The sequence below is a fragment of the Oncorhynchus gorbuscha genome, linkage group LG13 (assembly GCF_021184085.1).
Source record: "Oncorhynchus gorbuscha isolate QuinsamMale2020 ecotype Even-year linkage group LG13, OgorEven_v1.0, whole genome shotgun sequence".
Lineage (NCBI taxonomy): Eukaryota > Metazoa > Chordata > Actinopteri > Salmoniformes > Salmonidae > Oncorhynchus > Oncorhynchus gorbuscha.
The window spans coordinates 30037458-30109217 of NC_060185.1; the positions used below are offsets into that span (position 1 = coordinate 30037458).

The following is a 71760-nucleotide window of genomic DNA, read 5'->3' on the forward strand; positions in this document are numbered from 1 at the left end:
AGTTCATTAAGCAATTAAAACCATCATGCTTAGGGTCATGTATAAAAATTGCCATTATTTTGGCTACTATGACTATGCCCCCATAGGATGTCCCCATATTCAGGGCATGAGTGGTCACTGAATGGTTTGATGAGTATGACAATTATGTAAAACATATGCCATGGTCATCTCAGTCACCAGATCTCAACCCAATTTAACACTAATGTGAGATTCTGGAGGAGCGCCTGAGGCAGCGTTTTTCACGACCATCAACAAAACACCAAATTATGGAATTTCTCTTGGACGAATGGTGTCACATCTCTCCAATATAGTTTCAGACACTTGTTGAATCTATGCCAAGGTGAATTGAGGCTGTTCTGGCTCGTGGTGACCCAACACCTTATTTTAAGACACTTTATATTGGTGTTTCCTTTATTTTGGCTGTTACCTGTATATGTATAGCCTAAAGCTCTGTGAGTAGGCTTTAGTTATACCATCAGTACTGAATAATTATGAGTAGACCTATGGTGCTTGAGGGTAGTGGGGTGTGATTCAATGTGTTGTCCTACTTTATTGAGTATGTGAAGGTCACAAATATCAGTCACTGAAACACTGTTGGGAACAAACAGAAACACAGGGGGATAGAAAAAGCTACAAATAGTTGGAACAACCAGTACATTATTCAAAACATCTACAAATGGCTGAGAGTAACACAAATTATAATGGAGGGACATATTACATAGGCTTTGGGAAAGGGTAAATTGCATAATTGTTTGGGTTTCATATCATGTTGGAAAGTTATCTGATGAGCCAATATGAGGCTTATAATGCGTTTAGGCATTTTGTTTCCATCAATGAGACTAGAAGTGGAATTGATGGATAGCCTACCTGTCATTGCTCATCAAATCAAATGACATTTTATTGGTCACATACACATACTCATTTACCAGATGTTATTGCGGGTGTAGTGAAATGCTTGTGTTCCTAGCTCCAACAGTGCAGTAGTATCTAACAATAATACACACACATCTAAAAGTAAAATAATGGAATTAAGAAATAAATAAATATAAATATTAGGATGAGCAATGTCAGAATGTTTAAATCTGTATATTAAGTAAGGAAAATTTGGCAGTATGTATTCTATTATACTTGATTCACAGAAGACTCCTTATAAATATGTACAGTATGCAAGATACATTTTCATGTTTATTTTCACCATGATTCATTCATTGGTTTCAATGTGGGGGTCAATGTGTCTTTTATCAAGCAAAAATGTTAAGATTACAGAATCATTGCGAAACAAAGATATGCTTTGTGAAGCTACAATAGCTGTTATGAACCAAGGACAGTCTCTGAGACACATTGTCTCAAAGCGCTGTAACGGAATCTCTCACCCTTTGACTACCATTGGATTTTCCCTGCTTGTGTATCTGTTCATTTCAATTTTGACCTCATGGTCCATGGATTGATTGTTTAAGCAAACACATTTGTCCAATCAAAGAAAAATTATATTGACTTTTCGATTAGATTTTGCTAACATTTCCTTTATTAGTTGACAATCATCATTGACACACATTTCATCCCTTGCTTCAAACTGGTCTCAGAGCATTTCATATTATTCTGTATGTAAATCCGAGACACTCCATTTAGTATGATATGTTACGAATTTGCAAAACGTACAGTATGTTGCGAATTTGCAAAAGTGCAATATATTACGAATTCTCGCTAGGTGGCTAACATTAGCTAGGCTTGGGGTTAGGGTTAGGGGTTAGGGTTAAGGTTAGGGTTACATTTATGAGTTAGGTTAAAGGGTTAAGGTTAGGGTTAGAGAAAGGGGAAAGGTTAGCTAAAAGGGTTAAGGTTAGGGTTAGGTGATAGGTTAGCTAACATGCTAAGTAGTTGCGAAGTAGCTAAAAAGTACTAACTACATCAAAAGTCACTAATTAGCTAAAATGCTAAAGTTGTCCATGATGAGATTCAAACTTGCAACCTTTGAGTTGCTAGACATTCACATTATACAACCACCCATCCACCCTGACCAACCACCCTACTTTCATTTTTGCCTTGAGTAACCATCTGTCTTATGTAACCATACCAAACATAACATATCTTATTTTTTATGCTATTTGACGCCTAGTCTGTGAGACCAGACTGCTTGCTTATGTAGCTTATAAATGGCATGTTATATGACTAAAGAGAGGCAACATTTTGACATAATGAAACAGATAATATTCAAGGACAATGTTCTGTTGTCCCCTGCAATAATACAAAGAGAGTACACAATGTGCTCTGTGACAGTCACAGCACCATTCACACTGTCGCCCCTCCTTTGAGGGGTATAAACTTGTTCAACCAAGTGTGAGAGAGCACTGATGTCATGGGTTGTAAAAGAGAGAACTCGTTTTATTGCCCTTTGACAGCTAACATTTCTGGCTTTCTATGTTCAATTTTGTAGTTAAGAAGACAATTCTTGCAGCATACACCTGTGTCTTGCGAGGTAAGATCAATACATCCATTCCAGTATCTTCACTCTTAATTAAGTAGCAAAGTGTTGACATTTAAGTTTATCAATCCTAATGTGACGTGTTCCAGGCACTGGCTCCGTCCTCCTGTCGGCCCTGCAGTCCCTGCTCTCTATGCACTGGGCCTGGTGTCCCAGGCTGGAGAACCAGGTCCAGGTCTTCTCTGTCATGCAGTTCATTGTCTCCTTCCTCATCATTAGGTGAGATTATCTGCTGAGCTCCATATACTTCACTGTCAAATGGCTAAAGCACTGGATTTTTGTTTTTAATTTATGAACAGTATATAAATGGCCAGCCTTTTATTGGGCTTCTTGGAAAACTGTTGCGTACTAGAGGGCATAAACACTACACCACAGTGTTAATGGGTTGAACAACCTCTAACTGGCTATGACACAACACAAATAGTCAATTGTGATTCTCAAACTTGTGTGCTTTTTTGTATAGATGTTTTTATTTTATCAGATTTTAAAAAACAATAGGATGTTTGACAATTCAAAGTTAATCTGTGTTTCATCCTCGTGCCCCTCTCTGTGTTGGACCAGGCCCTATATGCTCTGTGGTGATGCTGTACCTCCTCTGGACTGACTACTGGTGGGCCTCATACACCACCTGGCTCATCTATAATTGGAACACACACAAACAAGGCAAGCTAAATGCTACATTATAGAGAATACAGCTGGAGTACTGGTTGTTCTTCAGACTTACTGTATCTTTTTGTTGATGATATGATGTGTTGACTCCTAGCTGGCCGAAGGTTCTCGTGGGTGAGGAACTGGACAGTTTAGACCTACTACCGAGACTACTTCCCTATCCGAGTGAGTGATAGTAACTGCACACTGCTTTGTCACATTCCAAAGGGAAATTAACTGTGGTTAAGGCCAATATTTAATATTTAGTATAATTTCAATGTCGAGTCTCATATTTAACAATCTTCTGACTCCAGTTTATCAAGACCCACAACTTGTTGCCCAATCGGAACTATATCCTTGGCTCCCACCCACATGGAATCTTTTGTTTTGGAGCACTTTGTAATTTTGCAACAGAAGCCAATGGTTTTTCAGCCAAGTCCCCTGGAATAACACCATTTGTGGCTATCCTGGCTGGAAACTTCCACATGCCATTAGCCAGAGAGTACCTGATGTCTGCAGGTGAGGACACTGGTCTCTGGTTAGTTTCAACCCATACTAAAACAATGAGTGATTGTTTATAACGTGAACATACATTGTAGATTAATTTCCCTTCAAGGACAGTAAATGTTTCATTTATAGATATGATTGACTAGTTCCGTAAATGTTGCTCCTAAAAAGAGTGATTTGTTGTTATTATTCAGGGATTTGTCCTGTGAATCGCGCCACACTGGAGTTCATTCTGTCGTGTAATGGGACAGGGAATGCAGTCATTCTTACTGTTGGAGGGGCAGCTGAATCTCTGGACTGTACTCCAGGAGTTCATTGTCTCACCCTAAAGAACCGCAAGGGCTTTGTGAAACTGGCTCTGCAACAAGGGTAAGTCCCCATGGTATACATAAACGATCCACACCAGAAAGCTACATTTGTTATGCAGGTGAATGAGGACCCAAAAGCGACTTGGCGAAAACAGAGTTTTTAATCCAGTAAAGTTACTTTACAAACAAAAGGCATAATACTACTCGTAATGACGAGAACAGACTGGAGACTTGATCAAGAACTGCAGGTTGCCTCGGGAAGGCACTTGAACGTAGCAGACTCAGACACCTGCTCACCACGCAGCATCTGAGGGAAACACGACACGACAGGGCAATACATAGACACAGCACGGTGAACAATAGACAAGGATCCGACAGGACAGGAACGGAAAACAAGGGAAGAAATAGGGACTCTAATCAGGGGAAAAGATAAGGAACAGGTGTGGGAAGACTAAATGATGATTAGGGGAATAGGAACAGCTGGGAGCAGGAACGGAACGATAGAGAGAGGAGAGAGAGGGAGGGGGAGAGAGAGGGATAGAAAAAGGGAACGAACCTAATAAGACCAGCAGGGGGAAACGAACAGAAGGGAAAGCATAATGACAAGACAATCTAAGACAAAACATGACAGTACCCCCCCACTCACCGAGCGCCTCCTGGCGCACTCGAGGAGGAATCCTGGCGGCAACGGAGGAAATCATCAATAAGTGAATGGTCCAGCACGTCCCGAGACGGAACCCAACTCCTCTCCTCAGGACCGTAACCCTCCCAATCCACTAAGTATTGGTGACCCCGTCCCCGAGAACGCATGTCCATGATCTTACGTACCTTGTAAATAGGTGCGCTCTCGACAAGGACGGGAGGGGGAGGGAAGACGAACGGGGGTGCGAAGAAAGGGCTTGACACAGGAGACATGGAAGACAGGATGGACGCGACGAAGATGTCGCGGAAGAAGCAGTCGCACAGCGACAGGATTGACGACCTGGGAGACACGGAACGGACCAATGAACCGCGGAGTCAACTTACGAGAAGCTGTCGTAAGAGGAAGGTTGCGAGTGGAAAGCCACACTCTCTGGCCGCAACAATACCTTGGACTCTTAATCCTGCGTTTATTGGCGGCTCTCACAGTCTGTGCCCTGTAACGGCAAAGTGCAGACCTCACCCTCCTCCAGGTGCGCTCACAACGTTGGACAAACGCTTGAGCGGAGGGAACGCTGGACTCGGCAAGCTGGGATGAGAACAGAGGAGGCTGGTAACCCAGACTACTCTGAAACGGAGATAACCCGGTAGCAGACGAAGGAAGCGAGTTGTGAGCGTATTCTGCCCAGGGGAGCTGTTCTGCCCAAGACGCAGGGTTTCTGAAAGAAAGGCTGCGTAGTATGCGACCAATCGTCTGATTGGCCCTCTCTGCTTGACCGTTAGACTGGGGATGAAACCCGGAAGAGAGACTGACGGACGCACCAATCAAACGACAGAACTCCCTCCAAAACTGTGACGTGAATTGCGGGCCTCTGTCTGAAACGGCGTCTAACGGGAGGCCATGAATTCTGAACACATTCTCGATAATGATTTGTGCCGTCTCCTTAGCGGAAGGAAGTTTAGCGAGGGGAATGAAATGTGCCGCCTTAGAGAACCTATCGACAACCGTAAGAATCACAGTCTTCCCCGCAGACAAAGGCAGACCGGTAATGAAGTCTAGGGCGATGTGAGACCATGGTCGAGAAGGAATGGGGAGCGGTCTGAGACGACCGGCAGGAGGAGAGTTACCCGACTTAGTCTGCGCGCAGTCCGAACAAGCAGCCACGAAACGGCGCGTGTCACGCTCCTGAGTCGGCCACCAAAAGCGCTGGCGAATAGACGCAAGAGTGCCTCGAACACCGGGATGACCAGCTAACTTGGCAGAGTGAGCCCACTGAAGAACAGCCAGACGAGTGGAAACAGGAACGAAAAGGAGGTTACTAGGACAAGCGCGCGGCGACGCAGTGTGCGTGAGTGCTTGCTTAACCTGTCTTTCAATTCCCCAGACTGTCAACCCGACAACACGCCCATAAGGAAGAATCCCTCGGGATCAGTAGAAGCCACAGAAGAACTAAACAGACGGGATAAGGCATCAGGCTTGGTGTTTTTGCTACCCGGACGGTAAGAAATCACAAACTCGAAACGAGCGAAAAACAACGCCCAACGAGCTTGACGGGCATTAAGTCGTTTGGCAGAACGGATGTACTCAAAGTTCTTATGGTCTGTCCAAACGACAAAAGGAACGGTCGCCCCCTCCAACCACTGTCGCCATTCGCCTAGGGCTAAGCGGATGGCGAGCAGTTCACGGTTACCCACATCATAGTTGCGCTCAGATGGCGACAGGCGATGAGAAAAATAAGCGCAAGGATGAACCTTATCGTCAGACTGGAAGCGCTGGGATAGAATGGCTCCCACGCCTACCTCTGAAGCGTCAACCTCGACAATGAATTGTCTAGTGACGTCAGGAGTAACGAGGATAGGAGCGGACGTAAAACGTTCTTTTAGAAGATCAAAAGCTCCCTGGGCGGAACCGGACCACTTAAAACACGTCTTGACAGAAGTAAGAGCTGTGAGAGGGGCAGCAACTTGACCGAAATTACGAATGAAACGCCGATAGAAATTAGCGAAACCTAAAAAGCGCTGCAACTCGACACGTGACCTTGGAACGGGCCAATCACTGACAGCTTGGACCTTAGCGGAATCCATCTGAATGCCTTCAGCGGAAATAACGGAACCGAGAAAAGTAACGGAGGAGACATGAAAAGAGCACTTCTCAGCCTTTACGTAGAGACAATTCTCTAAAAGGCGCTGTAGAACACGTCGAACGTGCTGAACATGAATCTCGAGTGACGGTGAAAAAATCAGGATATCGTCAAGATAGACAAAAACAAAGATGTTCAGCATGTCTCTCAGAACATCATTAACTAATGCCTGAAAAACAGCTGGCGCATTGGCGAGACCAAACGGCAGAACCCGGTACTCAAAATGCCCTAACGGAGTGTTAAACGCCGTTTTCCACTCGTCCCCCTCTCTGATGCGCACGAGATGGTAAGCGTTACGAAGGTCCAACTTAGTAAAGCACCTGGCTCCCTGCAGAATCTCGAAGGCTGATGACATAAGGGGAAGCGGATAACGATTCTTAACCGTTATGTCATTTAGCCCTCGATAATCCACGCAGGGGCGCAGAGTACCGTCCTTCTTCTTAACAAAAAAGAACCCCGCCCCGGCCGGAGAGGAAGAAGGCACTATGGTACCGGCGTCAAGAGACACAGATAAATAATCCTCGAGAGCCTTACGTTCGGGAGCCGACAGAGAGTATAGTCTACCCCGAGGAGGAGTGGTCCCCGGAAGGAGATCAATACTACAATCATACGACCGGTGAGGAGGAAGGGAGTTGGCTCGGGACCGACTGAAGACCGTGCGCAGATCATGATATTCCTCCGGCACTCCTGTCAAATCGCCAGGTTCCTCCTGAGAAGTGGGGACAGAAGAAATGGGAGGGATGGCAGACATTAAACACTTCACATGACAAGAAACGTTCCAGGATAGGATAGAATTACTAGACCAATTAATAGAAGGATTATGACATACTAGCCAGGGATGACCCAAAACAACAGGTGTAAAAGGTGAACGAAAAATCAAAAAAGAAATAGTCTCACTGTGGTTACCAGATACTGTGAGAGTTAAAGGTAGTGTCTCAAACCTGATACTGGGAAGATGACTACCATCTAAGGCAAACATGGGCGTAGGCTTGTCTAACTGTCTGAAAGGAATGTCATGTTTCCGAGCCCATGCTTCGTCCATGAAACAACCCTCAGCCCCAGAGTCAATCAAGGCACTGCATGTAGCACCCGAACCGGTCCAGCGTAGATGGACCGACATAGTAGTACAGGATCTAGATGAAGAGACCTGAGTAGTAGCGCTCACCAGTAGCCCTCCGCTTACTGATGAGCTCTGGCCTTTACTGGACATGAATTGACAAAATGTCCATCAAATCCGCAATAGAGGCACAGGCGGTTGGTGATCCTCCGTTCCCTCTCCTTGGTCGAGATGCGAATACCTCCCAGCTGCATGGGCTCAGTCTCTGAGCCAGAGGAGGGAGATGGTTGCGATGCGGAGCAGGGAAACACCGTTGACGCGAGCTCTCTTCCACGAGCTTGGTGACGAAGATCTACCCGTCGTTCTATGCGGATGGCGAGAGCAATCAAAGAGTCCACACTGGAAGGAACCTCCCGAGAGAGAATCTCATCTTTGACCACTGCGTGGAGTCCCTCCAGAAAACGAGCGAGCAGCGCCGGCTCGTTCCAGTCACTAGAGGCAGCAAGAGTGCGAAACTCTATAGAGTAATCCGTTATGGATCGATCACCTTGGCATAGGGAAGCCAGGGCCCTAGAAGCCTCCCTACCAAAAACTGAACGGTCAAAAACCCGAATCATCTCCTCTTTAAAGTTCTGGTAATTGTTAGAACAATCAGCCCTTGCCTCCCAGATAGCTGTGCCCCACTCTCGAGCCCGGCCAGTAAGGAGTGAAATGACGTAAGCAACCCGAGCTCTCTCGCTAGAGTATGTGTTGGGTTGGAGAGAGAACACAATATCACACTGGGCGAGAAAGGAGCGGCACTCCGTGGGCTGCCCGGAGTAGCAAGGTGGGTTATTAACCCTAGGTTCCGGAGGCTCGGCAGGCCAGGAAGTAACAGGTGGCACGAGACGAAGACTCTGGAACTGTCCAGAGAGGTCGGAAACCTGAGCGGCCAGGTTCTCCACGGCATGGCGAGCAGCAGACAATTCCTGCTCGTGTCTGCCGAGCATGGCTCCTTGGATCTCGACGGCAGTGTTACGAGCATCTGTAGTCGCTGGGTCCATTCCTTGGTCGGATCCTTCTGTTATGCAGGTGAATGAGGACCCAAAAGCGACTTGGCGAAAACAGAGTTTTTAATCCAGTAAAGTTACTTTACAAACAAAAGGCATAATACTACTCGTAATGACGAGAACAGACTGGAGACTTGATCAAGAACTGCAGGTTGCCTCGGGAAGGCACTTGAACGTAGCAGACTCAGACACCTGCTCACCACGCAGCATCTGAGGGAAACACGACACGACAGGGCAATACATAGACACAGCACGGTGAACAATAGACAAGGATCCGACAGGACAGGAACGGAAAACAAGGGAAGAAATAGGGACTCTAATCAGGGGAAAAGATAAGGAACAGGTGTGGGAAGACTAAATGATGATTAGGGGAATAGGAACAGCTGGGAGCAGGAACGGAACGATAGAGAGAGGAGAGAGAGGGAGGGGGAGAGAGAGGGATAGAAAAAGGGAACGAACCTAATAAGACCAGCAGGGGGAAACGAACAGAAGGGAAAGCATAATGACAAGACAATCTAAGACAAAACATGACACATTGATCCAAGCAGATACACTTTAAACAGACTGTCACACTGATCATCTGGAGGTGAGACTGACTATGTTGTGTTGTGTCTTATTGTGTTATTGTCTACCAGGGCTGACCTGGTGCCTGAGTACTCGTTTGGGGAGAATGATGTGTATAAGAAGCTGATTCTGAATGAGGGATCTTGGTGGAGGCTGATCCAGAGGGGGCTACAGAGGCCGGGGCCTCTTCTCCCCTGACACCTGGGGCCTGGTTCCCTTCTCCAAACCCATCAACTCAGTTGGTAAGCTTACCATATTCCCTAGAAATACAAGGGGTGTTCTGTAAAGGTATTGGTATGTAATTACCATTTAACCATGTCATTTCTCAGTAATTTCTGTTCCCCTAAAACAAAGTGCCACTAAGTTATGTATGTGGAGAATGGCCTTGGATCTAATCTATACCGAACAAAAATATAATGCAATATGTAGTGTTGGTCCCATGTTTCATGAGCTGAAATAAAAGATCCCGGAAATTTTCCATTCACACAGAAAGTTTATTTCTCTCAAATTCTGTGCACAAATGTGTTTACATCCCTGTTAGTGAGCATTTCTCCTTTGCCAAGATAATCCATCCACCTGACAGTTGTGGCATATCAAGAAGCTGATTAAACACCATGATCATTACACAGGTGCTGGGAACAATAAAAGACCACTCTAAAATGTGCAGTTTTGTCGCACAACACAATGCCACAGATATCTCAAGTTTTGAGGGAGCGTGCAATTGGCATGCTGACGCAGGAATGTCCAACAGAGCTGTTTCCAGATAATTGGATGTTCAGTTCTTTACTATAAGCCACCTTCAACATTGTTTAAGATAATTTGGCAGTACATCTGACTGATCTCACAACCACAGACCACGTGTAACCACGCCAGCCCAGGACCTCCACATCCGGCTTCTCCACCTGTGGGGTCGTCTGTAATAAAGCCATTTTGTGGGCAAAAACTCCTGCCCAGTCATGTGAAATACATTGATTATGGCATAATGAATTTATTTTAGTTGACTGATTACTTTCTATGAACTGTAACTCAGTAAAATAATTGAAGTTGTTACATGCTGCATTTATATTTTTGTTCAGTGTAGAATTCAAGTGCATTTTGATCTATTTTAGGGTGAGTAACACTGAGACTGTCATCTGGTTAGGAAATTATTTTGTCTTTCAGTTGGAAAACCCATGGAGATGCCCAAGATCAGTTTACCCAGCCAAGAAGAAGTGAACCATTACCACACCATGTACGTACGCTCCCTTACACAGCTATTTGACAAGCACAAGACCCACTTTGGGCTGAGGGAGGGGGATGTACTGGTGATTCACTGAGGTGTGGTCATATTCTGGCTGGGTCAGACACAAGTACTGCTCTTTGGCTGCTCGAGATACACCTTGTGTAATGACTGAAGCTGTGACTAACAGAAAAATCTCACAGGTCAAAGGTTATTTAAAAATATATATATATTTCACCTTTATTTAACCAGGTAGGCCAGTTGAGAACAAGTTCTCATTTACAACTGCGACCTGGCCAAGATAAAGCAAAGCAGTGCGACACAAACAACAACACAGAGTTACACATGGAATAAACAAATGTACAGTCAATAACACAATAGAAAAATTCAATATACAGTGTTTGCAAATTAGGTTAGATTAGGGAGGTAATAAATAGGCCGTATTGGCGAAGTAATTACAATTTAGTAATTAACACTGGAGTGATAAGTGTGCATAAGACGAATGTGCAAGTCGAGATACTGGGGTGTCATGCTGGTGATAGAGGACCCAAAAGCGACTTAACAGAAACAGAGTTTATTCAAGTCCAAACAGGGAATAACAGAAATCCTCTAGTCTGTAGAGGGGAATAACAAGAGAAGCGGCCACAGACTGCAGGTCGCTTCGGGTAGGCGCAGGCCGTAGTTGACAGAGACACCTGCTCACACGCAGCATCTGATGAAGGCAAAAAACACGACAGGACAGGGCGAAACACAATCACAGCACGGTGAATACTAAACAAGGAACCGACAGGACAGGAACGGAACACAAAGGAATAAATAGGGACTCCAATCAGGGGAAAGGATCGGGAACAGGTGTGGGAAGACTAAATGATGATTAGGGGAATAGGAACAGCTGGGAGCAGGAACGGAACGATAGAGAGAAGAGAGAGCGAGAGAGTGAGAGAGGGAGGGGGAGAGAGAGGGATAGAAAGAGGGAAAGAACCTAAAAAAGACCAGCAGAGGGAAACGAATAGAATGGGGAGCACAGGGACAAGACATGATAATAAATGACAAACATGACAGTACCCCCCCACTCACCGAGCGCCTCCTGGCGCACTCGAGGAGGAATCCTGGCGGCAACGGAGGAAATCATCGATGAGTGAACGGTCCAGCACGTCCCGAGACGGGACCCAACTCCTCTCCTCAGGACCGTAACCCTCCCAATCCACTAAGTATTGGTGACCCCGTCCCCGAGAACGCATGTCCATGATCTTATGTACCTAGTAAATAGGTGCGCTCTCGACAAGGACGGGAGGGGGAGGGAAGACGAACGGGGTGCGAAGAAAGGGCTTAACACAGGAGACATGGAAGACAGGATGGACGCGACGAAGATGTCGCGGAAGAAGCAGTCGCACAGCGACAGGATTGACGACCTGGGAGACACGGAACGGACCAATGAACCGCGGAGTCAACTTACGAGAAGCTGTCGTAAGAGGAAGGTTGCGAGTGGAAAGCCACACTCTCTGGCCGCAACAATACCTTGGACTCTTAATCCTGCGTTTATTGGCGGCTCTCACAGTCTTCCCCGCAGACAAAGGCAGACCGGTAGTGAAGCCTAAGGCGATGTGAGACCATGGTCGAGAAGGAATGGGGAGCGGTCTGAGACGACCGGCAGGAGGAGAGTTACCCGACTTAGTCTGCGCGCAGTCCGAACAAGCAGCCACGAAACGGCGCGTGTCACGCTCCTGAGTCGGCCACCAAAAGCGCTGGCGAATAGACGCAAGAGTGCCTCGAACACCGGGATGACCAGCTAACTTGGCAGAGTGAGCCCACTGAAGAACAGCCAGACGAGTGGAAACAGGAACGAAAAGGAGGTTACTAGGACAAGCGCGCGGCGACGCAGTGTGCGTGAGTGCTTGCTTAACCTGTCTTTCAATTCCCCAGACTGTTAACCCGACAACACGCCCATAAGGAAGAATCCCCTCGGGATCAGTAGAAGCCACAGAAGAACTAAACAGACGGGATAAGACATCAGGCTTGGTGTTCTTGCTACCCGGACTGTAAGAAATCACAAACTCGAAACGAGCGAAAAACAACGCCCAACGAGCTTGACGGGCATTAAGTCGTTTGGCAGAACGGATGTACTCAAGGTTCTTATGGTCTGTCCAAACGACAAAAGGAACGGTCGCCCCCTCCAACCACTGTCGCCATTCGCCTAGGGCTAAGCGGATGGCGAGCAGTTCACGGTTACCCACATCATAGTTGCGCTCAGATGGCGACAGGCGATGAGAAAAATAAGCGCAAGGATGAACCTTATCGTCAGACTGGAAGCGCTGGGATAGAATGGCTCCCACGCCTACCTCTGAAGCGTCAACCTCGACAATGAATTGTCTAGTGACGTCAGGAGTAACGAGGATAGGAGCGGACGTAAAACGTTCTTTTAGAAGATCAAAAGCTCCCTGGGCGGAACCGGACCACTTAAAACACGTCTTGACAGAAGTAAGAGCTGTGAGAGGAGCAGCAACTTGACCGAAATTACGAATGAAACGCCGATAGAAATTAGCGAAACCTAAAAAGCGCTGCAACTCGACACGTGACCTTGGAACGGGCCAATCACTGACAGCTTGGACCTTAGCGGAATCCATCTGAATGCCTTCAGCGGAAATAACGGAACCGAGAAAAGTAACGGAGGAGACATGAAAAGAGCACTTCTCAGCCTTTACGTAGAGACAATTCTCTAAAAGGCGCTGTAGAACACGTCGAACGTGCTGAACATGAATCTCGAGTGACGGAGAAAAATCAGGATATCGTCAAGATAGACAAAAACAAAGATGTTCAGCATGTCTCTCAGAACATCATTAACTAATGCCTGAAAAACAGCTGGCGCATTGGCGAGACCGAACGGCAGAACCCGGTACTCAAAATGCCCTAACGGAGTGTTAAACGCCGTTTTCCACTCGTCCCCCTCTCTGATGCGCACGAGATGGTAAGCGTTACGAAGGTCCAACTTAGTAAAGCACCTGGCTCCCTGCAGAATCTCGAAGGCTGATGACATAAGGGGAAGCGGATAACGATTCTTAACCGTTATGTCATTCAGCCCTCGATAATCCACGCAGGGGCGCAGAGTACCGTCCTTCTTCTTAACAAAAAAGAACCCCGCCCCGGCCGGAGAAGAAGAAGGCACTATGGTACCGGCGTCAAGAGACACAGACAAATAATCCTCGAGAGCCTTACGTTCGGGAGCCGACAGAGAGTATAGTCTACCTCGAGGAGGAGTGGTCCCCGGAAGGAGATCAATACTACAATCATACGACCGGTGAGGAGGAAGGGAGTTGGCTCGGGACCGACTGAAGACCGTGCGCAGATCATGATATTCCTCCGGCACTCCTGTCAAATCGCCAGGTTCCTCCTGAGAAGTAGGGACAGAAGAAACGGGAGGGATGGCAGACATTAAACACTTCACATGACAAGAAACGTTCCAGGATAGGACAGAATTACCAGACCAATCAATAGAAGGATTACGACATACTAGCCAGGGATGACCCAAAACAACAGGTGCAAACGGTGAACGGAAAATCAAAAAAGAAATAGTCTCACTGTGGTTACCAGACACTGCGAGAGCCAAAGGTAGTGTCTCAAATTTGATACTGGGAAGATGACTACCATCTAAGGCAAACATGGGCGTAGGCTTGTCTAACGGTCTGAAAGGAATGTTATGTTTCCGAACCCATGCTTCGTCCATGAAACAACCCTCAGCCCCAGAGTCAATCAAGGCACTGCATGTAGCACCCGAACCGGTCCAGCGTAGATGGACCGACATAGTAGTACAAGATCTAGATGAAGAGACCTGAGTAGTAGCGCTCACCAGTAGCCCTCCGCTTACTGATGGGCTCTGGCCTCTTACTGGACATGAATTAACAAAATGTCCAGCAACTCCGCAATAGAGGCACAGGCGGTTGGTGATCCTCCGTTCCCTCTCCTTAGTCGAGATGCGAATCCCTCCCAGCTGCATGGGCTCAGTCTCAAAGCCAGAGGAGGGAGATGGTTGCGATGCGGAGCAGGGAAACACCGTTGATGCGAGCTCTCTTCCACGAGCCCGGTGACGAAGATCTACCCGTCGTTCTATGCGGATGGCGAGAGCAATCAAAGAGTCCACATCTGAAGGAACCTCCCGGGAGAGAATCTCATCCTTAACCACTGCGTGGAGTCCCTCCAGAAAACGAGCGAGCAGCGCCGGCTCGTTCCACTCACTAGAGGCAGCAAGATGGGTTATTAACCCTAGGTTCTGGAGGCTCGGCAGGCCAGGAAGTAACAGGTGGCACGAGACGTAGACTCTGGAACTGTCCAGAGAGGTCGGAAACCTGAGCGGCCAGGTTCTCCACGGCATGGCGAGCAGCAGACAATTCCTGCTCGTGTCTGCCGAGCATGGCTCCTTGGATCTTGACGGCAGTGTAACGAGCGTCTGAAGTCGCTGGGTCCATTCCTGGGTCGGTTCCTTCTTTCATGCTGGTGATAGAGGACCCAAAAGCGACTTAACAGAAACAGAGTTTATTCAAGTCCAAACAGGGAATAACAGAAATCCTCTAGTCTGTAGAGGGGAATAACAAGAGAAGCGGCCACAGACTGCAGGTCGCTTCGGGTAGGCGCAGGCCGTAGTTGACAGAGACACCTGCTCACACGCAGCATCTGATGAAGGCAAAAAACACGACAGGACAGGGCGAAACACAATCACAGCACGGTGAATACTAAACAAGGAACCGACAGGACAGGAACGGAACACAAAGGAATAAATAGGGACTCCAATCAGGGGAAAGGATCGGGAACAGGTGTGGGAAGACTAAATGATGATTAGGGGAATAGGAACAGCTGGGAGCAGGAACGGAACGATAGAGAGAAGAGAGAGCGAGAGAGTGAGAGAGGGAGGGGGAGAGAGAGGGATAGAAAGAGGGAAAGAACCTAAAAAGACCAGCAGAGGGAAACGAATAGAATGGGGAGCACAGGGACAAGACATGATAATAAATGACAAACATGACACTGGGGTGCAAAGGAGCAACAAACAAAAAAACAATATGGGGATGAGGTAGTTGGATGGGATATTTACAGATGTGCTATGTACAGCTGCAATGACCTGTGACAAGCTCTGACAGCTGAAAGATAGTATAGGGAGATATGAGACTCCAGCTTCAGTGATTTTTGCAATTCGTTCCAGTCATTGGCAGCAGAGAACTGGAAGGAAAGGCGGCCAAAGGGGGAATTGGTTCATGGCGGTGACCAGTGAAATGTACCTGCTGGAGCGCATGCTACGGGTGGGTGCTGCTATGGTGATCAGTGAGCTGAGATAAGGCGGGGCTTTACTTAGCAAAGACTTATAGATGACCAGAAGCCAGTGGGTTTGGCGACGAATATGAAGCGAGGGCCAGCCAACGAGAACATTGGTGGGTAGTATATGGGGCTTTGGTGACAAAACGGATGGCACTGTGATAGACTGCATCCAATTTGCTGAGTAGAGTGTTGGAGGATATTTTGTAAATGACAGCGCCGAAGTCCAGGATTGGTAGGATAGTCAGTTTTACGAGGGTATGTTTGGCAGCATGAGTGAAGACATTAATGCTGCCGGTTCTTTTCTAAGATAGTCACTAGGTGAAGTGTCCTGGGTTGTCATTTGTTTGCTGTCTGGAAGCATAGCCTGCTGCAATACATTTTATGCAGTATTGCTCTCATCACGTTCACTTCCATATAACCACCAGGGGGCAGCATACTTTTCTCAATTTATGGTTCTGCTGAAGTAAATAAAACAGAATGTGTATTTTAAATCCATAATATTTTTGTTTGATGAATCAGAACGGAGTTGTCTTTTGGCATTTTCCAAAGATATTTGCAAAGAAAACATTGTGATGTCAAATCTTTGCTGTATTTGTCTTAACAAGTCACTTTCATGGCCACACAGGTGTGTCTTGACTCTTCACTACATTGAACGAACGAACGTTTGCCAGCTATTCAAATCTTTTGTAAAGTATTGTATATCAAGCAGGCATACATGATCACGTATTATTAGTTGCTTGTATGTTTTAATTAACTATTCAGTGGATCAGTGCGTATATTTAAAGAAAATATTGTTCAGAGAGAGACTATTTAAATTCACAAATGTATCTTAATTTTTCCAACATAATAGCAAATGAGGTTCAATAGACTCAAGATGTAGCTGCCACATTATCATAATCTGAGACTATCTGTTCACATAACAATGATAAGAATGTAGGTCTTCATAAACACGCTATAAATTCCTTTATTTTAGAAGGGCATTGAACAAGAAAAACATGAAAGTGTCTTCAAACTACATGTCTTATTCCCTCTTAAAAATTGTAATAAAGAATGAATTCCCTTTGATGTTATTTATCATAGCATGAATCATTAAGCTACTAAGCCCTCACTGAAGCCCTGAGTCTTCCTGTCAGTCAGTGCAGTGGTCCCCAGCCCTTCATCCATCATGTGCATCTGTTGAGGGTGTAGGGTGTTTGCTACCACAGCTTAACGAGATACAGTTTGTCACCGTATTGACTTTCAGTTGCTTCCCAAACATATGCTTTTAAAACATTTGATATCTTTGTTTGTTCATTGTAAAGAACTGATGCCTTTGAGCCATTCACCCTGTAATTGTTGTTGTTTTAATGTTCTGGATTTTACGGCTAAACAATAAAAATGTGGATAAACAAAATAGTTTTTAGTAGTATCATGAAGTTGTTCAAAGTGAACCAACAAATGAAAGAGTATTCCAAAATGTATTTTTATTAAGGCAAACAGCTGTAGAATACATCATTAACATGTCATGTATATTGGTATGATTATTTAAAAAGAAGCACATACTGTACGTTTTCAAAAAAATATTTTTATGTCGCTTGTCTTTTACATCTCACCAAAATTAAGGTGTTTTATTTGGTCGTTGCAAGATATTTATTTGCACTCAAATATTTATTTTCTTCTATTATGACAAGGGGTTCAATCGACGAGTTTAAGATAAATATATCTTTGTCTGTGTAGCAGTGGCAGTTGTCAAGCAGGTGTTGTTTTGAAACTTGTTTCTAAAGCAATATGATAAATTATAATAAGAAACACATAACGCTCTGCAATTTGAACTTTACAGCATGTTCTAAAAAAATATTTATTGATCATTAAACAATGGCTTCCTTTTATTCAAACTCAAGCATTTAATAGCAGGAACTCGGGCAAGCGACTCTACATGGGTTTATGAGTTTCATCTAAAATGTATATTTATTGGTTGAACAAATTTTTCTATCCCTTTAGTGCAATTTTCACAAGTATGTGGTACATGGGGTGGCAGGTAGCCTAGTGGTTAGAGTGTTGGGCTGGTAACTGAAAGGTTGCTGGATCGAATCCCTGAGCTCACAAGGTAAAAATCTGTCATTAATCTGCTGTGCAAGGCAGTTAACCCAATGTTCCCGGGTGCCATGGATGTGTTAAAGCAGCCCCCCTCACCGCTCTGATTCAGAGGGTTTGGGTTACCAGTTGAATACATTCCCCTTTCTAAGCTCAAAACAGATCATTGAGATGTTTCAAAACTCTAAGTGCATTTTCAGTTGACTGATTAAAACAAACAAAGTAACTTGTTCACTGCACCAAATCCCTCTTTCAATATTCAATAAATATATCTTCTTTTCAAAATGCAATATTCACTTTTCTTTGTCTTGTCATTTGTTAACAATAAAATGAACTGTAACTTATTCAAACTGCTCAAAATGGATAACTACAGTTGAAGTTGGAAGTTTACATACACCTTAGCCAAATACATTTAAACTCAGTTTTTCACTATTCCTGACATTTATTCCTAGTAAACATTCCCTGTCTTAGGTCAGTTAGGAATTAAGAATTTGAAATGTCAGAATAATAGTAGAGAATGATTTATTTCAGCTTTTATTTCTTTCATCACATTCCCAGTGGATCAGAAGTTTACATACACTCAATTAGTATTTGGTAGCATTGCCTTTAAATTGTTTAACTTGGGTCAAATGTTTTGGGTTGCCTTCCACAAGCTTCCCACAATAAGTTGGGTGCATTTTGGCCCATTCCTCCTGACAGAGCTGGTGTAACTGAGTCAGATATGTAGGCCTCCTTGCTCGCACACGCTTTTTCAGGTCTGCCCTCAAATTTTCTATAGGATTGAGGTCGGGGCTTTGTGATGACCACTCCAATACCATGACTTTGTTGTCCTTAAGCCATTTTGCCACAATTTTGGAAGTGTGCTTGGGGTCATTGTCCATTTTTAAGACCCATTTGCGACAAAGCTTTAACTTCCTGACTGATGTCTTGAGATGTTGCTTCAATATATCCACATCATTTTCCTCCATCATGATGTCATCTATTTTGTGAAGTGCACCAGTCCCATCTGCAGCAAAGCACCCCACAACATGCTGCTGCCACCCCCGTGCTTCATGGTTGGGATGCTGTTCTTCGGCTTGCAAGCGTCCCCCTTTTTCCTCCAAACATAACAATGGTCATTATGGCCAAACAGTTCTATTTCCTCAGACCAGAGGACATTTCTCCAAAAAGTACAATCTTTGTCCATGTGCAGTTGCAAACTGAAGTTTGGCTTTTTTATGGAGGTTTGGAGCAGTGGCTTCTTCCTTGCTGAGTGGCCTTTCAGGTTATGTCGATATAGGACTCGTTTTTACTGTGGATATAGATACTTTTCCATCTGTTTCCTCCAGCCTCTTCACAACGTCCTTTGCTGTTGATCTGGGATTGATTTGCACTTTTCTCACCAAAGTACATTCATCTCTAGGAGACAGAACATGTCTCCTTCCTGAGCGGTATGATGGCTGCGTGGTCCCAATGTGTTTATACTTGCGTACTATTGTTCGTACAGATGAACGTGGTACCTTCAGGTGTTTGGAAATTGCTTCCAAGGATGAACCAGACTTGTGGAGGTCTACAATTTTTGGCTGATTTATTTTGATTTTCCCAAGTCAAGCAAAAAGGCAATGAGTTTGAAGGTAGGCCTTGAAATACATCCACAGGTACACCTCTAATTTACTCAAATGATGTCAATTAGCCTATCAGAAGCTCCTAAAGCCATGACAACATCTTCTGGAATTTTCCAAGCTGTTTAAAGGCACAATCAACTTAGTGTATGTAAACTTCTGACCCACTGGAATTGTGATACAGTGAATTATGAGTGAAATAATCTGTCTGTAAACAATTGTTGGAAAAATGACTTGTGTCATGCACAAAGTAGATATCCTAACCGACTTGCCAAAACTATAGTTTGTTAACAAGAAATTTGTGGAGTGGTTGAAAAACGAGTTTTAATGACTCAAACCTAAGTGTATGTAAACTTCAGACTTCCTGCCATTAGATGAAAAAAAAGTGCTTTCCAAGTTATAGTCAAATACTGTATAGATTTTTTTTTTACCATCTACTATTCTTTCTATGCAGCACTTCAAAAAGAACCGTTTTGAAATGTGTATCCTCTATTACTTTGCTATTGGAGACACATAAGTGTATATGGACCAAACTGTGAATCATTTTTCATTGCTTCCACACAAAATGCATTCAATGACCACATTCTCCGAAATCCATGAACTCTTTTCTCATTCATATTCCACCACCTGCAAAACTATATATTTGCAGCACGTTTTCAAATGCTAATACACTGTTTCCAAAACTGTTAAATACACATTCAAAGCAGAATGATGGCAAATGTTGTGCATTTATGCAGTAACCAGATTGAAACATATAGAAAATCTCAGGAGAATATTTAATCATTCCAAACCCAGCTGACTGAAATTTCATCTGAAAGCCTACCCAAGTGTCCTGTTTTTATTCTAGTTACCAAACAGACAAAAGAGGACGGCTTCAGAATGATTTAGTTTGGAAACATGGATCAAGGAAGACAGGTTGGTGGGGAAAGAAGAGTGGCAGGGAGAGGGAGAATGTGTGGAGGACGAAGGAGAGGCTGGTTTAAGGGTGCAACCAAATCTGCAGCGTCTGCAGCAAAACAACAGGTGAGATGTGCATCCTTCAATGATCATTTAACTACATATTACAGTACAATACAGTATGTTCACATTTTTACATGTACTGACATTTTGAAATATATTGATTGTCTTGTCTTGCGTTTTTCAGTAGGTTGCCTCCCACAGGATGGAGAGGCAGAATATTATAAGATGCAGAGGAAATTGGCATTGTTGACATGGTAATTGTCAACAATGCAATACAACTGTGGGAAATTTGAAACAGAGTGCTGACAGACAATATCACTTTTGGGAATGTGAATACAGTCAGCACAACGACAATGGCCAGAGTCCTAGAGAAACATCAAATAAGGATGAAGCAGTTGTACCCTTTGAGAGAAACGGTGAACGTGTGAAAGAACTCTGGTATCAGTATGTCCAGGTAAGATGTCTGTTCAATAACCCAACGGGGTACATACACAACTAAGCATAATGTCAAGTACTGTAAAACTGTGGATTTACTGTATTTTAGAGAGTAATGGAGATGGAAGGCAGGCAAACTGCACATATATTCATCTTTGTGGATGATGTGGATTCAAACTGGCAAAAACACGCCGCAGGGGAAGATATGTGATTGGACAGAGAGCAACCGTGGATGTCCCAGGCCAGAGAGGAGCTAACATCACAATGTGTGCAGTACTGCTCAATGATGGTTTGATGTTACACAAACCACTCATTTCCCCCTACAATACAGAGGCTCATTTATTTTCTGGATGACCTGCATAATCAACTTGTGCCAGCAGAGGAGAGGGGCAAGAAATTCCCTACCTTTGTTGTTGTATGCGATAATGTGGCATTCCACCACTCTGCTGCAGTCACAGACTGGTTTGCTGCACATCGCAGGATGTCAGTACTATTCCTGCCTCCATACTCCCCCTTCCTAAACCCCATAGAGGAGCTTTTCTCTGCGTGGAGGTGGAAGGTTTATGACCAACATCCACATGACCAGATGTCTTTACTGGATGCCATGAACACGGGTGTGGAGACACTTCTCCTGAAGACTGCCAGGGTGTGGAGACACTTCTCCTGAAGACTGCCAGTGTTGGATTAAACATTCCAGAAGATACTTTCCAAGATGCATCGCCAGAGAAGACATAAGATGTGATGTTGATGAGAACTTGTGGTCAAATGCAGGAGAGAGGGAGAACTAGAACCCTCACATTACTGTACATTTTGAGTGATTATACTATACATGTTGTTGTTTTTTGTTGTTGTAATTATTATTGCAGCCCTGGAATTTCAGGAATTCGTTTTTTGTTTCAACATTTTATTTTTCACAAGTACATTACTATATGCAAAGTGTGGTATCCCAGGAGGTCTACTCCGGGGGATGGTAATAGATGGGAGGTACGTGATGCGACGTTGCCTCCCTCTGCTGGGAGTACATGAGCTGGGCATCCCAACACGGATAGCGCCAAATGGAGGTAATTAGGGGAAAGTGCCAACCAGCGGTGGAGACCAAATAAAAGGACCACTGTGGCACACCGCGCAGTAGGACAGGGAGAGACCGGCACAGAGCAAAAGCGGAGAAGGACTGAGCCAAACCTACGTGATTTTCGTTGTTATGTTTATTTTATGTCCTAGTAAAGTTGTTTACGGACTAAAACCTTCCTGTCTCTGTGTTAATCTCTGCATGCTCAACCCAACACCCCATGGTTGACCACAAAATATATAGAACGGCTATTGAAGCAAATTGCTGCATTTCTGATGAATTCTTGTTACATATACTTTAGTACGGTCAATAAAGTGAGAAGATGTTCTTATTCTATAATGATTTATGTGAAAAATCATTCAAACTTCAAAGAGAAATTCATAATTTATGTAAGGCTCCCTGTTTGGGATTTTTAGTTCAGTGTATTATGAGTGACAATGTATGCTTTCTGATTGGGAGTTGTTGCCAGTGTTATGGTCAAACAAGTTTATTTTGAGACATGTATGAAGTGGTTTGAGGTGAGATTAACTGTTGGGCCAAGATGCATGTTTGTAATGCAGACTGAAGAGTTTTGAAAAAGTGACTTCAGTCGTGACTGATGCTTGTTAGCAATTGAAAAAAAACTAAGTGGTTCAAATGACTAAATGGTGAGCCTTTCATTATCCTATGTATTCGTGAATAAACAAAAATTGCTTATGGTATTTTACAGAACACTTTGATTTTGGATGAATGAGTCCGTGGTGGAATATGTGTGAAACTCTAATGAATGCACAATCAAAGGTTCTGAACATAAGATAGGGGGGCATTATAAGTGTTATCAGTTTAAAGTTTTGTACTTAATTTTGGAAATATATGATTTACATCTGAAAAATGAGCCAGAGTGATTGAAAAAAAAAACGAACACTGAGAAGAGCGAGTGGAGAGCATACCAGAACCGTCAGGAAGCTGGAAACATACAACTGAACTTCAAATGGAATATCAACCTCACCTATGGCTGACTGGCACCATGCAGATCAATGGTCATAGAGTAGAAAGTTGGCCAGCAATCAACAAGGTGCCTGAAGGTGTGTGTGTGTGTGTGTGTGTGTGTGTGTGTGTGTGTGTGTGTGTGTGTGTGTGTGTGTGTGTGTGTGTGTGTGTGTGTGTGTGTGTGTGTGTTGGAGCAAAAGCCTGCCTGCCTAATCATGTTCTAGCAAGTTGTCTCAGTATACCACTACCACACAGAAGACAGCAGTTGACATCATCCTTATTAAACACATACATACTGTACATACATAAAGCTAAGCTTAGAGTTGTGGTTGAAGCTAAGGTTAGGGTTGATGTGGGCATGAAGCTAGAATTAGGGAAAGGGTTATGGCACAACCCGAACCCTAACCTTAACTAAAAATGCTTATGGTGGACCAAATCAGACACTGTCCAACACCCTGGTAAGCATGTCACTGGTTGGTTCACTCAGTTGTGTCTTGCGCTTAGCGATAATAAACCACCTAATCCACCCATTACCAGCCAGCTGCTGACAGACAAACATTGTTATGAAATACACATAACACATAAACACATAAAGCAGATTAAATTAGGCAGCTCAACAATACATAAAACAATACCAAAACTGTATGGAAATTGTGTTTGTTGATCTACAAAAGGCCAGTGCTTTGCGTCATTCTTGTTAATATTACTGATGCGCTGCATCCAATTTTGTGTAGTTGAACACCCTCTGCACACCTACTGGCTCTAGCAACATTTGTGTGGCATTGTTGGATATGTGGAACCTGGAAAACAAGACAAAATGATAAACAAGAAGACTAGCAACAAGATGGTGGATGCTAACGTTATGGAGATGCTAGTCACCATCCACGCAGAAATGGCTACACTACGCTCTGATTTCATGAACGAACTTTGTTCCTCTGTGTCAATTCTACGACCTGAAATAATGACAGAAGTCCAGTCAACTATGGCAACACTACAAAAACTATCACGACACAAGCCAAAAAAATACATTTGGAAACATTGTTGATCAACATCAATAAGCGGTTTACCAGATTGGAGGCCAAAAACGAGGCCAAAAACGAAGATTTTACCTCTGAGAATGTGAAGCTAATGGTTAACAGTAGTCTAGATTAACAGTAAAACCGTTCCCGGAGACAGAACATATGTGTGGTCAGAATCCCAGAAGGGACGGAAGGGCACAATTCTACCGAGTTCATGGCCTCTTTCCTGCAAGAAGTCATCGGCAGAGAAACGTTTGACAGGCCCTGTCATCAACAGGGCTCATCGCACTCTAGCGGCAAAACCACAGCCCGGTCGCCCTTCCAGAGTAATTCTGCTCCACTTACATTACTTCCAGACCAAAGAGAAAATTATTTGGACCTCCCGCGAAAGAGGACAGTTGAACTACAATGACAAGCGGATCCAAATCTTCCCAGACTTCCCAGAGCTGCATATAAAGATGTAAAAGCCCACCTTCACAAGGCAGGAGTCAGATTTGGCCTGATACACCTGGCTAAATTCAGGATTTACATTACTTCCCAGGGGGCTAGCCACACATTTTACTACACCTAGTCCGCTCACCTTCTACCGGGACAGTATCCACTCAACAGCGGCACAGAACCCAGATTCGTGAAAGCTGCTAGTTATGTTATTAGGGTGCACACATGGCCGGTTGATGGACGTGAACGTGTGTAACTTTTATTTGAGCAGTCCATGCACCGCAATAAGAGTACCCGTCAAAGGTTTGGGAACACATACTCATTCCAGGGTTTTTCTTAATTTGTACTATTTTGTACATTGTAGAATAATAGTGAAGACATCAAAACTATGAAATAACACCTATGGAATCATGTAGTAAAACCAAAAAGGTGTTAAATAAATCAAAATATATTTTATATTTGAGATTCTTCAAAGTAGCCACTCTTTGCCTTGATGACAGCTTTGCACACTATTGACATTGGATAAATTGAATAAATCATTAACTGCTCCAGTCTCGAATCGTAGAGCCTCAAAAGCTCTCCGAAGCGTTTGTGATTCGTCTGGTTTAGTAGATGTATGGAGAGAGCTAAATCCTAATGTCAGAGACTATACCTTCTACTCTATTTTAGATTGGACAATTTTTTTATGCCCACTTACATGCATGTTGTCCAGTCATGTGCTATTGGTTCTATAGTAATTTCTGACCATGCCCCAGTGTATATAGATATTGAAATTGGCAAAACAATCCCCCAAATGAGATATTGGGGACTTAATATGTCTCTGCTTAACAATGAAGGATTCTGCTCTGTGATAAAATACAAATGATCACATTACTGGCTCAACAATCCTGTCTGAGCTGCAATTATCTTGGGATGCTGATAAAAGCAACCATAAGTGGTTATATCATTTCCCAAGCCTCTCTGATCATTACTGTCACTGCAGTAATGGACATCATATCTGAATATGGTAACCTGTCAGAGTACAAAATTAATGTTACTATATCCATGGCTTTATCTTTGAATGTCCCCTCTTACAATCAACTTAGAAACGATATCTCCATTCCAATTGACCGAAACAAGCTTAAAATACTTGGGAACATATGTTACTCCAAATCTTAAAGACCTGAGCACTTCAAATGATATGCCTTTGCTCACAAAGATTAAACAGGACCTGATTAAGTAAAGTAAAACTAAATGCATGATCTTCAACTGATTTCTGCCCGCACCCGTCCGCCCGACTAGCATCACTACTCTGGACGGTTCTGACTTAGAATATGTGGACAACTCCAAATAGTTAGGTGTCTGGTTAGACTGCAAACTCTCCTTCCAGACTCACATCTCCAATCCAAAATTAAATCTAGCATCGGCTTCCTATTTCACAACAAAGCCTCTTCCACTCATGCTGCCAAACATACCATCGTAAAACTGACTATCCTACCGATCCTTGACTTCGGTGATGTCATTTACAAAATAACCTCCAACACTCTACCATCCGTTTTGTCATCAAAGCGCCATATGCTACCCACCACCGCGACCTGTATGCTCTCGTTGGCTGGCCCTCGCTACATAATCGTCACAAAACCCACTGGCTCCAGTCTTTACTAGGTAAAGCCCCGCCTTATCTCAGCTCACTGGTCACCATAGCAACACCCACCCGTAGCACACGTTCCAGCAGATATATTTCACTGGTCATCCACAAAGCCAACACCTGCTTTGACTGCCTTGCCTTGCCTTCCAGTTCTCTGCTGCCAATGACTGTAACGAATTGCAAAAATCAATGAAGCTGGAGACATATCTCCCTCTCTAACTTTAAGCATCAGCTGTCAGAGTAGCTTACCGATCACTGTACCTGTACACAGTCAATCTGTAAATAGCACACCCAACTACCTCATCCCCATATTGTTATTTATCTTCTTGCTCTTTTGCACCCCAGTATCTCTACTTGCACATCATCATCTGCACATCTATTACACCAGTGTTTAATGCTAAATTGTAATTATTTCTCCTCTGTGGCCTGTTTATTGCCTTACCTCCATAATCTTCTACATTTGCACACACTGTACATAGATTTTTCTATTGTGTTATTAACTGTACGTTTGTTTATGTGTAACTCTGGCTAGGTCGCAGTTGTAAATGCGAAGTTGTTCTCAACTGGCCTACCTGGTTAAATAAAGGTGAAATAAAAATAAAAATAAATAAATATCCCTATTTGGTAAAAGACCAAGTCCATATTATGGCAAGAACAGCTCAAATAAGCCAAGAGAAACGACAGTCTATCATTACTTTAAGACATGAAGGCCAGTCAATGCGGAAAAGTGCAGTCGGAAAAACCTTCAAACACTATGATGAAATTGGCTCTCATGATGACCGCCATAGGAAAGAAAGACCCAGAGTTACCTCTGCTGCAGAGGATAAGTTCATTAGAGTTACTAGCCTCAGAAATTGCAGCCCAAATAAATGCTTCACAAAGTTCAAGTAACAGACACATCTCAACATCAACTGTTCAGAGACTGCGTGAATCAGGTTTTCATGGTCGAATTGCTGCAAAGAAACCACTACTAAAGGACACCAATAATAAGATACTTGCTTAGGCCAAGAAACACGAGCAATGGACATTAGACAAGTGGAAATATGTCCTTTTGAGATATTTGGTTCCAACTGCCATGTCTTTGTGAGATGCAGAGTAGGTGAACGGATGATCTCCGCATGTGTGTTTCCCGCCATGAAGCATGGAGGAGGAGGCGTGATGGTGCTTTGCTGGTGACACTGTCTGTGAATAATTTAGAATTCAAGGCACACTTAACCAGCATGTCTACCACAGCATTCTGCAGCGATACGCCATCCCATCTGCTTGGCGCTTAGTGGGATTATCATTTGTGTTTCAACAGGACAATGACCCAACACACCTCCAGGCTCTGTAAGGTCTATTTGACCAAGAAGGAGAGTGATGGAGTGCTACATCAGATGACCTGGCCTCCACAATCACCCAACCTAAACCCAATTGAGATGGTTTGGGATGAGTTGGACAGTAGAGTGAAGGAAAAGCAGCTAACAAGTGCTCAGCATATGTGGGAACTCCTTCAAGACTGTTGAAAAAGCATTCCAGGTGAAGCTGGTTGAGAATGCCAAGCGTGTGCAAAGCTGTCATGAAGGGTGGCTCCTTTGAAGAATCTCAAATATATTTTTTATTTGTTTTTACATTTTTTGGTAACTACATGATTCCATATGTGTTATTTAATAGTTTTGATGTTTTCACTATTGTTCTACAATGTAGAAAATAGTAAAAAATAAAGAAAAAGTAGGTGTAGTTGTCCAAACTTTTGACTGGTAGTGTATATATTTAATATATATTGGTCCGCCGGCTAATCCCTGATGTACATGAACAATAATAAAATATTTTACCTGAAGCTTCCTACCATGTTACAAGTAGTAGCCTATCAGGATGACGATTAGTTAGAAAGTTGCATAGAGCTAGTGAGAATAATTGATTTGCTTACAGCCACTGGATTCCAGTGCATAGTTTGAGGAAGGTGTTGTGGAGGAACTGACAGAACATGCAGTGGAGGTAGCTCTTCGTTGTTATTCCAGAAGTCAGCGTTGAATCTTTAAAAAAGTGTGGTTCATTTCAATATCACAGAACAAGTCTTGTTTGTGCCTCTTTACTTATTAAATAGGGATATAAAAATAAATTCCACAATTAAGTTCATAATTTTGTTATTACCAGAATAAATCCTGGAGTGTACATTTTAGCATTGATAATCATTAATTTATCTGCAATCTTTTTTAATATATCCAAATAACAATGTTGCTTCCTACCTTACTGTGGATTTCCTCCACCAGGAAAACATTTAGATAAATATCCTATTCATTTAATTTCCTCTGTAAACAGAAAATAAAACCGGTGGAAAATGAATGGTTCACTGAATCGCTAGAATGAACTGTCTTGCTTGACCTGCTTGCATCCCATTTTAAAAGTGAACGTATTTGGAGCTCACAGTTGTGCCTGCGTAGTTCTTGGCGCCGTGTGATGTCAGACATACCAAACAGAAAAAGCTGTCAACTAGCTACATATGCATAACTCTCGCCCAATTAAGTGATTACATACTAAAACACCATATTAAGGTTGTTACCAAGACATATTACAAATTATTGTTATTATCAGAATTGTTTCCAACATGTAATTTTGAGCTGTAATAATGTGTATCAATTTACCATCTCGCCAGTTGTAGTCCTGAAAAACGGAAATGAGTTGCCGCTAGTTCATTCAACCACTCCTATGGGGAAAAGTAAGGCGAAAAACAGTGTTTTGGGATAAACACAAGGTTTATGAGAGCTTTTGTTCTGTGCGATAATATCAGTCCGGTAACATGACCTTCATGAATTTACCGCTATCTTATTTTCGGTGTTTCAATTTTAAAAAACGGCATTATTTTCCCCATAGGCTTTGTCCAATGAACCATTGCGGAATTAGTGCCTACAAAAAGACGCCATTACTAGGCCTATGGCTCTTTCGGGATGACGATATGTACTTTGACACTTTTGAGATTGGACTGCCCTCTTGTGGATTTTCCCAAATAATTTCAAGACAACACTTGACATCCTAGCAATAACGTAGACTACCGTAAAATTGCAACATTATATCATTACAGTATCTTGGGATCATTTTCCCGACTCTACGCGAGGTCATGGGCAGGTCACAGTAACTGGTAGACTTGTGCTTGTATCATAAAGGAAGGAAATGGTATAACCTTTTTGTAAAGTTGTCATAAGACAAGACTTGCAAATAATGATGACAAATACATATTTACCCTCCGAAGTTATAGTGGTAGCCTATAGTTAGACTTTACGCCTAAAACAACAAATGTATATGATGAATACCAATAAAATAAAGAACAGTATTATTCAAGACACCAAGTGGCATTTAATTCAAAATAAATATACATTTTTAATGGCAATATATATATATTTAACTAGGCAAGTCAGTTAAGAACAAATTCTTGAACGGTTCACTGGGAGCCTGTTCAGGGGCAGAACGACAGGCTACCCTGCACAATTATGCCTAAAATAACCCTTGTCTAGAGGTCATATTTTACTCAGACTTTACAGTTACAATTCACACTAACACTAAAGCTATAATAAAACAGGGAGACGTTATTTGAATGTAATTTTAATTTGATTTTGTCCCCTTATACTGAACAAACTTAATATCCTATATCACCACAGTGCTGATCTCAGCCTCAACCCCATATTCAGGCTCATCCTCAGGGTGCAGTCTGCAGTATTTGTCTACCATGACATCCAGGTCATGCTTAACGTGAGAGTTTATGTGGAGCACAGCCAGACCCTTGCATCTGTGTTTGATAGGTGTGTCACTGAGATAAGTCTGCAGGCGTTTCCTGGATGTCTCAGAGCTGTTGCTGTCCTCCAGCATCAGGACAGGCAAGGTGGTCAGGACCTTCAGGAAGCAGTTGACGTTGGGGAAGAACTTGACGTCTGACAGCTGAAGTGTCTCGTGGATGGTGGAGGGCAGGCGGACCTCCTTGCTCCGGTGCTTCCATTTGATCTTCCAGCAATGCAGCTCAGCGGGCAGCGTGTCTGGGTTGGGGAGGTCCTTGCAGTACACATCTGCATGGTTCTCCTCTGAGGTGTTGAACTTCATCTGGCCCATGATGGCAGGGACCAGGGACAGGCACTTGAGGGCTTTGAGGTTGCTCTGGGAGAAGATGTCGTCCACCTCATCGATGACGCCACGGATCACAGGGACTGTCACGTACTCCTTGAAGTAAGACTCTGGAGGGATCTCACCTGCGTCGGCCGAACGGTGCTTCCGGAGGAACAGACGAGGCACCTTCACTGGGATCTCCATGGTACCCGCCAGATTCACAGCTTCCTCAAACCAAAACTCATGGTAGATTTCAATGTTGTCGAAGACTTCATTCAGAGAGTGCAGGACGGCTGTTAGACTGTTGGCAGCGAAAAACACATCAAGGGCTTCCCCTTGCAGGTTTTTGCCAAAGGCTCGTGTGAAAGAAAGAGCGTTTTTCAGGATGACCAAGGTGACAATGAACTCAAAGTCAGCCAGGGTCTCTGCGATTGAGTAGGCGTCCCCAGTTATAGCATCAGGGAACTTGACATTCTCATTGTCCCGAATGCAGTCCATGCACAGCAGGAGGGACTCAAGCAGGTCCACAGTCAGTTCAAACACGTTATGCTGCTCTGTCCAGTTAGAGCTACAGGCCTCCTTCAGCTCGGCTGCCTTCTCATCATTTTCTTGGTGGTAAACAGAGATGGCCTTCTCCAGCTCAGCCTGCAAAGAGCGAGACTGCTTAAAGAAGACATCAATCTTTCTCAGGGTTGCCATGACAACCTGCACGCTGGGGAAGGGAAGGCTGTTGGCCAGGTGGATATTCAGTGCGCAGGTGGAACAAGGCGTGTGCATTGCCATGGGGTACTTTGCCATCAGTCCGACAGCCACAGCTTTCATCTTAGTGGCGAAGGTGCCGGTGGCTACATGGGCCTGGCCGCGGCAGTCCTCCATTCTCAGCCCCCACCCATCTTTCACCTGGGTCTCCAGCTTCTCTACCAGTGAGGCCTCGTCCCCCTCGAACGGCAGAAAGTCCAAGAACTCCTCCCTGAGAGCATTGGACTGGTCTACAAACCGCAGAAAGAGAGGCAGGTGTCTCTCCCCAGCGAACTCCACCAGGTCCCCTGTGACCAGTGAGAAGAAGCGACTCTCTCTCACCTCCATGAGGACCTCCGCTCTGACAGTGCCCTCGCAGACTTCAAGGAGCTGGCTCTGCTGGGATGCGGAGAGGTACTCCACATTCACTGCTGTGGCCTCAAACCGCCTCCTCAGAGCCTCATCTCCAGCATTAATGCGGTACTCCAGTAAAGCCTGGAAATTACTGGGATCTCTCGCTACTCCTTCTGGGACATTGGTCTCCAATGGGATGTTCTGCTTTCCTAGCATGACAATGATCTCAAACAGAGACCTCAGGTAATCTCGGAAGTCCTTCTCCTCTGCGGACAGCTTGATTTCCTCCTCAGCGGCATCTTGACCCTCGGTTGCCTCAATGTCTTTCTTTGTGTGGAGCTGTTCAATGGAGGATGCCACTGCAAGGAAACAAAAAAATGAAATTTGATATAAGTTAATGTTCAACAGGTGTATGGATACAACAATGCTTTTTAACAAAAACAATGCAACTTACATCTTCTCTCTTTAATTCTCCTTATGTCTTCTTCAGTCTGTTAAAACAATTATTTAAAACATAAGACAATGTTTATTATTAGACAATTTACTATTACATTGAAAACAGACCTACAGAAATGAAGCCAGCAAAATATTCCTTTTTGAAGCAACACTAGTATATAAAGTTCTTGCAAAAAATAAAAGATATACCAATTCTTTGATCCGCTTGCGATGTCTGCTATGAGGATTTTTGAGGTGGCTTGTTAAATCAAATATGGTTGGAATAGCAGTATCCTTCAGTACTGTTCTGTAAGGGCTCTGAAAAACAATAATGAAGAAAAAACAAGTTATTCAAATACATTAATATCAAAACACAGCTCAAGACCTCTCAAATGTAAGATTATGATCATCTCTACAAAGAGAGATTGTTCAGTGAGGTAGGCATGTTTCAAACAAAGATCTTTGTGGTTTGACACACACTTACTGTTTTACAAACCATAGCCGGGTCAAAGTGTTTGGCACACAGTCTGTAGTGTTTATTGAGTTGGTCTGATGTTTTTGCCTCCAGATCGGCCCGGCGACAGTTCTCAACCCAGAGCCTACATCTGAACAAACCATATTAGGAGGGGTTAGTTGGCTTTTTGTTGATAGGCCTAGTTACCTAAAAACTATTAGTTTTGAATAATCAAGATCCAGACTGAAGACGACGATTAATTGTGTCTCCCGACCCCTTCATGTCTCAGCCTCCAGTATTTATGCTGCAGTAGTTTGTGTCGGGGGGCTAGGGTCAGTCTGTTATATCTGGAGTATTTCTCGTCTTATCTTGTGTCCTGTGTGAATTTAAGTATGCTCTCTCTCCTTCTTTCTCTCGGAGGACCTGAGCCCTAGGACTATGCCTCAGGACTACCTGGCCTTATGACTCCTTGCTGTCCCCAGTCCACCTGGCCGTGCTGCTGCTCCAGTTTCAACTGTTCTGCCTGCGGCTATGGAACCCTGACCTGTTCACGAGACATGCTACCTGTCCCAGACCTGCTGTTGTCAACTCTCTAAAGACAGCAGGAGCGGTAGAGATACTCTGAATGATCCACTATGAAAAGCCAACTGACATTTACTCCTGAGGTGCTGACCTGTTGCATCCTCGACAACCACTGTGATAATTATTATTTGACCCTGCTAGTCATCTATGAACATTTGAACATCTTGGCCATGTTCTGTTATAATCTCCACCCGGCATAGCCAAAAGAGGACTGGCCACCCCTCATAGCCTGGTTCCTCTCTATGTTTCTTCCTAGGTTCTGGCCTTTCTTGGGAGTTTTTCCTAGCCACCGTGCTTCTACACCTGCATTGAATTGATTATTTTTCTGTTTTAGTGCTGGGGTGGAACAAAAACCAGCATGCCCATTCACTCTCCAAGACCAGAGTTTCAGAACCATTAATTACATGGTACCTGGTGTATATATTTCCCAATCGTTTCACTAGAGGTACGATGGATCAACACCATGAATGAAATGGGGGCTAACTTATCTTTACAGCTCCACACACACCACCTACCCCGCTGCAAGTGTGCAGGCTAACAAGCAGGCTAGCTAGCCATTTTCCATATACTAAAGTTAGCTTTGATGACTAGCGTGCTACTGAACACAACATAGCTATATTTAGCCAGCTATAGAATAATTAATTACTCCCCGAGAAAAGTAAGGGTTCGTATTGTGATGATCAAACTTTGTAATACCTTTCTGGATCTCTTGGAAACCTGAAAAAAGCCAAATCGGATTGAGTGCTCTTTCTGGTGCAATTTGGAGCCGCGCAAAAATTGGGCATTGTGCATAAACGTGTACTCAATTTCAAATCAATTTAGTATTTATAAATATGTTTTAGGTTTAAAAAATGTCAATTACACAAGCAAGCTAGCTAGCTACCTGTTACTTTTAAATTAACCTAACAAAACGCGCAACAGTGCTAAGCGTGGCCTGGAGGATTCATCAGAGAAAAAGGAAACCGAACTGCTTCCATTCCACCCCCCCAAAAAATTATGTCACGTCACGTGCTCATTGGCGTTCTCTCTAAGCACAGATCCAAAATCAGTTCTAACGGACAACAATTCTACATTTACATTGTAAGGGTTAAAAGCAAAACTTACCTAGGATCAGCCTAAAACCCGTGAACAGAGGCTTGCAGATGGCCGCTCTGTCTTCAACGTTACACTAACGATTTGGTTACACTCGAATCAGAGGTGCCCCAAATTGCAAAAATATACATGGTTTGTCATGGCAATTGGACATACAATGCGAAATATAGTACATTTTAAACTGCTACAGGTCAGGCTCATAAAAAAGACAATACAGTCGTGCTTTGATAAAAGCGTGAATAAATTAAAAACATGTGCTAATATTGTTCTATCTGGCTCGTTGGTCTAGGGGTATGATTCTCGCTTAGGGTGCGAGAGGTCCCGGGTTCAAATCCCGGACGAGCCCTCTTTTAATGTCTGAAATTAAATAAGGGTCAACGTTTTTAATGTCTGAAATTAAATAAGGGTCAACGTTGTTGGAATGGAATCATGGCGACTTCTCTATACATTTGCACGAGTTAAAACGATGGAAAATTATACTCACAGAGTGAAAAGGCTATTGCTAAATCTCTATGTAAATTCACCAAATGAACTATTTTTACGACGTTGTTGCTATGGTACAACATTCCATCTACCGTTGTTCTCCAAATATAAAAAGATGGGCTCGTCCGGGATTTGAACCCGGGACCTCTCGCACCCGAAGCGAGAATCATACCCCTAGACCAACGAGCCACGTCATAGAAAAAGCTGATCAACATTCTTATCAAGTAAATTCCAGTTTATTTTCTCATCATCATTTGGCCAAAATAACGACAAATCACGTTCATAAGGTAATTTCAACCAAAATACTCTATAATACTACTCATCTAAAGCTCATCTACACCCACTAAATGTAGCTTGCTGTTGTGTATTAGTTCAAGGATCATTCAGGCTTTTTTCCCCAACACTAGTACTATACAGTCTTGATTTGTGCTAAACCGAGTTTATCAATGAGTTTGAATTATAATAATAGTCTACACAAAGGAGTTATGAGGTTAAACAGTTATTGAGCACAAAATTGGGCACCCTCGCGGTCATTTATTTGGTATTTGTGGTGGTAATAGCATTGGTACAAGACCGTGTATTCCTGAAGAAATACACACTAGTGTGTGTAAAGAAGTGTAGAGGAACAGAGGCTCACAACAGTTCAATTAACTTCTTTTTATATATCATACATAAGACGATCTTAATATAATACAAAGGGCATTGTCATATACACAGCAAAGTCTTGACTAGATCTTACAATCTGTGGATACATGGACTTATCCTTTTCTCCATGCTGTTCAGTTTTATAGTGCATGTACAAAAAATGTTATAAAATGTGAAATCAAAAATTGAAGGAAAATATGTTCAAATTAAAATCAGAGGAGGCTTCTGTAGGGTGAGGATGTCAACAAGTACTCAAACATGTGTGAAAACCACAAACATAACAGCCTTATTGAAAATGGAATCACCCCCCCCCCATGTGCTTTTCATACAACCAAAAAGTAAAGTTTGTGGATGTACATGCACTTACAATATACCCTGTGAAAATTAAGGTTTGAAGATCTAGCTTTCCCTGTTTGATTCAAACCCTACCTCATAGTGTTGTCATGATGTAGTCAAGTACCTCTGCCCAGAGGCCACGTAACACCACTGACTAAGAAAACTGAGATCTTGCCCACTGAACGGTCACCAAATTGACAAACATAATCAACATACCAGCAGGAGCAAGGTAGTGAGTTCTATACTTCCTTTATTAAAAAAATATAAATATATACATAAATTCTATTTCCACTATTAAAAAGGGGCTGCATTTCATGACAACTGTTCTAGATCAGAGGTCAATCAGCATGATCTGAAACAGGCTCACACTTAAGAGGTTTTTTAAATCTTTATTTTGGAATGTTTAGTACCAGTATGAGTGTCAGCAAAACCACTGGCAGTTTGAGTCTCAAAAATCATGGAGGGGTATGAAAAATGATTGTGATTATAACCTAAAACATTCAGATAAAATGTAAATATCATTACAGGTAGCTTTACATTTGAGCTTGTGGTTATACCAAACATGATTTTTCCTTGTGATGGTCTCTCCACTGAACTATGATGACAATAGAAGTGTCCTGCGGTCTGCGTGTAACTAAGAAGGCTATTATGAGCAGGACTTTGGTCTAGTTACTTTCCAGAAAAAGAAAAAGCATAAAAAAAGCACTTCAAAATCCCTGATATAAAATAAAATGAACGAAAAATGCCTTTACTAACAGTAGAGTTCTAGGGACATGCATGTCTGCCAAAGTTGAGCACACATGCTCAGGACATTAGCAAGAGGGCTGACTGGTACCCTTCCAATTTGAATTGGACCAAGCTCACAAGGAGGCGTTCTTCCAAATCACTTAGAAAATCAGATTTACTGCAATTGTCTGTACACTGCCAGGGTAATGAGACTACAAAAGTCTTGAGTTTTATGGCAGTAGCTAGCATGTTGCCAAATTATGTATGAAAGGCAGCAAAACCCCTTAAAATAGTATAAGTGGGAGAAATGCAGAAACAGAATGCAGTGGTCTACATCGAACCATAAGCTTTTGATTCTGCTACTCTGGAGCCTGCAGAGTAACTACCAATGTCTCAAAACATACCAAGGTTAAAAGAGACTCCCAAAAATAATCTACCAATTAATATGGAAACAGGTTTGGAAAAACATTGCAACCAAATCTGCTTAGAATATACGGTAGTTAACAGTTGTTGAATTTAACGGTTTCCAGTTTTGCTAAAGCAATATATTGCAGCAGTTTTGTACTGACGTTAAAATAAGATCTTGATAAACTGAGTCAAAATTGGTGAACTGCTACATTATTGGTTACAGACACCTAATATGCTATAAAACTGCTTTGGTATAAAAAATAATAATATCCAAAGTGAAAATAAATTCTTGTAAAATTCACAGCATAATTTGAGGAGAAAGAAAGGCAGTCACTTAACTAATTTCTCTCTTCAGTTTCCGTGTTTAAGATGGAGACATTTGTGCAGGTATTCAGATGAGGAACTACATGCAAACAGGGAAAAAAGGGAGAAAAAAAAACAGACTCTGGATGTTAATTTTTTTTTTTTAACCACAAAATCCTTAATCTGTGAACAAGATTTGAAGGAAGTAATGTTTAGGAGATTGGTGTGTACAAGAAGACCCTGTAATGTGGGGCCCCATAGATGAGAAATCTTTGTAGAGAAAGGCCTCAAATCTTCATTCTTAAATGACCCTTTTCTATAATTTTTATTCTCCTTAAACAATTAAGGGCTGTCTACAGATAAAAATAGAGGAAAGCCATCTTAATTCAAATGATATCCAGCTCCGACCCATTCCAAGTCCATGAGTCGTAAGGCCAAAAGGTTATCTGAGAACCAGCCACTGACTGAACCAGTCTTCCTCACGCTGGGCCGGACCCTTTTCTTCTCCAGAGCCCATCTGCTCTCTCGTCTGTGCCAGGCCAGGGCCAGCTCATCAGGCCCCCAGGTGGGCAGCACTCCCCCCTGACATCTTTCACCTGCAGGGTATCCCCTCCACTGTCTGGGCCAGCGCACACTATAGGAACTCCACTGCTATGTGCTCCCCTCTCACAGAGTTACACAATACCGACAGACAACACGAAATATCACCGCAAACACCTTCCTCCTGGTCAAGCTAAAGGTTTTAAAAGCAGCTCTTCTGTGAAAATTCACTTTAAAAAAAGGGTAAAACAATCAACAACCTGTGGAAGAAAAATGCCAGAAATTCCAGTTTGAAATAAGAGGATGTGTTAGCATTTCATTAGACAGCTACCTGTAAAACTGCTTATAACTTTATCCCCAAATGCTCACCAGAAGATTTAGCCACGTAATACCAGATGGTGGTTATTTGTTACATGAATTTTGTGAAATGGCAGATGAATGTCTCAATTTTACTATGCTTATTCTGCAACATTATCATGTGCCTAATGATTGCAAAAAGAAAAATGACAGATATCACATATTCTTTTAACAAAGGTTCTTCTCTGTAGTAGCGGTTCAGCGATATCTCCCTTCTGACGTGAGCAGCTTTTGATCGACACACCTGTTGTAAAAAACACCACCTTAAAAATGACGCACAGGGGGAACACACAGCCAAATGTCAGTGCAGTCACGAGCTGGCCATGGAACTCTGCTGCACACACACTCCAGTCATGGGAGACTCCTCCCGGTCCATGCCCTGCCTCATGCCCAGGTGGCCCTCTGGTAGGTAGTGAGACGGCCCCGTGTTTGTGCCCATGGGGTAAGCTGGGTGGGCAGCCATGCCTGTCTCCTGCCTGGGGTTCGAGAAGGCACCCATCCCCATGCTCAGCCCGCCATGATGCCCAAAAGGCAGGTGGCGGAGCTGGTAGGCCTGGTTACCGTGATTCCCAGTGGAAGAGGAAGATGTGGAGGAAGAGGAGGCAGAGGAAGACAGGGAGGTCATGGACAGATGGCCATGCACCACCTCCATGGAGTCCTGTGTGGATGAGCTGTGTGTGGGGGAGGTGTAGTGCCGCGGGCGGGGCCGTGTGGCCATCACCTGCCCGTGGTGATGATGGGGGTGCAGGGCCTTGGGGTGCTGAGGGGGGACGTGGAAGGTGGTCTCCTGGACTGGGTGGGTCTCTCCGGCCACCGGCTCTGGTCCGACCCCACCTCCCCACACCAATGGGGGAGGGTAAGGCTTTCTTGCCTGTCAGTGGACCACAGAGAAATCAATTAATGTCTCTCGTACAAGCTTCAAATTTGCTGATCGCTACTTTGAGGAAAAATGTACTTACTATGACTGATGTAGTTGTCCCACCTAGCCATCTTAAAATGAATGCATTAACCAAGTTGCACTAGTTAAGAGCATCTGCTAAAATGACTAACATATGAAATGCTCCTTGGGAAAAAATACAATTAAATTCCCAGTGCATTTAATTATACGTAAATAATATTGACTACATTAGGACTTACAACAGGTTGTCTATTGATTAATTAGCTTATTCAAATGAATGACAAAGACATGTCACCTGTGGACAGAGGGTGTCACCGTCGATGGCTGGCATCACTGCCCCAAAGTGCCCTCCACTGTGTAGGTGGTGATGGGTGGGGTCTGACCTCGCCCTACCACTGGTACTTGTCCCAGACGACCCTCCTGCAAGAGAAGAGGGCACAACCCCTGCCCATCACACTCAAAGACAATGTAAAAATGACTGAACATAGAAAAGGTTGAAAATACTTTAAGCACCACCATCGGTTTGGTTTCCCACCAGTGCACTGAAAAACAGAGACATGAGTTCACAACCGCAATATTCAGAAGAGAGAAAGAGGGTCGAGTGAGTCAGGGAGTGTTACCTGAGCTGGAAGAGGTGCTGGAGGTGGTTCCAGAGGACTGGGACTGCTCCAGCGCTGGGCTGGTAGACACGCTGCTGCTCGTGTTGGTCCCCTCGTCTGCAGTCTTCTTGAAGAAGCTGTGCTGCAGGGCGTAGTAGGGCTGGATGCGGCTCTTCGGGTCATAGTCCAACATCCGAAGGATCAGGTCCTTGAACTTCAAATAGTCAGCAACAGCATGGCCAGACTCCCCCGCCCGCCGGCCACCTGGACCACCGGCCTCTACACCCAGGATGGAGTGGAGCTTCCGAGAGGCTGGAGGCTTATACTGCTCAGAGGAGAGACGAGGGGGAGAGACAGGGAGGGATTGTCAGGTACTTGAACCTGAATACACAACACTACCAAAAGCCAATGTTAGGACATCAGATTGAGAAGGGAACAACAGCACTCACCCTTTTGCCATCTTTGGTCTTCTTAACGCTCCATGTGCCATCCGATAGCTTCTCAAAGAACTTCCTGGCTTTTGGGGCTAGGTCCATAATATGATTGGGGGGGATACCAAGAACTTCAACTATCTTATTCATCTGGTCCACCTGAGAATTATAGAACAGAACAATATATTGCCATGGATTAAATGTTAATTGCCGGTATCAAATTTATTCACTCAAAGTTGGCTATATTTAAAACAACCTCCAGCTAGTCAGTCAAGCACACTGTACCTCGTTGGCTCCACTGAAGAGGGGCTCTCCAGTGTGCATCTCCACCAGGATGCAGCCAAGGGACCACATGTCGATGGCCAGGTCATAGGGCATGCCCAGCAGCACCTCTGGGGAGCGGTAAAAACGACTCTGAATGTACTGGTATATCTGAGGAAGGAGAAAGAGTAAATAACAACCCATTCTTATCGATATCGTTACAGATATCAGCATTACAACAATCTTGAAAACAGAACATATGGCAGAGGTATACAGAACATAAGCAAAAAATGAGACTTGTGCAAGATGCAGGGTTAAACTCTTTTGGACCAAGACTATAAGTAATAGATTAGCATACCCTCTGTCCAAGTTGGCAGGAGCTGCCAAAGTCCACTATCTTGATGGCACTCCTCTTGGGGTTGCACAGCAGGATGTTCTCTGGCTTCAGGTCACAGTGGATGATGCTGAGCTCGGGCGTGGCCAGGAACAACAGCGCAGTGCAAAGCTGCTGAGCAAACTTCCTGGTCAGGTTGAGAGAGACACCGCGGAAGTTGGTGTTCCGCAGCAGGTCGTACAGGTTGTATGAGAGCATCTCAAACACCAGGCAGAGGTGGTTCCGGAACATGAAGTGACGTTTCAGGTGAACTACATGACAGGAGAAATAGTGTCAGTCAGGTGTGGCTGATTCACATACAAGAGAGATTAGTGTAAAACATGATAGTGCGCCATAACGGCTTGGACAACAGACAAGCACTAGAGTGCATTACCTATGTAGTATTTCATCTCGGTGTCATGTTTGTTCATGAGCTCTAGGAGGCGCACTTCAATCTGGGCTTGATTGAGAAAAGCTTTCTTGTTCTTGATGATCTTGATCGCAACCCACTCCTGCTCTACACGGTCATAAGCTTTTACAACCTACAGCAATCCAAAAGAGAAAAAACACCAACATTTCTTATGTTTTAATCACACGAGCTGCCCAAGTGCTCAAAATGAGAGCAATTTCCAAAGTTGATCATGGGAAAAACGTTGATAATCATTTATAAAAAAGTATACCTGTCCAAATGACCCTTTGCCTATCAAGGAATCAATCTCATAGCGGTCCATCCACTTCTCCCCATTCTTGACAATGTAATCGTAGTTGTCATCATCGTAGCCATCATTGAAGACCTTCCTCTCTTTCTTGTGACTGGAGTCTTCACCCTGACCCGTTTGGTGCCGCCGCTTCTTTTTTGCATAATACACCTAAAGTCCAGGAAATAACCCAAATACAGACATGAGCATATGTACTTCTTGATCCAACTGAGAATATTAAAAATATTATTAACTTGCATTGTTTGTTACTATATCTGCAATTCAAACACTCAAATATGAAATGTTGTGACAATTGCAGTATATTGAACAGCAGAAACCAGTCTCACCTCATTGATCTGTTTATAGGTTTTGATAAGGTCTATAGAGAGCTTCCGCAGGGGAGCCAAAGTAGGGTCACGAAAGCACTGGGGCATGTGCCTCTGTAACAACAAATCACAAAAGAAATCATGATCAACACAAAAAATAACTCTTACATTTTGCAATCGAAATGAAAGACCAGTTAAAGTTCTGATTTCTATTGGGCACGTGTGTGCATTAAAAAGTGTACGATTCTGTACATTTTTGAACACTTGTATCTGTAACAAATTGAAAGGTTTCTGTGTTGCTTGTATACCGGGTTGGCAGTGAGCTGTTGCGTTTGGTCGCTGTACGATAGGACCGCAGCAGTTTGGTCAGTGCTCGGCTGGTGGCGGTCACTGTACTGCTGGTGCGTATGGGGCATTGGAGCAGCCATCTGAAGACCAGCAGCGTGGAAAGAAAAAGAGGGCGCCAGCCGGACGGACGAAGGTTTGCATGCTGAAGTCTCTCCTCCTGAAAGAAATAAACATTGACATGAATTAACACTGTGTAATGTATATTTTTATTTATTTACTATTTCAAACATCCCCTGAAGTAGTGACAAGTCAATAAAAAATTTCAGACTGATCTATTAATGGAATGTTTCCTGCCTTGACAAACTGATCTAAAATAGCACTTCAAGCGGCCTAGAAGTGGAAGACACTTCAGCACACTGACCTTTAACCCATACAATGCTGTATGAATCTCAATGATTATCTAAAATTCTGAAATGGGATGTTGATAAATTACAACTATTATTTAACTAGGCATGGGTGATAAATTGTAACTAACATGTTACGGTCGGTGTAATTTACCTCATACATTGACATGAGTAGGAAGACATATAGTGTCATGTATTAGTGTTAAATAGTCCTATTATTCAAAACATATATATATATGGTATGTTTGTTATTACACTAGTAATAATACAAAATATCTGTGTACTTGTACATTGTGTAAAGGCTTAAAAAACACGCGCACACACACACAAACATAAAAAACATGTTCATATGGTAAAGAAAATAGGCATTTATCTTTTTATTAGCCTTGGGGGGGGGTGCTGTAGAATATGTCATTTTAAATCAGGAATAAAAATGAAATACCAATACACCCTGGGAAGTGAATCATCCTTCTCTTTATGTGAAAAGGAATCAGAAAATTATTACATTGCTTGTTCATCTATCTGCATCTCTCACCAGACAACACAATTCACCAGCGCTACACAGTAACCACTATTCAGAATCCCAGCAACAGCACCTAATTAGCATAGCCTATCACCACAGAGATACAGCGTGATTTGGCAAGCCCATCAACGCACAGGCCAATCACAACGCAGTATGCAAATAACCTACTTTTGTTGCCAGGGCAGAGCAGCTCCCATTTTCCAATGAGAAACCAAGAAATAAACAAGAAATAAAATTGAACTTTGGCACACTTAGAGGCCGCTTTCAGCACACTAGAGCCTGGCAGCAAAATAGCAGCACAGCCCAAAACCTGCACTCCATCTGAGAGCACTAGAGACAGAGCTGACCCAGCTGTGGAGGAACAAATATATCCAGACAGATAGATATTATTAGGAAAACCTTTGAAATAAAAATGTACAGTAGCTAGTGCAGGAGAATCCAGTTTAGAATTATACAATTGTAATATGCAATTTCTGACATGTCATACTTACAATAATAAAACATGTATTAGGTATCACTGATTGTTGGGGTGACCTCAGAATCTGACAAAAAATATGGTAGCCTATTCTAACCCTACTACTTAATCACGATAAGTAGTACAGTACCATACTTTATAAATTGTGACATATGTATAATATTGTACATTTAATATTATATATGCCTTCATATAATTATATCTGGGGCTGGTCAGTTCACACTTGTCCTTTGTGTAACTGTTCAACCATGCTTGCCAGTTGTTCAAGCAAGCTTCCAAGCTCACTAAATGCAAAATACTAGTCTAAGGATGACTGGCATTTCTTTCTTTCTTCTCCACTTTCTTGGCTGACATCTTGAGGTGCACCATGGTTCTATTTTAAACTTCACTCCATTTCATGTAATCCCAATTCCAAATTGTAAACTTAATAATGCAACCAAAATTCCAGGGAGAATGCACTGTAATGGCCGAGAGGAACACGACAAGGCAGTGGTAATCAAGAATTGAAAGATTCTGAATTTGAACATGTGTAAAGTCTAATAAATAATATAAATCTACTGTGACTGACAATTTATGGTGGAAATCTCTTCATCATGTGCAATTTGCTTTGCACCGACAGACAACCGAAAGTTGTTTTGAAGTAAGCAGGTAATTTATTTAATAATTTAAGTATTATGTTTCATGTATATTTCTGATCGACAAGATATGGTTAGGCTGTGGGGGGAAAATTCAGAAGAGTGCCTCCTCCCCACGAAAGAGAAAATATGTCAGTTATTGCAGCTAACCTGGATGCATCGTCTCCTGTAAAATTTCATATCATCCTGGAAGGAGAGTCCAGCAGCAAACCACAACCCACTATAAAGAACAAAAAGGAGATAAGTATCACTCATTGACTGTGCATTTTAGGTGGGATGTACTTTCCAAAAGCACAAAAACTTGACAGAAAAAAAGGAGGAAAAATACCAAAACACTGCAATGGCAAGGGCAAAAAAATATAACTGCTGGATAGTAAAATGCACATATTTTGTAACTTTAGAAAACTATAATCACTTCAACGATCACCATTTCCCAGTCAGTCTGGTTAATCTCAGTGAACCAATGATTCTCAACATGCCTAACACAATTAACCTTATAAAGCCATGATGTATGAGGCTGCAAGAACAGTTCAGAAACATGGTTTCACACCAAAAAACAGGTGCAATCCAAACAAGCAGGTCAAATCAGCTTCACCATTGTTGTGACCTGGTAACATTAGAGATCTCCTCTCAGAATGTCTTTAGTCACTTGCAAAGTCCTGCAGTTTCATTTAACTTTATATACAAATGTCATGAAGATGACCCAAATGACTCAACAGCAACTAGCTAATAAAATAGGACATTTATAGACATTGAGCTTAAGTAGTTTTAGTGTGGGAATGCTTGCTAAATATGATATGCAGTACAAGCCCACATTGCAACGCAAAAGTGTTTTGAACACAAACTGTAGACCATTTAAATTATTCAGAACGGTGCATATAAAGTAAAGATAATGCTTCCAACTGTACCACTAAAGATAACCAAGGTAATTGCTTGTGAACCATAAACGATGGAAACATTCCGTTTTCAGGACGTCTTCTGAACAGTTCCTTTCCTGACTATTGAGTTTAAGCATGAACACCGGCCTATCTACATGGATATAGTTTTAATTCGAATTTTAAGTGTTGTATGTAACTTTATATCTAACTGACTACCCTATAACATTTGTTATTTATTAAAACGATTAAGTTTTGCTACATACTTGCAATCAAAACGGCTTGTCATCAATTCAAAATAAGGAATTGTTAACTGTTAGCTAGCTACTCACAGGTGATGGAGTATATCTCGCCATGGTTGGAATTTCGAAAGGAAATCATCAGTTTAGTTAAGCCTTCTCAATAGCAGTTATGTCAGTGGCAGTCTGGCTTCGTCTACAATGACAAATACTACATAGCTAGCTTACTCACTAGCTAACATTACCCTTCTAGCTTTGGTACGTTAAGGCAAGCAATCCGTTTCCTCTCGCCAGTGATTGCAGTGACGACGTCTTCTGCGAGCGAGCTGTATGGGCCTAACGTTAGCTTACTAGCCAGCTTCGTTAGATGACCAGTTAGCGAGTTAGTTAACTAGCAAGCCAATAACGCTGGTTATGGGCCCCAATTGTTAACTTGCTAACGATCGTATACTCGAACGTTCGCTACCACGTAATCTTGCCCCCAACTTTCTAACAGGGTAACGTAAGCTAGCTACGGTAGTTAACGCGTCAGCTTTGCTTGCCCATAAATACTTAACGTTAGCTACTGTTAGCTAGCTATTAATTTACGTTAACACTTTGACGTAACGTTAACCGATAGATAATATTAGGTAACGTTAGTTACAACTAAAGGGAAATGCTGTTAGATTTTTTTTTTATCTAACTAGCTAGGTTAAAAAAAATGTTAGGTGTAGCTAGATCCAGAGCGCTAACGTTAGCGAATCTGTACTGGCTAATGTTAGCAACATTCTTACGACATCCGGCCAATGCAATGGTTGCTGCTGATCGTTAGCTAGATGACCGTAAGTTACATTAGCTAATTACCACCCCATGTAACGTTATCTACCTTTTTTTTTACACAACACACAGTCAGCTTCATACACGGGCTCACCTCTGATGGCACGATCTTCATTTAAAGTCAATTAACCTGTATGATAGGGCAACTTATCCAGCTTGAGCTTCTCCGCCCCCACTGTCGTCGGCTAAGTTAAGTCAGTCACAGTCAACCTAATTCACGAAACGCGAAGGTGAAAAGTCTTCTCCACTGGCAAACCAAGTTTAAAAAAATGGCCATCCAAGTAAAACTTCTTGACGATCAAATGCGTCCCCAACCAACACAATTAGTTATCCACCCAACTTCGACTAATACCAGCTGACGACTAGCGCCAGCTAGATATCTAGTTGACTAAACGAACGTGGCTACTATTAACTAGCGAAGGTTAGCTAACAATATTCTGTAGCTAGGAATTCAACTGCAAAATAAAAGGTTACATTCAAATTGTTCCGTTTTCTTTGAAGCTCACCACCGGAAACATGGACGTAGGAAACCATAACGAAAAATAATGAAGAACCAAAAATATGAAACCAATATCATGCCCTAAGATACATGCTTATTTCTGGACAAAATATTTTATGTCAATTTTCACAAAATGGCGCGCGTCCCAAACCTGCGCAGTGAACCGGCCCGGTAGACCAGAGACGCTGACAACTATAAGTGCGGCTCCCACTAGATATATTTAAACTATGCTAAATCATTTGCCTTTTACTTGTCCTAATCCGATCCATTCGACGCATCGTTTTCAACACAAATGTCAATAGTATATCCAGTGATTGCATTATTCCGGCGGGAAGGGACAACATTTGAAAAGACCTTCTGACAAAATGGCGATTGCCTGAGTTGTTACTATGACAACTGTCAATCAATCTATCAAATCCCCGGATGAACCAATGACGAGGATAATTCAACCATAGATTCAAAATTGTATGCTGTCATAATTTGTCAATCAATCAGTAATTCTAATGAATAAATTGTCTCAATTGAAATATAACATTCTAAAGTAGAATAAAATAATCTAAATAGGATTTCTAAATTCGAAAAGAAAATGCATGAATAGTTAGTTGTGTTGCAGGAATTTGCCAAACTTTATTGCATCCATGTTTGAGGCAGTAATAAAACTGTATGACTGCAATAACACATTTTCAGAAAATGAAATGCAAGACATACAGACCTAGTCTTTTTTACAGTCAGATTGACATCATGATTCCTGAATATAAACAAGCTGTGTGATATTGTTGCATAGAAGAACCCATCTGTAAAGTACATTCCTGATCAGGAGAGCAGACAAGCTACATAAAGGGCATCCACATTTGATTTATCTTTAGTCTATACTGTATGGCTGTCAGCTTAAAGGTCCTCTAAGGTTCTATGAACTCAGTTTAGCTAAACTTGACTCTTGACATGAATTTACTAGTAACATTTAACATGTGACAAGATATTCATAAATCAGATCAAACTACTGAAAGCAACCTGATTGAAATATCCAAGTGGGATCTTATTAATAACATTTTTGATCTCTGAATGATGATGAAGCAAATCCTTGTGCTATGTTCTTTGGCCAATGGATGGCAGCATACATCCTTTCTATGTGCAGTTCTGGAATTCTGATTATCATGGTCCTGTGTGATTCTGAATTGACTTACCAGTGCCCTACTATTAGTGTTGAGGAATGCCCAATAGTGGTCCAATTGTAAAATATGGATTTATGGATGATACGAATGAAGAGAGACTGATTCTCTGGGATTTGGGGGTGTTTATGTACCTATTCCCAATGATATCTGATGGCAATACTTTTTATGATGTATTGTGAGCAGAATGACAGAGCCAACAAAACATTATTTAACATGATTCTTCAAAATGTAGGCTACACTTTATTTTAAACAAAAGTACAAAAACAAAAACCAGTATTTACAATACTTGCATGGCAATATTTACCCTCTTTGGTCTTATTTCCAATTTGTTGGTTTCACATTAACTACAACGCAGGACACAAACAGCAAGCTGACAGTATGGGATATGTGGTAAATCTCATAGAAATCTACAGAAGCCTCAAAATCCACAGAAGGCTTACATTATAATTATTACTGTCAAATAACTGCAAGAAATGACTATCAATTGTTCAGTACCTTTAAAGCTAAGTGGTTAAATTTGTGAGAATAATTGAGTAGAACTAACAGAGATGCTAACCTTGTAATCTTGAACAATATAAATAGCTAAAAATAACCAAAACAAATCACAATTACATCTAGGTCTGATATATTTGCAGGTTCAGTAAATGCTACTCATAACCCTGACCTAAATTGTGAAGTATGCAACTACTGGACAACTTGTCTCTTTACACATAAAATGACATAAAAGCACAGAATTTAACACTATGAACACAACTGAGATAAGACATATTCTGTAATGTAGTGGTTATGTCCAAACTAAACACAACCCACTGATACACAAACAGATGGTCAGAGTGTACTGCATGCCTAACAGCATCACTCAATCCCCTGATACTTTTGATGGCAAAAATGTACAAAAAACAAACAGGAACCATGTAACATGCCATGAAATAATTTGTACAACAGATCTTCTACTTCCTGCAATGCAAAGTGATGCATCTTGGGATAATGCTTAACTCATATTACGTTACAACCAAAGCTAGTTATGTAGCCTATACCCTTCCCTTAGCCCTTTCATTAAAATATACAACAGTTAATTTTTCCAATGGAGACTACACAAAATGGCAGTGTATGTTCCATAAAAAAAATAAAAAAAATGTATTGACTGTGTTCGTTTGTGTTAATGGGTGTTTGGTTGTGTTGATGATATGGAACTGAGATGGAACAGCGGCGAATACCTTCAGATCCTCTATAATGCATTGAGGGTCAGGGAGGTATAGGCCAATGCACACATCCTTACAGAAAAGGCATATGGTCCAGTAGTTATTCTAATAGCAACAACGTTAATTAAATCCAAGCCAAACACTCTAATTGGCATTTTTCTCAATTTGACCAAATCCTTCTTAACCAACACATGAAACAAAAACTATTACAAAGGAAAGGTAACACATTTTATCCATAGAGCAGACAATTTAGGCTTATGTACAACACATATCCTTTCATTTAGCCATTTTTTTCTTTCAATATTCAGAGGAAATAAAGTTTTGTGGATAAGTCCAAATCCAAATGGTCTTCATCCAGTTCAATGCCCCCTTTTCAAATTTTAACAGAAGTGAGCAAAAGCTTCTAGTTTCCGCTTCCGCACTGCAGAAAAATTGTGATGATGTTAACGGCATCTTTTAATCTAAAACATAAGAAGTAAATATTCTACTATACAGTAATAGATGTGTTTTTCAAGACATGTTCTTTACCTTTTTTTCTCTCATTCTTTAAACATTCCTTTTCTTTACACCTCAACTTTCTGGCTGTTTTCGTCCAGCTTCTCCTCTATTTTCTCCTCCAGTTTCTTGCTCTCCTCAGTGGATCCATTCTCCTTCTCACCAGTCTTCCAGCTGCCTTGCCTTTTAACACAAATCAGGTTGTTTAACACAAATCACAGCCCTCCAATAATAATACATACATCACCATAACATGCTATATATGAATGGCATTTTGATTTAATGAACTTACTTGGATTTCTTCATGTACAGCCAGTAAGCTAGACCCACAACTACAGTGGCCAGGAGCAGACCAACAATAACTCCCACCACCAACTTTGTTGTGTCACTGTCATCTGATGAGCCTGTAAAGGCACACAGAGAGAGGAGAAAGATCAGAAACAAGGAGAGAACATTCTGCAAATGAAGAGATGGCAAAAAATACATTTGCGTATGTATAAACAGGGTTAGGTAGGTTACTTTTGGAATGTAATCTGATACAGTTACTAGTTACCTGTCCAAAACTGTAATCGGTAACGTAACTTTTGGATTACCCAAACGCAGTAATGTAATCTGATTACTTACTTTTGGATTACTTTCCTTTTAAGAGGTATTAGAAGAAGACAAAAAGGATCGATCAAACGCATTTGGTATGTCATCATAGTGGTCTCTGACCAGAGATGGACATATTTCAATTACTTTTGAGTATTTTGTATTTCACCAGCCTGAACTATTACATCCAATGTATTTGGTAACAATATACTTTCGAGACCTGTATTACAAAAAATGTAAAATAATAATACTTTTCTATACCATTTATTTTATAGCAGTTCACAATTTTGTGTCCCCCTTTCATCCTACATTGGTATCAGAAGTCTGCTGACAATGGTGTGATAAGAGTGTGTGATAAATTACCAAATGTAAATGTAAAAATGAACACTTGCAAAACACTTACATTTTGGTAATTTAGCAGACACACTTATCCAGAGCGACTTACAGTTAGTGCATTAAACTAAGGTAGATAAACAACAACACATCACAGTAATGGCAAGTAAAACACTCAGGTGGAACAAACTTGAGTCCCAAAAGAAAATGGTAAAACATGAGGATAAATATGAGAACAGAGCAAGCAGATCAACAAAAGTAGTGAATTTCAGCTTTTTCACTGTGGGAGGCCAATGGAGTTAAACTTGTGCCTTTTTTCAATGCTGAATTGAATTTCATTAAGAAAATAGAAAGGTGTCAATGTATTTTTTCACAAAACATCCTTTCTACATTTAAAAATAATCCAATAACCTACTTTTTAAAAAGTATCTGTAATCTGATAATAATATTTTTGCTGGTAACGTAACTGATTACAGAAGAAGAAAAAATTATCAGTTTACATGTAACTAATGACATGTAATCAGTTACTCCCCAAACCTGTGTATAAATGTCAATGAATACATATGAATGAATAAGGTACTGTATACACATTCATGCTGCAAAATTCAATGGTTGTTATAGAATTTGTAACCTTCTGTATTATGATTTAGATAAATGTGAACTGCTCCTTGTGAACATGTAATAAATACAATATTGGCAAATGAAAGGATGGATAACATTGAGAGATTGTCAGGATGCTGGTGGCTCCACTCCTTCTGATCCTCAGAATTTGTATGTTTATCTTAACAAATATTTCCTACATCCCCAGCACCACATCTTGTTGTTCAACAGCGTTTCAGCAGTGGGGAAATTTGTGGATGCTGTTAATCTGAGATTGTGCTCTGGAGGGTATAATGCACAATAGCAGATTCCACGTTCTCTGGGAAGCTTATATATTTTTCTACAGAATCCCTCCTCTCCTCCCTCTTGCTACAGGAAATGTTAAATAAGATCATCACAACTTACCTTGTTTATCCATTCTCACCTCCTCAAATACTGAAATCAGATATAAAGTTATATTAACGTCCAACCCAGAAATCAGTTAAGTATACTGTATAATGTTATTGGTCAGACAGTGTGTTATCGGCTATGTTAGACTCTAGATTGACTGTAACACGGTGTGGGTTGTTTAGATTTCCTGGTCGCATGCAAACTGAGAACATGACATCAGAGGGGGGAAAGGATAGTCCAGCATCCCGACAAACAGACCAAAAGTGAGGGAGAAGAATGAAAAAGGGAAAAATGCTTTTCCAAAAACACAAAGATGAATGAGATATGGCTGTCTGTACTGATTTATCTAATCAAATACTGCAGAAACCAAAGGGAAATTATTGCCAAGGAGCATGCATAGTATGTCCAGTATGCATAGTTGCATGTTTTAGGTTGGCTAGAGACAAGAACTAGGTCCCCATGGCAAGGTTCCCTCCATAAAATATTTCCATACTTTTTTACTAATCATCATGCAGTGGGCGAGTTTGTTAGCATCGGGAGAGGGTGATCGACCAGATTCACACAAGGATTAGTGAGTTACCCTTTAGAGAGGAAGGAAGGGGATAGGACAGGGAATTTTAGGCCATACCACCACACTGTACTTACAGGTCGACACGTTAATAGCCCTGGTGTCCTGGCCAAGATCATTGGACACAGTGCAGACAACGGTCAGGTTGACTGTAGGCACAATGGTCAGCTTGTATGAGATCTTCCCATTGATGTAGGGACTTTCATCAGCCTGAAAATTAAATAGACGCAGCTGTTAGTGTACAATGGCTTATCGTATATCTTGTGTATCTGATGGAGATTTAAATGCCATGCAGAACATAGCTGCTTCCTCTTCAGTAATAGCACAAAGATGCATATCATAGAATTCTATTGCGAGGAATATATGGAATCTTATATTATTCCATGGCATAATGAATGTTGTTTGAATCAAATAAAATATGTATATTTCATGTACTACCACTAGGAGGTGGTGTTGTATTTTCATGAGGCTCAACCTATTCGTGAAAAGAAGTATCTTCAGGGCATAGAGGCAGAGGACTAGAGAACCCCTCAGACAAACAGGCAACACCCATTTCACATCTTCTAAGAATACGATATGGTGCGTCTGCTTAAAAAGAGCTAGCACTAAACTTACATTTGATGTCTTATCCTATTTACCGTGAACAGGGTTTTTTTTAAATGTTGAATGCACTGGTGTGTTTGTCCCCAGATGCGCAGTAATGTGAGCTGTGACTAAATTACTGTGTGTGAGTGACTCAGCCATAGAATATTCATCGAAAGAGGTCAGTGCAGCTTTGGAGTGGATTAATCATGCAGACCCAATGGGTGTGTGAGTGGTCATGGGACATGACCACACACACACACACACACACACACACACACACACACACACACACACACACACACACACACACACACACACACACACACACACACACACACACACACACACACACACACACACACACACACACACACACACACACACACACACACACACACACACACACACAATCTCACGCTGGCTCATTGTGTAGCTGTGCTATCAGTGCACACACAGGTACGCCAAGAACAAAAATCCTTTGTCTTCATGACAGACCAATGCATAATAAACGTGGTGTGCATCTGAGAGAAGGAAACCTATCTACAAAAACACTGAGTCCATCAGTTTGGGAAGTGTCAGTCTGAAAAGTTTCAAGAAGAGAAGTTATTTAGGAAGTCACAAATAGTAACATAGTGAAAGACATTATGGGGGAAGTTTGTCTGTCTGAAATAGTGTGGACAGTAAAATACCACAAGCACTGATTCACTACAAAGACATCCAAAGGTTCATTGACTGTCAACCTCCCAGCTTTAGAGTTCCCTGGCTTCCTGACAGATTCCAATAAAAGGACGCTAAAATTGACTGTTTTTATAAGGTCAGGAGCTGCTTTCATATCGGCAGTAACACACCCGGGAAAGATGGCGAGGATTTGTGTGTTCCATTCCGTTCATGTGGTGGCACGCCGCAGAAAAATGGGTGAATGGCACAAGGTGTTGCTTTGAGAGAATTCCAGATAGACTAATGATTTTATGAGTCTTTACTGCTATTCCAGGATAGATAAGGGTGTTGTGCGTTTTACAGTAACTGATGGATAAATACAGTATGTGTGGTCTGTATAATGAGTGTCCCTGTGAGTGTGAAGTCTAATGGCACCTCCTGTGTGTCAGTGGAGTGTCCTGGCACCTTAGTGAAGATGTCTGTGTTTGTTCATACCGAGGTGCCGTTGACGCTCCAGGCCACAGTGGGTTTGGGGGAGCCCTCAGCCTCGCAGGTCAGTACCTTGTGCTGGCCATCTTCGCCACGCTGCTTGGCCAACCGCCGGATGACTGGAATACCTGTAAGAAGACGCATGACCTCCTCAGCTACACCAAAACGAATAAGAAAATGATTGCACCATGCCATGCAACAACACCACATGATGTATGGACAACACAAACAAATATGGAGAAAGCCTCTCCCTGAAGTGAAACAGCTACTGGGGAATCAGGATCTTTGAATAAAGGTCTATTATTAGCAACAGGTACAAAAATCTATCTTTGAAAAACAGTGTTGAATGTGACCAGTAACAGCACAGAAGCCTTAACTGAGTAAATGTCCCAAAGTCTTTACCTTCAACGACCAGCTCGAAAGAGGCTTTCTTGATGAGAGCGCCCATGGTGACCACAACCTCATACTTTCCAGAATCAGAGTAGGTCAGCTTGTCAAACTTAGGCATTTTGTCTAGCTTGCCATTGTCCTGGAATTATATAAGATCAACCATTACATTTGCATTTTGGTCATTTAGCAAACGCTCTTATGCAGAGTGACTTGCAGGAGCAATTAGAGTTAAGTGCCTTGTTCAAGGACGCATCGACAGATTTTTCATGTAGTCGGCTCGGGGATTTCAACCAGCGATCTGTTGGTTACTGGCCCAATGCTCATAACCACTAGGCGCCCTTCACATTTATTTAAATTATGAAAAACACGCTGAAGTCATCTTATTGCTTTGATAAGGTTTTATCACCCATTTTCAACCAAAAACATAAATCTAGGCCTTATAATAACTTTTGTACTGTTTAGTCTTACCTTAGTCCAGGACACCCTGAGTTCTCCAGACGCATCGGTCTGCAGGTTCAGAGCCAAGCTTTCGCCGGCACTCTTCATGACCTTCTCAGAGGGGCTCAAACTCATATCCAGGTCTGAAAGGGAGGAAGGGAGGAGAAAGACACACTGTAAGCAGGCAGTTAACCGCCTCGAGGAGAAGGTGCCACAGCACTCCTGTTGAAAACTATATCAGCTCCCTATAGAAGCCTCAGCACGTCCGCATTGATCCAGCTTATTTAACGCATTAAAGGACGTGAGCTTTCCAAGTATTTTCACCTCACAGCGTGAGACGAGATGCTCGGCTTCTGTTCTCTCTAACAAACCGTATGTCCTTTCCTGCTGAGGGATGCGGTTGCAAACGGAAATATACTCTGACAATGTTCCCCTTTGAGAAAAATAACCCTAATGACTTTATACTGTCGGACAAAGAATGAATTATGAATTAGATGATAAGTAATTTTCCCACACACTTCCAAACGCAATCTATAGTAGCAGGAAATGGGCTATCATTATTTGGCTGGTATTTCCCATGAATCCATTGCTGGCCTAGCATTGTTAAATAAATTGCTGGCAGTATTTCAGTTGAAGATAATACATAACTTAATTGAAGAACTAATGCTAGCTAGCTTGAAACATTGATAAAGATATCTATTGATAAAGATATCTGTAGATAAAGAGTGACTTACAATTGATGGTAATGTTCTTGGAGTCTTCCATCTTGGCATTGTCAATGATAGAACACTTGTATTCCCCTGTGCTGTCACGTGTGACATCAGTCACAGTGTAGGAGTCAGAGTTCTCCACCTTCACCACCTTTCTCTTTAGGAACATAAGGATACATTTTGAAACTCTCAGATGGGCCTGAGTCTAGGTTAATGTAGCGCTTCACAGACAGGGTGGATGCTGTAAGACATGTAGAGTTTGACCAGGTGTATGGTTTGACTGGGTTAAAGAGGACAATGGCAGTAGAAGGCAAGTAATTCAAGGGGTCAGATTAGGAACTAAGGGCATATGCCAGGTGGGGTTTCTGGTTGTGTGGGAGGATAGTGGAGTCATGTCATTGAGAGCTTGCCTGAATGTGGAAGTTGAAGCTGGTGGGAAGTGGGTTCCCATCGGCCTTGCACTTCAGAGTCATGTTGTCTCCTTCCATAAGGGGCCCTTTAGAAATGACATGTAGACTGACCCTCTCTGTGGGGTCTGTAGGGAGAGGAGAGAGAGAACAGGAGCAAGAGAACAGCAGAGATGGAGAGGAGAGACAGTGAGTGAGAACAGGAGCCAGAGAGGAGGAGGACACAGTCAGGCTGAGACCTGAAACACAGTGACCCTGGGCAGACAGGGCTTCTGAGACCATCACAGTGACCCTGGGCAGACAGGGCTTCTGAAACCATCACAGTGACCCTGGGCAGACAAGGCTTCTAAGACCATCCCAGTAAGCAGACTAGCCAAGCTAGTGACGTCCTCAGGGCTGTACACTCCATTTCTGAGTGTGTTCCTGTGGCGATGGCTGCTTTTGAATGCAGCGGCGGAGCTGGTCGAACGGCAGCCACACCCCTAGACAAAATTATCCTTTCAAACATCAATGATGCTGCTTCAGATCAGCCAAATTGCCAACATTTCTTTAAAAACAGGATTCAAACAGCCGCCGAGGCCTGATAGGTCCTATTTAAAGGGCCATTTCGAGTGAATAACATCGACTGTGCTATTCCTCGAACGCTACGCTCCGAATCACTCCCACAACAGACTCATGGACACATCATTTTTAAATTAGTGTCATTATTGTGTCATTATTCTTGTCTGTCTGGGCTGCAAGAAAAGAGCCATAGAGGCACAAATGATCGGACTATAACTTGAAAATAAAACAGCCATCAATCTGGTTGTCGATACAATGACTGCTGGCTGCTGAGGCTGATAGCAGATCAATAGCCTTCCTAGGACAGACAGCAGTTAGGGTAGTTGTGTCGGTTAGGGCAGTTACAGGCAGTTAGGATAGTTGAGGCAGTTAAGGTAGCTGGGGCATCTTGGGTAGTTTAGGTAGTAAGGGTAGTTGAGGGACTTTGAGGTTGGTTTGGGCAGTTGGGTAGTTAGTTGGAGCAGTTTAGGGAGTTGGGCTATTTTGGGTAGTTGGAGTAGTTTGGTCGCTCTCTGGTTACTTACAGGTGACAGTAAAGGAGACTGGGGAGGACAATACGTTCAGTGTCCCACAGGTGAACAGAGCATCTGTGTCTCCCTTCTCAGCTGTGTACTGAAGAGTGGAGGAAGTGGTGGTGAGGCCAGTGACTTCGTCCACCTTCATTTTGGAACTGATTATAATGCCTAAAAATAACAACAATACTGATTAGAAATGGTATGGTTACAGAGTAGCATATAGACACACAGATAAACAATAATATGATCACCAAGTTACTGACATTTTGGATCCTGTAGAAACAGACACATTTATGAGAATTGAAGAAAATATGTAGCTCGAGAGGTGATATTTAACTACTCGGTTCTTGTGGAATCTCACACCAAACAAGTGAAATGTGTGAATGTGCAATCTTCAGCCCCCCTGCAGTTGTTTACCACTTGTAAATAATCTATCAGAACTTCAATAACGTACCTTTCCCATCCGCCACCAGATGTTTCTTGTTCTTGAACCATGTGATGTTGGCAGCTGGGTTGGAATCAGGGGCACTGCACTGCCCTAGCTGTGCAGACGATAAAACAAAGCGAGGATAAAAGCGGAAAAATATTATTTTAGAACAATCCACAAGGGCATACGAAAGGTTGGAAAATCCTTACGTTATAAAAGTAGCTCAATAAAATTCCAATATTTTTGTTGCTTAATTGATCAAATATCTGTGCAAATTATCTGTGGTGGATCTACTGCATTTGTGAACCCCCCCCCATGTAGCATGAAATGCCCAAAGCATTTTAAACCTCCTCTTAGATCCATCCCATGGTTGTTTTAATTGGAGGAGGGATATTCTGCTGTTTACTAATTCATCAGGATCACTTCAAAGCACTCTTCATTCCAGCTGCACCGACCTTCTTTAGTTTGCCTCAAGATACTTCATCTCCAATGAACAATTCCCCTTGATATTCCTGCTTAATATAATGTAGGCATAAGCAAAAGCATATGATGAACCTACCTGGGTTGGTTTGCCAATCTCCAGCTCTGCGGCTAGGGCTGTGATCTCCACTCCGGTTGGAGCCTCTGTAGAACAGTTAATAACATTAACAAGCTGTAGGCATCTCAGAAAGCACTCACTATCACTCTGGCTAACCATCATAATATCACACAGCACAGCACTGACCTGTACCTCAAAGGCCCATTCCATAGCATGCATTAGTATGGCTGCAATATTGCCCTTATGTACCCACTGTGGATAAGGAGTTTGACTGGGTATTCTGAGATGTCAGCCCCAGCCACCACCATGCAGGTGAAAATCTTCTCATCCTTCAGTGATGCTGCAGCAATCAGCAGGCTGGAGTTTTCGGCCATGCTGACACGGTCTTTGTACTGGTCGGTGGCTATGACAGAGGCATCCTGGTCTTTCAGCTGGGTCAGCAGGTCCCCATTGTCCTGGAAATATAAAACAGTTTGGTTATTAAAAAACTAGCTAACGGAGCTGTACAACTGTAGGACTTGGTATAGAAACCATTGAACATATCATTCACCCACTAATGGTGAAGGAGCTAAATAGACTTAGTTTATGACTTATTAATAGATATTTTAGAATATCTAATCATTATTTTTACACTGTTGCTGCTCTGGAAGTTTGAAAGCTTGAAGAGGACGTGTATACATATATACTGAACAAAAATATAAATGCAACATGCAACAATTTCAAAGATTTTACTGAGTTACAGTTCATAAGGAAATCAGTCAATTTAAATAAATTCATTAGGCCCTAATCTATGGATTTCACATGACTGGGAATACAGATATGCATCTGTTGGTCACAGATAACTTAAATAAAAGGTAGGGGTGTGGATCAAAAAAACAGTCAGTATCTGGTGTGACCACCATTTGCCTTATGCAGCACGACACATCTCCTTCATATAGAGTTAATCAGGCTGTTGATTGTGGCCTGTGGAATGTTGTCCCACTCCTCGTCAATGGTTGTGCAAAGTTGCTGGATATTGGCGGGAACTGGAACATGCTGTCGTACACGTCGATTCAGAGCATCCCAAACATGCTCAATGGGTGACATGTCTAGTGAGTATGCAGGCCATGGAAAAACTGACATTTTCAGCTTCCAGGAATTGTGTACAAATCCTTGCGACATCATGCTGAAACATGAGGTGATGGCGGCAGATGAATGGCATGACAATGGGCCTCAGGTCTTGTCACGGTATCTTTGTGCATTCAAATTGCAATTGATAAAATGCAATTGTGTTTGATGCCCATACCATAACCCCACCGCCATCATGGGGCACTCTGTTCACAACGTTGACATCAGCAAACCGCTCGCCCACACAACGCCATACACGTGGTCTGCAGATGTGAGGCCAGTTGGACGCACTGTCAAATTCTCTAAAACGACGTTGGAGGCGGCTTAACATTAAATTCTCTGGAAAAAAGCTCTGGTGGACATTCCTGCAGTCAGCATGCCAATTGATAGGTCCCACAAAACATGAGACATCTGTGGCATTGTGTTGTGTGACAAAACTGCACATTTTGGAGTGGCCTTTTATTGTCCCCAGCACATGATTCACCTGTGTAATGATCATGCGGTTTAACTTCTTTGTGGTAGGGGGCGGTATTTTCAAGTCCGGATGAAAAGCGTGCCCAGAGTAAACTGCCTGCTACTCAGGCCCAGATGCTAGGATATGCATATTATTAGTAGATTTGGATAGAAAACACTGAAGTTTCTAAAACTGTTTGAATGATGTCTGTGAGTAAAACAGAACTCATATGGCAAGCAAAAACCTGAGAAAAAATGGGAAGTGGGAAATCTGAGATTTGTAGGTTTTCAAGTCTTAGCCTATCCAATATACAGTTTCTGTGGGGTCATATTGCACTTCCCAAGGCTTCCACTAGATGTCAACAGTCTTTAGAACCTTGTTTCAGGCTTCTCCTGGGAAGTGGGAGAGAATGAGAGCTGATTGAGTCATGGGTCTGCCAGGAAGCCATGTGCTCAGTCAGGCGGGAGCCGTTAGAGTTAGCTCCGTTCCCTTTCATTTCTAAAGACAAAGGAATTCTCCGGTTGAAACATTATTGAAGATTTATGATAAAAACATTCAAAAGATTGATTATATACATCGTTTGACATGTTTCTACGAACTGTAATATAACTTTTTTTACTTTGTCTGGACCTAGTGCATGCGCATTTTGATTACTGTACTAAATGCGCAAACAAAAAGGAAGTATTTGAACATAAATGATGGACTTTATCGAACAAAACTAACATTTATTGTGGAACTGGGATTGCTGGGAGTGCAATCTGATTAAGATCATCAAAGGTAGGTGAATAATTATAATGCTAATTCTGACTTTTGTTGACTCCATAACATGGCGGGTATCTGTATTGCTTGTTTTGGTATCTGAGCGCTGTACTCAGATTATTCCATGGTATTTCCATAAAGCTATTTTGAAATCTGACACAGCGGTTGCATTAAGGAGAAGTATATATTTAATTCCATGTATAGCAGTTGTATTTTCATCAACATTTATGATGAGTATTTCTGTAAATTGACGTAGCTCTCTGCACTTTCACCGGATGTTTTGTCACCGGATGTTTTAGAGGCAAAATATAACAACACGCCAACGTAAACAGAGATTTTTGGATATAAATATGAACTTTATTGAACAAAACATACATGTATTGTGTAACATTAAGTCCTATGAGTGCCATCTGATGAAGATCATCAAAGGTTAGTGATTAATTTTATTTCTGATTTTTCTGATTCCTCTCTTTGGCTGGAAAAATGGCTGTGTTTTTTGTGTCTAGGTGCAGACCTAACATAATCGCGTGGTATGCTTTTGTCGTAAAGCCTTTTTGAAATCGGACACTGTGGTGGGATTAACAACAAGTTTATCTTTAAAATGGTGTATAATACATGTATGTTTGAGGAATTGTAATTATGAGATCTCTGTCGTTTGAATTTGGCGCCCTGCACTTTCACTGAATGTTGGTCAGGTGGGATGTTAGCGTCCCACGTACTCAGAGAGGTTAATACATTTATTGAGATGCCACGCCTGTCAGGTGGATGGATTGTGTATCAAGAATGGTCCACCACCCAAAGGATATCCAGCCAACCTGATACGACTATGGGAAGCATTGGAGTAAACAATGGCCAGCATCCCTTTGCAGTGTCCATGCTCTGATGAATTGAGGCTGGTCTGAGGGCAAGAGGGGGAAACTAAATATTAGGAAGGTGTTCCTAATGTTTTGTATACTCAGTGTATATCAACAACTTACGTATTTCCATTTTGTTATGAACAGGTCCTTTGGTTTGGGGGCTCCATTGTTGCATGGCACCTCAACGGTCTCTCCATACAGGCCGATAACAGTATCCATAGCGCTCACTGAGAGAGAGAGAGAAAAACACATGGTCATTTACTCAGCCAGGAAAAGGAATTTACTGGGCATTTACTCAGCCAGGAAAATATATTTTTATATATATATTTTTTTAAACCTTTACCCCTTTTTCGTGGTATCCAATTGGCAGTTACAGTCTTGTCTCATTGCTGCAACTCCCGTATGACTCGGGATAGGCAAAGGTCGAGAGCAGTGCGTCCTCCGAAACACAACCTAGCCAAGCCGCAATGCTCCCGACCTTCGCCACTCCCGAGTCCGTATGGGAGTTGCAGCGATGAGACAAGACTGTAACTGCCAATTGGGTACCATGAAAAAGGGGTAAAAGTAAAAAAATAAATAGAAAAATGATTCTTGACACAATGCCCGCTTAACACCATTGTGCCAGAGGAAACACCATACACCTGGCAACCATGTCAGCATGCATTGTGCCCAGCCTGCCACAGGAGTTGCTAGTGCATGATTGGACAAGAACATCCCTGCCGGCCAAACGCTCCCCTAACCCAGACGACGCTGGGCCAATTGTGTACCGACCCATGGGTCTCCCGGTCACGGCAGGCTGCGACAGAGTCTGGACTCGAACTAGGATCTCTAATGGCACATAGCGATGCAGTGACTTTGACCACTACGCCACTCAGGAGGCCTTGTCTGTGGGAAAATCAAATTATATTTAACACAGCCCGAGATCTGTTGACTTTCAAATGAAATCAGGTCTTACTGACTGTTGTGGGGAATGTCAACTCATCTTCATAAATATCTATCAGGTTGTTAATTGACAGGTGTCAGTCTACCTTGTAGCACATTAACGAAATGCACAAGTGTAGCCAACATTTGAAATGGCTTATTTACAGCCACTTTACTTCACATCCTTTCCCACCCCCAATCTGTACAATATGTTGCTGTGTAGACAAAGTCCAGCATGACAGAGTGAGAAAACAGGGGCAAAGTCCAGCATGAGAGAGAGAGACTGATGGAAGGGATTGTCACACAGGCATAGAGAGGGGAAAAAAAGAGGTCCTCATTGTCATGATGTGACCCTTTCTGGGTGTAGATCGTAGCTTCCCCCTCTCTCATTCTCTCCTACACCCAGGTTCTGTTATCTCAGGTCGTAAATTCCTGGCGGAGACTCTTTTCCCCTTTTCATGCAGAGAGAGACCACAGAGTGAACAAAGGATTTCACGTGGCCGAACTCCTAAATCCCCAAAATGGGAAAATGAAACTATATGTCCACTTGTGAGAATGTGGGAAGGGTCAGTGGACACTTAAGGGAGAGTTATGTTGAATGTGTTTCATTTGGTGACGTCACAAAGGACAGGAAACACACATAATATATCTCTGAATGTGTACATTTCTCAATTACGGTGTTTGCATCTAATTCTTGTATAAACTGAATGAGTAAAGATGAAACTATTTGTGAAATGATATAATGTGATGTTAAACCTTTTGTGAGAGAATTGTATTCCCTTTAAAGTTGAACTAAGTCATTGGCCTGTCCCCGTGAGCACAGACATGATCTGGCGTCATGGAACCACCTTTTCTATTGTTACGAATAACAACCCCTCCTGAGGAAATCCTCTTTAGACTAAGCAAACCCACAGTGTGAGCTGTGATTGCGAATAGTTAAGACCATGCATACCTCGGTGTAAACTGAGGTGGCAAAGGTTTGAGACCCAAAATTAAAAAACTATACCACGTGGAACATTGGCTACACATCTGGAAATGGTTAAACACTGAGACTATTGATCCCTACAGAATAAGAGCAAATCTTAGATACTAATTACTAGTCTGCAGCTAGAAATTAGGTAAACCTCAGACGAGAATACCGACAACCGCCGAAACACCTATTCTATGAGAACATTTCTGAATGGTACTCTGAAGTATACATTCTAACCATGAAATACTTTGATCTTCAGGGAAACAGAAAGAGACTTGGATGAATTCTCCAGCAGACGGACCGGATTCCAATAGAGAAGACAACAATGACATACACCGTAAATATGTACTTGCAATTATCCTCGAATGAGCGGCCGTTCATGTGCGAATGACTAGCATTTCAATGTCGATAATTATAGACTATGTAATGAATCAATTTTGTCTTTCCAGCACTTTCTCAGTCCACACCCACTTCCCTTTGTCCACTAAGCCGTCATATTGGCTTATCCCACTAGGGAATCTGTTAGTAACCAATATCTACTGTTTGTTTGATTATGCATTTCTGTGATTATTTAGTTAGTTAGTAAAATAAATGATTAAGCCAATTGGTGTATGGATGATTGATAGTAAAGGCGGGGTTTGTGCAGATAACCAACAATTTACGACTTTCAAATAAGTGACGTGAGGTAAAGAATAATTCAGAAATAGAAGACTAATTGATCAGATATTAAAATATCTGAAGAGTTATATTTGGAAAAGTATAACTTTGTAATCTGAAGATCTTCTGTGGTCCCCCGATTTCCTAGTTAATTAAATTTACAGGATTAGTTTAAAGACACGACATCATGGAGCAACTGACTACAAGGTGTTGCTCAGCTAGCCATCAACAGCACTCACATTTCAGCCATTTCAGAGTTCAGGTCGGGGTTAGGGGTGGTTAGGAAAGGAAATGACATAGCAGAGCCATAGAACTAATAAAACACCTAGACTGGAGGCTAAAGGACGGAAATTAACAAACTGTATCTGCTAGATTTACTGGTAAAAAGCCTTAACCCCATACGTAAACAATAAACAAAGTACTCAACTGTCCTGATAAATTTTATATTAAATGAATCACCTCCATTGCAACATCAGGGGATCTCCCCAACAAAAGCAGCAGAGTATGCTATCTCTACAGACGATACTGTCACGCCCTGACCTTAGTTATCTTTGTTTTCTTTATTATTTGGTTAGGTCAGGGTGTGACAAGGGTGGTTTGTTTAGTTTTTGTATTGTCTAGGGTTTTTGTATGTCTAGGTTTTTTTGGTATGTCTAGGGGTTTTTCTAGGTGTTTATATGTCTATGGTTGCCTAGATTGGTTCTCAATCAGAGGCAGCTGTTTATCGTTGTCTCTGATTGGGAACAATATTTAGGTAGCCATATGCCTTGGTTATTTTGTGGGTTGTTATTCTATGTTTAGTTGCCTGTGCTGCACTAGCCATATTGCTTCATGGTTTGTTTAGTTCTGTTCAGTGTTCTCTCTTTTATTAAAGAGTTATGTTTGCTTACCACGCTGCGCCTTGGTCTCCTCTTTATGACGACCGTGACAGCTACACTGCATTCCAGTGCTTGATTTGGGATGAAAGAAGTGCTGTCTTTTTCCAAGTCGGTCCATTAGACTATGTTCACTAAAATTCACAAATGACTAAATGCTATAGAGACCTGATTATTCACTGTTACACATTTTCCATGACTATTATTATAATCTACATTAAAAAGTAAGCATTATTGACACTAGAAGGCTGCTGTGTCTGATCCCATGTAGACCTACCATCTCCTGCCCTTGTGCCCTTGATCAAGGCACTTAACCTCTCCACAAAGTAGAACTGCACTGTTAGTCACATGTTGTCAAAATATGGTCAACCCTCCATCTGGAGAGCTCCTGGGTGTGCAGGCTTGGCTATTGATCCAGCCCAAGTCTGCTGATCAAGGTCCTGTTGAGCAGCTGATGTTTAGGCTACAATGTAGTTATACCAGGGTTTGAACAAACGTCTGCATACCCAGTAGCTATCCTGGAGGATGGTTCCCACCCTTGATATAAAATATTGCAACATTATGTCTTTCTAAAATTATTCCCTCGTTCAACAAATCAGGGATCAAATGGATAAAGTAGGCTACTTCAAAGCAAGGTATCTAACTAGACATTTGTGTTATAAGGTTCAAATATGAATGTTTTGGGATAGATTGTTGGTCAATTATGCTATTCTTCGGCTCTTTCTCAATTAATCTTTCCTAGACTCCTTTCCTCATCCCCTTCTAAAAACCCATTGGAGAAGAAGGTGAGAGGGGAGGGACAATACAGTTGCAATACGATAAAGGTGGGGAGATAGGATGCGAGTAATCAAGGAAAGACAAAGTAAGAAAGCCCTAGAAGCCATCGTGTGGTAATCTCAACCGGCCCAGAACTAAAGTATGGTTATCTTAGCTCAACCAAGATCATAGTTTTGGTATGATAATGGATGCTGCTTTGTGGGTATGAAATGCTGTTGTGTACAGGGGTTGCATCCTAGGTCAGCCATTCACGGATTGTTACACCCACACTAATGATTAAGGACAAATCTGGGCAGTATCGTCAGACAAAATGAGAGTGAGTGACAAACAAATAAAACAGACAAACAGGGAATGTTCAATAACCAAAAAATACACAATGCTTAATTAAACACTTTATTTCATATCATACAAAGAACACCTATGTAAATGGTTAGTTGTCACGCCTTCCTCCGAGGTCGGTCCCTCTCCTTGTTCAGATGACGTTCGGCGGTCGACGTCACCGGTCTTCTAGCCATCGTTGATCCACCTTTCATTTTCCATTTGTTTTGTCTTGTCTTCCCACACACCTGGTTTAAATTACATCATTACATGTTGTGTATTTAACCCTCTGTTCCCCCCATGTCCTTGTCCGGAATTGTTTATTGTAATGCTTGTGCATGTTATGCTGGTGTGTGACGGGTTTTCCCATTGATTATTGTACTGTTAACGGTGGTTTTATTTATTAAACTGCGCCTTGGTAAATCTGTTTTGCTCTCATGCGCCTGACTTCTCTGCCGCCAATACGCTACACTTACATTAGTGGCTTTTGACATTCATCTTACTCCCAAGCAAGAGATGATTGAATAGTTAAATGAATAGTGTCTAATATAAATAATAAGCAGAATGTCAGGGCTGGGATGGAACAGAAACCTGCACATCCAGTAGCTAGATATCTAGGCGCAAGATTGGCCATGCATGTTACAGGCCTATGCATTGTTACTTTTAACAGTATTTTTGTAGTCCTACAACCAATTCTAACAGTAAACCAGTAGCATATATAACCCATAGGAGATATACCCTTTAGTCTCTCTAGAACTTGGAACTTTCTTAGGGACCTTCATCCACAGAAAGCTTTCACAGGTCTCTGTATCTGAGGTTAGGAAACATATACATTAGACCAGGACATGCTTCACTATTTTTAAGCGATATACAGTGGGGAAAAAAAGTATGTAGTCAGCCACCAATTGTGCAAGTTCTTTCACTTAAAAAGATGAGAGAGGCCTGTAATTTTCATCATAGGTACACTTCAACTATGACAGACAAAATGAGAAAAGAAAATCCAGAAAATCACATTGTAGGATTGTTAATGAATTTATTTGCAAATTATGGTGGAAAATAAGTATTTGGTCACCTACAAACAAGCAAGATTTCTGGCTCTCACAGACCTGTAACTTCTTTAAGAGGCTCCTCTGTCCTCCACTCATTACTTGTATTAATGGCACCTGTTTGAACTTGTTATCAGTATAACCTCAAACAGTCACATTCCAAACTCCACGATGGCCAAGACCAAAGAGCTGTCAAAGGACACCAGAAATAAAATTGTAGACCTGCACCAGGCTGGGAAGACTGAATCTGCAATAGGTAAGCAGCTTGGTTTGAAGAAATCAACTGTGGGAGCAATTATTAGGAAATGGAAGACATACAAGACCACTGATAATCTCCCTCGATCTGGGGCTCCACGCAAGATCTCACCCCATGGGGTCAAAATGATCACAAGAACGCTAAGCAAAAATCCCAGAACCACACGGGGGGACCTAGTGAATGCCCTGCAGAGAGCTGGGACCAAAGTAACAAAGCCTACACTACGCCGCCAGGGACTCAAATCCTGCAGTGCCAGACATGTCCCCCTGCTTAAGCCAATCCATATCCAGGCCCGTCTGAAGTTTGCTAGAGAGCATTTGGATGATCCAGAAGAAGATTGGGAGAATGTCATATGGTCAGATGAAACCAAAATAGAACTTTTTGGTGGACAAAGAATGCTAAGTTGCATCCAAAGAACACCATACCTACTGTGAAGCATGGGTGTGGAAACATCATGCTTTGGGGCTGTTTTTCTGCAAAGGGACCAAGACGACTGATCCTTGTAAATGAAAGAATGAATGGGGCCATGTATCGTGAGATTTTGAGTGAAAATCTCTTTCTATCAGCAAGGGAATTGAAGATGAAACGTGGCTGGGTCTTTCAGCATGACAATGATCCCAAACACACCGCCCGGGCAATGAAGGAGTGGCTTCGTAAGAAGCATTTCAAGATCCTGGAGTGGCCTACCCAGCCTCCAGATCTCAACCCCATAGAAAATCTTTGGAGGGAGTTGAAAGTCTGTGTTGCCCAGCAACAGCCCCAAAACATCTCTGCTCTAGAGGAGATCTGCATGGAGGAATGGGCCAAAATACCAGCAACAGTGTGTGAAAACCTTGTGAAGACTTACTTTAAACTTTTGACCTCTGTCATTGCCAACAAAGGGTATATAATAAAGTATTGAGATAAACTTTTGTTATTGAGCAAATACTTATTTTCCACCATAATTTGCAAATAAATTCATTAAAAATCCTACAATGTGATTTTCTGCAATTTTTTTTCTCATTTTGTCTGTCATAGTTGAAGTGTACCTATGATGAAAATTACAGGCCTCTCTCATCTTCTTAAGTGGGAGAACTTGCACAATTGGTGGCTGACTAAAAACCCTTTTGCCCCATTTGATATTTTGTTGAAATTGTCTTTTTATATTGTCATAGCTCTCTCTTTGGGACTGAAAACTTGTTCATTAGCTAGCTAGATATCTTAGCTACTAGCTAGGTAGTTAACTTGTCATTTTTAGCAGATCAAGCTAACCTTTGTGTCATTAAATAAACTAATATTGGATGTCTGTAATATCCTTTTATATTTATCTAGCTACCTGATATTACCTAGAATAGAGGGTTAGAACTTGACTGAACTAGAATAGAGGAATAGAACTTGATAAAAAAAACTACCCGTGTGCTACACATTATCTTGGCTCTGCCACCTCCTGCTGCTGCTAATGTTACTATCCATGCAGGCAATGCAGCCTACTGCGAGGCTTCTTTGGGAAATGTAAGGACCATCCCACCCGCGAATGCTATGGTAAAAAAACACTGACCTTGAGAAAACAACTAGACTAAGTTAGCTTAGCCAACTAGCTATTTTCAGCTATGACGGAACAGCTGTTGTTTACAAACGCACCGGAAGTTCTCTGGGGTTCCAGGAAAAAAAACGTTAAAAAGGTTTATAGAGGTGGTACGCAATTTCCCAAAATGTTGAAGTGGCGGTACAGTGCTCCGGACAATTCCGGTCCAAGTCAAGCACTGCTGCTTGCACATGCCACATCAATTTAGTATTTATTTTTCCCCAAAGAAAAACACTGATTCCTGTTAGCAAACAGTAAGCAACCATTGGAAGTGTTTTCATTTGTTTCCCATGCCCCATTGAATTTGAATCGCTTTGGAATGGGAGTAAATGCTTTTACCATGGTTACCATCGCTTCCACACAGATCTGTCCAGAGTGACCAGTGGCATCCTGCAGCCTGTATTGTATGTGCACATCAGATCTAATAGCCCGACGTGGGATTTTCAACACTCAATACCCCTTCTGTTACACATCAAACTGAACACAGTAATAGAACCTGGTATACCTGCAAATACTGGACAGTGACAAAAGGAGTTACAAGGATTTACAAAAGAACACACATTATTCAATATAAATGTTTAACCAAAAGTCTGAAATCCAAGTTCTAAACCTTACACCCCCAAGAACACAAAACCATACAGTATAATCTCGAACACAGCAGTTGTCAAGTTATCCTATTTCCATTGGATATTAGCTTCTCCTTGTATTTCATATTCAAATTGTTATTTTTTAATAGTCAAATAAAGCTGTGTTCACCCTCTTGGAGAACATAAAATGATTTTGGATGGAAAAAAAGACTGTCCAGAGTGCAATGGACCACAATGGTAACGAATCGCAATGTGCAAAATTACACAATTGCATAGGATAAAGCTCCTGCTGCCTGTTAAGATAATGTTATCCTCAGCAACAGGAGCAGGTGACCATCAACATGACACAATGGTAACCATGAACTGAATAATCAGCCATTTAAATTACTAGCCTTAACACCCCACTCTGTTTTTAATTACAAATGATGTGTGCACTCCATTTAAAGTTTAGTATCAAAAATAGTCTAATAAAAAGCATAAGCTGGCGCACACCAAAAATGATTTCGTGTAGAGGTGCTGACTAACAGTGAATAAACTGTAAGCTACAGTGCCTTACAAAAGTATTCACCCCCCTTTGCGTTTTTCCTATTTTGTTTCTGTAATTGAAATTCATTTTTATTTGGATTTCATGTAATGGACATACACAAGATAGTATAAAATGTTGAAGTGAAATTTAAAAGATAACTTAAAACATTTTTTAACTGAAAAGTGGTACGTGCATATGTATTCACCCCCTTTGCTATGAAGCCCCTAAATAAGATCTGGTGCAACCAATTATCTTCAGAAGTCACATAATTAGTTAAATAAAGTCCACCTGTGTGCAATCGAAGTGTCACATGATCTCAGTATATATATACCTGTTCTGAAAGGCCCCAGAGTCTGCAACACCACTAAGCAAGGGGTACCACCAAGCAAGCGGCACTATGAAGACCCAAGAAGCTCTCCAAAAAAGGTCAGGGACAAAGTTGTGGAGAAGTACAGATCAGGGTTGGGTTATAAAAAAAATTCAAAACTTTGAACATCCCATGGAGCACCATAAAATCCATTATTAAAAAATGGAAAGAATATGGCACCAAAACAAACCTGCGAAGAGAGGGCCGCCCACCAAAACTCATGTACCAGGCAAGGAGGGCATTAATCAGAAAGGCAACAAAGAGACCAAAGATAACCCTGAAGGAGCTGCAAAGTTCCACAGCGGAGATTGGAGTATCTGTCCATAGGACCACTTTAAGTCGTACACTCCACAGAGCTGGGCTTTACGGAAGAGTGGACAGAAAAAAGCCATTGCTTAAAGAAAAAATAAGCAAACACGTTTGGTGTTCGCCAAAAGGCATGTGGGAGACTCCCCAAACATATGGAAGAAGGTACTCTGGTCAGATGAGACTAAAATGTAGCTTTTTGTCCATCAAGGAACACACTATGTCTGGCGCAAACCCAACACCTCTCATCACACCGAGAACACCATCACAACAGTGAAGCATGGTGATGGAAGTATCATACTATGGGGATGTTTTTCATCGGCAGGGACTGGGAAACTGGTCAGAATTTAAGGAATGATGGATGGTGTTAAATACAGGGAAATTCTTGAGGAAAACCTGTTTCAGTCTTCCAGAGATTTGAGCCTGGGATTAAGGTTCACCTTCCAGCAGGACATTGACCCTAAGCATACTGATAAAGCACCACTTGAATGGTTTAAGGGGAAACATTTAAATGTGTTGGAATGGCCTAGTCAAAGCCCAGACCTCAATCCAATTAAGAATTTGTGGTATGACTTAAAGATTGCTGTACACCAGCAGAACCCATTCAACTTGAAGGAGTTGGAGCAGTTTTGCCTTGAAGAACGGGCAAAAATCCCAGTGGCATGATGTGCCAAGTTTATAGAGACATACCCCAAGAGATGTGCAGCTGTAATTGCTGCAAAAGGTGGCTCTACAAAGTATTGCCTTTGGGGGGTGAATAGTTATGTTTGCTCAAGTTTTCTGTTTTTTTGTCTTATTTCTTGTTTGTTTCACGAGAAAAAAATATTTGGCATCTCCAAAGTGGTAGGCATGTTGTGTAAATCAAATGTTACAAATGCCAATACTTTTGCAAGCCACTGTATAAAAACAAAGAACATTCGTAGTAGAACGGTGTGTATAACTACTTAAGAAATAAGCCAAATAAGGATTATCACCTCAGGCCTAAGAACAGCCCTTAGTAGGGAGTTATCACACGATCGTCGCCGGGTTCGAGGGCCTTATTGCTTTTATAAAATTCTTGCCAACATATTAATACAAATATTATACTTTTTTAAATTAAAAGATTCTGAAGTTGTGTCACGCCCTGACCTTAGAGTTCCTTTTATTTCTCTATTTGGTTTGGTCAGGGTGTGACTAGAGTGTGCATTCTAGTTTTTTTGTTTCTAGGCCTAGTATGGTTCCCAATCAGAGGCAGCTGTCATTTGTTGTCTCTGATTGGGGATCATATTTAGGCAGCCTTTTCCCACCTGTTGATTGTGGGATCTTGATTTGGTATTGTTGCTTTTGAGCCCTACAGTGCGCCTTCACAGCCCAGTGCATCCTGTGCTAGCTCTCCGCACTTGCCGTGCGAAAGGTGGTCATTTGTCCAGGACACGTTGTGCCAGCTCTACGCTCCAGACCTCCAGTGTGCCTCCACGGTCCAGTACATCCTGTTCCGGCTCTACACACTGTGTCTCCAGTGCGCCCTCACAGCCCAGTGCGTCCTGTGCCAGCTCCCCGCACTTGCCGTGCAAAGGTGGTCATTTGTCCAGGACGCGTTGTGCCAGCTCTACGCTCCAGACCTCCAGTGATGATCCATGGCCTGGTGCCTCCAGTGATGATCCATGGCCCGAAGCCTCCAGTGAAGGTTCCTAGTCTGGAGCCTTCAGCGATGGTTCATAGTCCGGAGCCTCCAGCAACAGTTCCCAGTCCGGAGCCTCTGGCGATGATCTACGGTCCGGAGTTCCCGGCAACGATCTACGGTCCAGTTCCTCCGGTGATGATCCACGGTCCGGAGCTTCCGGCGACGATCCACGGTCCGGTTCCTCTGGCGACGATCCACGGTCCGGATCTTCCGGCAACGATCTACGGTCCGGCTCCTCTGGCGACGATCCACGGTCCGGAGCTTCCGGCAACGATCTACGGTCCGGTTCCGACGGAGACAATCTACGGTCCGGAGCTTCCAGCGACGATCCACGGTCCGGTTCCTCCGATGACTATCCACGGTCCGGAGTCCTCACGGTCCGGATCCTCCGGCGACGATCTACGGTCCGGTTCCTCTTCCGACGATCCACGGTCCAGTTCCTCTGTCGACGATCCACGGTCTGGAGCTTCCGGCGACGATCCACAGTCCGGTTCCTCCAGCGACGATCCACGGTCTGGAAGTCCCGGCGATGATCCACGGTTCAGAACCTTCGACGCTGATCCACGGTCCGGATCTTCCGGCAACGATCCCCGCACCAGAGGCGTCACCAAAACCGGACAGATCCACGAGCGGCGCGGGGTCGACGTCCTGCAACGTTGCCGCCACCAAGGCTGGATGTCCACCCGGAACCCTCCCCTATAGAGTCAGG

General features: G+C 42.4%; 3 protein-coding genes, 2 non-coding genes and 1 pseudogene across 9 annotated transcripts; 2 read left to right on the forward strand and 4 right to left on the reverse strand.

Moving 5' to 3' along the window:
* The first annotated feature begins 2350 nt into the window (after positions 1 to 2350).
* LOC123992695 lies at positions 2351 to 11130 on the forward strand (annotated as a pseudogene).
* An 18292-nt stretch (positions 11131 to 29422) lies between these two features.
* LOC123993914 (52 kDa repressor of the inhibitor of the protein kinase-like) lies at positions 29423 to 34430 on the reverse strand. 2 transcript variants are annotated; one of them, XM_046296390.1, is made up of 5 exons: positions 33848 to 34430; positions 32192 to 32312; positions 31918 to 32025; positions 31727 to 31763; positions 29423 to 31631 (listed from the first exon to the last, which is right to left on the reverse strand). In XM_046296390.1, exons 2-5 carry the CDS (start codon positions 32204 to 32206, stop codon positions 29728 to 29730), a joined length of 2064 nt encoding a protein of 687 aa, XP_046152346.1. In that variant the 5' UTR covers positions 32207 to 32312; positions 33848 to 34430; the 3' UTR covers positions 29423 to 29727. The 2 variants fall into 2 exon arrangements, with proteins under 2 accessions (XP_046152346.1, XP_046152345.1); XM_046296389.1 differs by lacking the exon at positions 33848 to 34430 and adding an exon at positions 33440 to 33750.
* On the forward strand, positions 34110 to 34181 carry trnap-agg. Its single transcript has one exon. It is a non-coding gene; the product is annotated as a tRNA-Pro (tRNA).
* A 5-nt stretch (positions 34431 to 34435) lies between the features above and the next one.
* Positions 34436 to 34507, reverse strand: trnap-cgg. The gene has a single exon. It is a non-coding gene; the product is annotated as a tRNA-Pro (tRNA).
* Positions 34508 to 34960: 453 nt separating this feature from the next.
* LOC123992696 (dual specificity tyrosine-phosphorylation-regulated kinase 1A-like) lies at positions 34961 to 46349 on the reverse strand. Of its 4 annotated transcripts, none has more exons than XM_046294106.1 (12): positions 45569 to 46349; positions 43695 to 43764; positions 41528 to 41724; positions 41241 to 41333; positions 40876 to 41064; positions 40590 to 40737; positions 40181 to 40467; positions 39847 to 39993; positions 39580 to 39720; positions 39152 to 39455; positions 38827 to 38951; positions 34961 to 38504 (listed from the first exon to the last, which is right to left on the reverse strand). In XM_046294106.1, the coding sequence occupies exons 2-12, from the start codon at positions 43702 to 43704 to the stop codon at positions 37944 to 37946; spliced, it is 2202 nt and encodes a 733-aa protein (XP_046150062.1). In that variant the 5' UTR covers positions 43705 to 43764; positions 45569 to 46349; the 3' UTR covers positions 34961 to 37943. The 4 variants fall into 4 exon arrangements, with proteins under 4 accessions (XP_046150062.1, XP_046150063.1, XP_046150064.1 ...); XM_046294107.1 differs by lacking the exon at positions 45569 to 46349 and adding an exon at positions 44752 to 45381; XM_046294108.1 differs by lacking the exon at positions 43695 to 43764.
* Positions 46350 to 47372: 1023 nt separating this feature from the next.
* LOC123992698 (CD166 antigen homolog A-like) lies at positions 47373 to 60468 on the reverse strand. The gene is made up of 15 exons (XM_046294110.1): positions 60339 to 60468; positions 57295 to 57496; positions 57063 to 57127; positions 56531 to 56618; positions 56086 to 56244; positions 55004 to 55128; positions 54618 to 54750; positions 53914 to 54026; positions 53458 to 53584; positions 53062 to 53183; positions 51402 to 51534; positions 50772 to 50801; positions 49135 to 49246; positions 48876 to 49025; positions 47373 to 48768 (listed from the first exon to the last, which is right to left on the reverse strand). Exons 1-14 carry the CDS (start codon positions 60435 to 60437, stop codon positions 48911 to 48913), a joined length of 1623 nt encoding a protein of 540 aa, XP_046150066.1. The 5' UTR covers positions 60438 to 60468; the 3' UTR covers positions 47373 to 48768; positions 48876 to 48910.
* Positions 60469 to 71760: the final 11292 nt, after the last annotated feature.

What these genes read in the sequence shown, in the direction of transcription:
- LOC123993914 (XM_046296389.1), bottom strand. Translation starts at nt 33,528, where the DNA reads ATGCCCAATTTTTGCGCGGCTCCAAATTGCACCAGAAAGAGCACTCAA. An exon ending in GCAAGCGGATCAAAGAATTG is followed by an intron (nt 31,764 to 31,917) that starts GTATATCTTTTA and finishes TTGTTTTAACAG; the next exon opens with ACTGAAGAAGACATAAGGAG. An exon ending in GAGAATTAAAGAGAGAAGAT is followed by an intron (nt 31,632 to 31,726) that starts GTAAGTTGCATT and finishes GTTTCCTTGCAG; the next exon opens with TGGCATCCTCCATTGAACAG.
- LOC123992696 (XM_046294106.1), bottom strand. An exon ending in CCTATAAACAGATCAATGAG is followed by an intron (nt 41,065 to 41,240) that starts GTGAGACTGGTT and finishes CCTGGACTTTAG; the next exon opens with GTGTATTATGCAAAAAAGAA. An exon ending in GCAAAGGGTCATTTGGACAG is followed by an intron (nt 40,738 to 40,875) that starts GTATACTTTTTT and finishes GGATTGCTGTAG; the next exon opens with GTTGTAAAAGCTTATGACCG.
- LOC123992698 (XM_046294110.1), bottom strand. Translation starts at nt 60,437, where the DNA reads ATGGATACTGTTATCGGCCTGTATGGAGAGACCGTTGAGGTGCCATGC. An exon ending in AGTCTCCTTTACTGTCACCT is followed by an intron (nt 55,129 to 56,085) that starts GTAAGTAACCAG and finishes CTCTCCCTACAG; the next exon opens with ACCCCACAGAGAGGGTCAGT. An exon ending in GGAGCGTCAACGGCACCTCG is followed by an intron (nt 51,535 to 53,061) that starts GTATGAACAAAC and finishes TTTAATTTTCAG; the next exon opens with GCTGATGAAAGTCCCTACAT.